The following is a 60,948-nucleotide window of genomic DNA, read 5'->3' on the forward strand; positions in this document are numbered from 1 at the left end:
TGGATTCTTGGGCCTATCCCGATGCGGTCTGGTGTCAGCTGTTGGTGGCAGCCAATCACAGGGCGACCCGTGTGCCAATTCCCTATTTAAGCGGCTGCCTAAGTGCACCCCCTTCCCTTCGCTTCCTGCTCCCCTTCGCTTCCTGCTGCCTCTCCCCTGTGCTCCCTGCCCCTTTGCTCCCTGTCCCTCGTTTTCCTGCCCCCTCGTTCCATGCCCCCATCAATCAAGGGCACTCCAGTAAAGCGTGATCTGAGTTGAATCCTGGTGTGGTGGTCGTTCTTCCGTCACCGGTCAAGAAGTCCGCCGCAAGCTTTACTCCATACAGCACTTAAAAGGTTTTCTATAGTAAACCACGATTATTCTTAGCAGTGACCATTAAAATCTTAAAGACGGGCATAGGGCCCCACACCATTGAATCCTTCTTGAGTGTGGTAATGCCACTAAACTGACTATTCTCCTCCAAAGGTCAGCTTTGGGCTATAAATTATTCAGGACAATTCCAAGATTACTATCTAAGGTGGTCCTCATACACTATACTAGCCAGAACTTGAGATAATTCCTCCACTTTCCCATTACACCAAGATTCGGAGGAGATAATACAGGCAATTCTCTCATGATTTGAAATTATCCTGGGTTTATTTCAAGGACCCTTATAGATGCCATTGCTCACAGACATCAAAAATAATTTTAAAAGCATGGTTCCCATATTCCCAAGTGTTGGGGTAAGCAGTTTGGTCATCCTTTAGGTCATGATTTATGTCATCATTGAGGTGGAGGTGGTAAAAAGTTACTAAGGGTAATGGTAAAAAATATAAACATAGGAGATAATATTCAGGTATCTTGTTGTGAAAAGAAAAAGGGAGGGATATAGAACTTATAGTATGAATGATAGACTACTAATTTGACTTTTAATAAGAGACAACTATTTTTATTAAATATTTTACATTAGTATGCATTTTTGTATATTAATACATATTAGAAATTATTTTTGTTATACTGTAGATGTTTCTAATCTTATTAAACATATTTTTGTATATTCACGGAAATTCAAGGTTTTTTTTGATAAAACATACTGTACATACATGTCTACTCTTATGTAAGGTTTTGTGCCCAACAAGTCACTTTATGATGTAAAATAAATCTCTATTCCTGAACATTACTATTACAAGCTATTTAAATTAATAAATTTACAAGTTAATATTTACATATTATAATCATACTTAAAGTCATGTTATGTAGGCTTTCAAGGCGAAACAAAAAAGACATTTCATTTCCATTTTTTTTATGATAGGGTTCCTTTGTATTACTCTTGTTGTCCAGAAAATCACTTTGTAGACCAGCCTGGCCTTGAGCATACTGAGATCAACCTGCTTCTGCCACACAAGTACTAGGATTAAAGACATGCACCATCACTCCCTGGCCAAAAAAAAAACATGTTAAATAAGTCATCAAACATTTCCTATTCAAAATATGGCATTTAAGATGTTATGATTATATAAGGTTTTTATGGCAAGACATGTCTATTCCTGACAACACTAATCTACTTCAGAGAAATGATGAATATCATAGAAATGACTAAATGTAGTTAACTTTCTTGCTGGCAAGACTTAGGCACTGGCAAGAAACTGCCCTTTGACTTAACTACTGACAGTATATTGTCCAAGTGAGATAGGCAGGACACAAAAGAAAGTGACAGCTGAGCATTGCCATGGCAAAGCAGGACAATCCTTCAAAATTCCTGCTTCACAGAAACTTGGTCAGATCTTCTAGGTGTATAGGCTAAAGTTAAAAATCCAACAGTAGAGAGGAATCTTGGGTGACTGTCTAGGCAGTTAGTAGTTTATGTCATTTCTTGGTTTTTTTAATGTTTTTATTGAGGTATATATTTTTCTCTGTTCTCCTACCTTCCTCCCCTGTCTTTTTCTACTTTCCATGTAGATTAATTAGATTAATTTCGCTTAGATTCCTCTTTGTTATCTAGGTTCTCTGAGGTTGAGAATTGTAGGCAGGTTTTCTTTGCTTTAGGTCTAAAATCCACTTATGAGTGAGGACACTGTATATTTGTTTTTCTGGGTATGGGTTACCTCTCTCAGTATGATGTGTTCTTGTTCCATAAGTTTGCCTGCAATTTCAAGATGTCATTATTTTTTTCTGCTGTGTGATACTCCATTGTGTAAATGCAGCACATTTTCTTCATCCATTCTTCCACCATTCATCTCAGTCTCACATTTCCCCAAATCTCTTTTCTTTGTTTTCCTTTAGAATCTCATACACATCAACAAAACATGGTGTCTTGCTTTAATTAGGGCTTCTGCTGTTGTGATTAAACACCATGACCAAAAAGCAAACGGGTGAAAAGGGTTTAGTTGGCTTGTACTTCCATATTGTTTTTTGCTATTAAAGAATATCAGAGAAGGAACTTATTGAGGGCAGAATCCTTGAGTCAATAAGTGATGCAAATGTGATGGGGGAGTTCTTCTTACTTTCTTACTTCATAGAACTTACTCATCCTCTCTTCTTTTTTTTTTTTTTTTTTTTTTTTGGTTTTTCGAGACAGGGTTTCTCTGTGGCTTTGGAGCCTGTCCTGGAACTAGCTCTGTAGACCAGGCTGGTCTCGAACTCACAGAGATCCGCCTGCCTCTGCCTCCCGAGTGCTGGGATTAAAGGCGTGCGCCACCACCGCCCGGCCTCATCCTCTCTTCTTATAGAACCCAGGACCAGCCCAGGGATGGCACAACTCTCAACATGCTGAGCACTCTGCCATTGATCAGTCATTGAGAGAATGCCTCATTTCTGAATCCCATGGAAGCATTATTTTCCCTGAGTCTCCCTAATCGCTGATGTTTCTAGGTCATTGTCAATTAGACATGGAAAACTAGCCCATATACATGGTACAACAAGTTAAAGTAAGACTATGCAGAATCCATATAAAGCCTGGATATAGAAACCCAGTATGAAGAAAAGTGATCTCAAAAGCTGTGTTAACCTAGTATCCTCAACCAAGGTGGGAGGCAGTTGCTATGGTACTTCTTCCCCATTGGCAGCAGGGTCTCCTTAGCTCCTCTTATTGTTTGACTGCCTGTGTCTGATCCCGCTGCTTTGAATTCCTGGATTAGGCCAGTTTGATAACAATTGGCTGAGGCACCATTCTATGAGACTAGTAGAATATCATGAGAAATCATTTCATGGACTTTTCATTCTTGTTTGGTTCTATCATAGACCTGTAGTGTAGTGAGCATCAGGTCTTGGACATCCAATTAGGATGGGCATTGTCTCCCTCTAATGGAATGGGCCTGAAGTTTCACAAGTTATTTGTTGTTTACTCCTACAAGTTTTGGGGAACAAATTACTCAACATATCTTGCAAGCAGGACTAGATGTGGATGTAACTGTTGTTGGGTGGTTTCCAAGGCCCAACACTGAATATGCAGCTTGGTTAGAGAAGACTCCACAGGCTTCTTATCCCTCTTTCCAAAAAGTCCTTTCTAGTGGCATTTAATACAATCTAATGAGTATTTACTGTACTAGGTACCATACCAACTCCCAAATGTTCCACAATTTCTGTAGTCTTTCCTCATTCTCCCTACATCCAAGCACTCTGATCCTGATTTCTCCTGTTCCCATACCCAATTACCACCATTCAATTCAGAAGACCTATTCTAGTGCCCCTTTCAGGGAGATTGATGTATCCCTCCCTTGATCCTTTGTTGTTAACTAACCCTGTGTCTGTGGATTGTAGCATGAATAATCCTTTACTTTACAACCAATATTAATGTAAAAGGGAGTTCATACCATTTGTATTGCTGGGTCTTGAGGTAGGTTGAATCCTAATTTTCAGAGAAACTGCCATACTGTTTTCCAGAGTGGTTGTACAATTTGCATTTCCACCAGCAATGGAAGAGTCTTCCCTTACTCCCACATCCTCTCCAGCATAAGAAATCATTGGTGTTTTTGATCTTAGCCATTCTGACAGGTGTGAGGTGGTATTGCAGAGTCATTTTGATTTGCATTTCCCTGATGGCTAAGGATGTTGAACATTTCCTTAAATGTCTTTTGGCCATTTGATGTTATTCTAATGAAAATTCTCTGTTTAGTTCTGTATCCCATTTTTAATTGAATTATTTAAAATTTTGATGTTTAATTTCTTGAGTTCTTTATATATTTTGGAGATCAGTCCTCTATCTTGCATGGGATTGGAAATTTTTCCCATTCAATAAGCTGCCTTATTGTGTTATTGACTGTGTTCTTTGCTTTGCAGAAGCTTCTCAGTTTCAGAAGGTCCCATTTATTAATTGTTCCTCTCAGACTCTGTGTTACAAGTGTTATATTTAGGAAGTGGTCTTTAGTTCCATACTTGGAAGGCTACTTTTCACATTCCTATCAGTTTTAGTGTGGTCCAAGTTATATTAAGGCCTTTATCCCCTTTGGACTTGAGTATTGGGCATGGTGATAGATAACGATCTATTTGCATTCCTTTACATGTTGATATTCAGTTATGCCATAAGCATTTGTTGCAGATGCTTTCTCTTTTCATTGTATAATTTTAGCTTATTTGTCAAAACTCAGGTGTTCATAGGTGTGAGGATTAATATCTGGGTCTTTGATTCAGTTCCATCATTCAACCTGTGTTTTTGCCCATCATCTCTTCCTCAAACCTCCAAAATGAACTTTTTACTTAATTAAAACATATGTTCCCAGCAGTCTCAATCATCTCAATGTACCATTTTAATATTGTCCCGAGCAGTTTGTAGTCCAAACCTGATGTTTAGATGGTGAAACAATTACACAGTGCAGTTGAAATCTTCCTTGTGTGACTCACACTTCTTTTGGAGACTTCAAAGTCACTGTAATGCATGCTCATATTTCATTGCAAAAAACTTAATCGTTTTAACTGTCATATGCAGCAGATCTGTAAGAGGTAAAACATGAGTAGTTTTTATGTATGCCTAGATATCAGATAGAGACTCAAACCCAAAATTAAATACAGGAAGCTAGATGAAACCTTTCCCTAGAATTAGTTATTGCCCTATATGATCATTAATATTATGGCTAAAGGGATGTTTGTTGTTAATTTCTCCCAAGAAATTACGGTAAGCCCTTTGCCAATGTTCACTTCCTGTCCATAATCATTCAATTTCAACATTAGTAAAACATGCTACAATTTAACCTTGGTAAATTCTTGCTAATAGACGAAGTTTCAGTTTTCTTTTTAAAAACAACTCAGATTTTTTTCCACATAACTTTTTAGTTTGTTAGTATGATTATATGTTTAAAATATAGATTACAAAATAATATCTTTCCTCTGCAGTAAAATTCCTATAGGGAATGCATAGAGCGTAAAATGTCTAGAAAGAAGGCCTGGAGGTAATGGCTCAAGCCTTTAATCCCAGCTCTTGGGTGAAGAGGCAGGTGGAGTTCAAGGCCAGCCTGGTTTAGAAGAGCTAGTTCCAGGACACATTCAAAAGCTACAGAGAAACCTGAATCAAAAACAGTCTTGAATGTAACCAAACTTCACATCCAAACAGTACATAAGTGCCTCCTATAATTTTATTTCCACTAAACCATGTTTTTCTCTGCTTTAAAAGGTAATTCTCTTTGACTATTTAAATCCTTGTCACCTTGTATGGTTTGGTTCTAATTACTGTTTTCAATTTTTTACTCCAATAGTGGGATATAGATGGTCAATATCTTGTAACAATTTCTGAAAATTATTTAGATTCCACAAGTAAACTCTCCTAATTTTTAACTTTTGGGCTCAAATTTTTATAAAAGTATTTTATATACTGAATAATAAATAGAATCACCTTTTTGTATATTTTCAGAAGTAATCCCCAAGGAGACAGAGTTTGTTTTACTTCACCAACCATTTTCTCTAAAGTATTTACGTTTGAATCAGCTAATGAAATTCCATATAATGTTGAAAACATACCTAACTTGAGTATAATTTCATTGTAATAAATAACAAAGTACTAACATGCAGTACTTTATATCCTAAGATTACAAAATACTCAGAGACTATTTGCAAATATACCAGACAGTAATCTTACAACTTATCCACCATTTTACTTTCGCAGGATCCCATAGCAAGAACATCGCCCCCATGACAGCTGGAAGTAATTCTAAAAGACTACATCCTCTCTCCCAACAAAGTTTGTCCTAGGGGTAGGGACATCATTTAGGAGTTCATTATAATTGGTATAGGGTTGCAGGTTGGAAGGGAAATTTTATGGGCTCAGGGATTTGTTTGAAAAATAAAGGGAAAATTGGATGGAATAAGATAGTGTGAGTTTACATACATTAATAGTAATAGTGAGTAATAGAGTGAATGATTGAGAATTATAATTTATGGGCAATTGCTTTGATATAGATTTTTGTATATTGACATAAAGTTAAATATTGAATATTCTATGCATTCATGCTTCTTTCTTTGCTTAAAACATTTTATATATTGATAAATATATTTATGAAATTGCAATGTACATTTCTTCCACTGATCAAGACACTTATTCATTGGTTACATTTTGAGCCCATTGTTGTTTATTGTACAATATTCTAATATGAAGTCTTAGTCTTTAAGTTATATAGGTATTAGAATTATAGATCAATAGTCATCTATGTTTGTCATACTTATAGTTAGAATAATCAAGTTTTTTAGACACAAAAAGAATATATTTTGCATAGATAGGTAATCTTTAACCACTTTAAAAAGCTGTAAAATATGGAATTTAAATAACCTAGGGTACAGTTGAAGTGAGACACGATTACTACTGGCAGCATTGATCTATTTTCCAGAGAATGTTGAGAACCGAAGACACTCAAATCTTGTTTTCTTGTTTTCAAAACTGGCCTTTGGGCAAAGACATGCTCATGCCTCAACCTCTGACAAGATACATGGTATCCAGAAATGGATAAACAGTTCTGTTAAATCTTGACTGGCATTCATCTCACAGACAAATATACACACCGCTGTTTTCTGAGTGTTGTGCTAAAGGCAAAATACACCAATATGCCCAGTTTGTCCATCTTTTTTTTTCCTTTCTGTAGTCATTAATTTTCTCATGCATACAACATACTGTTGATCTTTTCTCTTTTTCTTTCCCCGTGAATAGATACTGCTCTTATAAGGAGGTATCCTATGCAAAGGACACAGAAATAACAGAATTTATTCTCCTTTTCAATTTCCTTCTAAAGTGACTGTCTATGTCATGGAACAAGAATGGGGAACACCAGAATCATAAAACTATACTTTCAAAGAAGTATGCATTTTATTGTCATACTTACATTGTACTCATGTATGTTATATTTTTGAAGGCAGTGACCTATGATGATGTGCACATCAACTTCACTAAGGAAGAGTGGGATTTACTGAATCCTTCCCAGAAGAATCTCTACAAAGATGTGATGCTGGAGACCTACAGGAACCTAACTACTATAGGTGAAAATGAATTTCTTTCATGTTTCAAAATATGGAGACAACTTTTCTTTGGTTTATGATTTTGTTCTGTAATTTGTTTTAGAGAAAGAAGAATGAGGTAAATAACACAGTCCCAGTTCTTAGGTGCACTTAAGATAATAAGCTAATTGTTGCACATTCTTAAATAATATAACATATATTCTGATACTGTATTTCAGGATACATTTGGGAAGACCTTAACACCGAAGAGCATTGTCAATGTTCTAGAAGACATGCAAGGTAATTTTCTTGGGCAAGTTCATAACAATTTCCCTTGAATAGTTTGTAATGTGTTGTGGAACTTTAAAACGAAAGCAACAGTGTAAATGACCACAGCTTTAAATGCATTGATGGTTAGTAAATTTTCACAAATCCATATCCCTCAATTTCATGTATGTGAATTGCATCTGTAAAGCCTTCATTTAAGAAAAAGTCTAGGTAGCAATGCCTGAACAGATATCACCATTTGATTAATAGCACCACGAGAGCTATGTTGTAGAACTGCTGCTTCATTTGCTCCTTGCTATTCATGGCAGAAAATGTATACATATTTCAGTGATGATGAGTATAGCTGCAAAACGTTCTACTAATCCAATAGCCCATGGTAAGCCTTGTATCACTCATATACTTTTTGTGACTGTGCTAAGTTTAGTGAAATCAGACTAGTCAAGGGGCATTTGTTGTAGAGAAATCTTAATATCTATACAAGTCTGTGAAAGTCAAACCTTGTAGATTCATTTTGGAAATCTTTTATACACTATTCTTTTTTCATATATATGATATGTCACTCTTGACACAAGTGTATGAGAATAGGAATACAGAAAGATTTAGCATACCTCTCCTTAAGAACAATTAAGAAGATAAAATGTAGTTCCTATGTAGGGTGTACATGTTTAATTTGATCCAAAAATACAAAGTTAATTTATTTTCTATCATCATGGTTAATACCCAGATACAATCTCATATTACAACAAAAACAAACAAACAAACATGAGTTCTAGGTCTATGCAAATTCTTCTGGGTGTCTTAGTTCACTTACCAAATGTGGTTCACAATATAGTAAAATTATGAATGGAGTAAAGTTGGTAAAGCACTCAATATATGCAGTTCTCTTCAAAATGTAAAAAATGTCCTAGAAAAGTATAGGTATAGTTATAGATGAAAAGATAAACCATGGCACAATGGAATTTCTCATCACAAATATTTTTCTAGATGTAAATGACACCTAATGAGAGAACAAAACATTATTTTAAACAAAGCTATAAATAAAACCTTGATAGTTGATTCCTTTTTACAATTTGAAAAAATATGAAATTAATTTATATAGGTATGAGGTTCAACTGCATTGAATGTGGTAAAGCTTTTACATGTGTAAATTATCCTTGCAGGATTGAAAGAATTCAAACTGAAGAGAAGCTTTCAGTATATTCTCACTGTGGTGAAGTCTTGTCTTATAACACTCATCTTCTAAGGAATGAAAAAACACATAGCAGAGAAAAATGCTGTGAAATTAAGCAATGTGATGAAGTCTTTTCTTATGACAATAATTTTGAAACGCATAAAAGAACACACACTGGAGAGAAAGCCTATGAGTATGGTCAAGATGATGAAGACTTTCTTCTTTATGAAAATCATCAAAGTCATAAACAAACACATACTGGAGAGAAATCATATGAATGTAATCTGCATGGTAAGGTCGTTCCTGTTCAGAGTCATCTCCAAAAGATTAAAAGAATATATACTAGAGAGACATCCTATGAATATAATCAGGGTTGTAAAGCTATTGCACAATGTACTGTTTTTCAAACATATAAGAGAATACAAACTGGAGAAAAACCCTATGAATGTAATCAGTGTGGTAAGGCCTTTGCACATCATCATCGTCTTCAATTGCATAAAAGAACACATACTGGAGAGAAACATTATGAATGTAATCATTGTGGTAAGGCCTTTGCACACCACAGTAATCTTCAAAGCCATAAAAGAACACATACTGGAGAGAAACCCTATGAATGTAATCAGTGTGGTAAGGCCTTTGCATGCAACAGTGCTCTTCAAGATCATCGAAGAACACATACTGGAGAGAAACCCTATGAATGTAATCAGTGTGGTAAGGCCTTTGCACGACATAATCATCTTCAATTGCATAGAAGAACACATACTGGAGAGAAACCCTATGAATGTAATCAGTGTGGTAAGGCCTTTGCATGTCACAGGGATCTTCAAAGGCATAAAAGAACACATACTGGAGAGAAACCCTATGAATGTAATCAGTGTGGTAAGGCCTTTGCACAACACAGTAATCTTCAAAGCCATAAAAGAACACATACTGGAAAGAAACCCTATGAATGTACTCAGTGTGGTAAGGCCTTTGCACGCTGCAATGCTCTTCAAGAACATCGAAGAACACATACTGGAGAGAAACCCTATGAATGTAATCAGTGTGGCAAGGCCTTTGCATTTCACAGGGATCTTCAAAGGCATAAAAGAACACATACTGGAGAGAAACCCTATGTATGTAATGAGTGTGGTAAGGCCTTTGCACAGAACTTTGCTCTTCAATACCATAAAAGAACACATACTGGAGAGAAACCCTATGAATGTAATCAGTGTGATAAGGCCTTTGTATGCCACAGCAATCTTCAAAGCCATACAAGAACACATACTAGCCGGGCGGTGGTGGCACACGCCATTAATCCCAGCACTTGGGAGGCAGAGGCAGGTGGATCTCAGTGAGTTCGAGACCAGCCTGGTCTACAAGAGCTAGTTCCAGGACAGGATCCAAAACCACAGAGAAACCCTGTCTCGAAAAAAAAAAAAAAGAACACATACTGGAAAGAAACCCTAGAAATGATATCTGTGTGATAAGGCCTTTGCAGACCCCTGTACTCTTCAAAGGCTTAAAGTGTAACATACTCTAGAGATACCTGTTAATGGAATGTGGTAATTTCTTTTTCACAATCATCTCCAAATACATAATATGAACGCTTCTGTAGAGAAACCCTGAAGTTAATTTGTGTATTTTTCAAAAACATGAGAACAAAAATTATACTGTAGTGAAACTCTATAAATGAATTCAGTGTCATAATGTTTTGTGCTTCAAGAATCATAAGACTTTGTGTGTAGTCATCTGAGAAAGCTTGTGCATATTGAAGTTGTGCCTTCTAGCTTCAAAGTCTAGATCAATGTTGAGTGTCATTCATCCTTACTATTTGGATCATTGGCCTGTGGTCCTCCTCCCTTAAGGTACAGATCACAACTGTGCCCTCCAGTTTTGAATTGTAGTTCATTCTTGATATAATAAAGTTGAAAACCAAGAACAACTGTCATAATCAATCCATTGTCAACATGACAAACAATCATATCACCTTATTAATTTCCAAATGAAAGTCAATAACTGGGTTGTAATTATGACTAAACATAACATAATTATGTCAAATACCAATGATTATATATTTAGAATATTGGCAATGTCTCATGGAGGATATCATTCTAGTATCTCAAACTTCTGATAACGACAAATATTTTTATAAATGATGTTGCAACATATGATAGGGAAATTTAAGACATAGAAATAACTTTACAAATACATTGTCATCAAAATACAACAGAAGCACTCATATCAGTTAAAGTTCTCATTGCTGCAATAGTCACTTGGCCTTAGAAGGTATTTAGAACTGCCATACTCTGCTGCCCATTCTGTATTTCTCCCAACCTCTGCAAGCACTTCACAAGGTCTTGGGTCTTTTCCTAGAGAAGTGACCCATGCCTTCATTCCTGATGGATATGTGACGTTTGTCATACTTATTGGATTATACTGTTTTTGTTTCTCATTTGTCTTAATGGCAAGTCCTGGTATCACAAGGGGATGCCCTAAAAGATCTCCTGCATTCTGCACATACTATCTTTCTTGTCTCTATTTTTTTAAGTATTTATTTATTTATTTATTATGTATACAATATTCTGTCTGCATGTATGCCTGAAGGCCAGAAGAGAGCACCAGACCTCATTACAATAGGTTGTAAGCCACGATGTGGTTGATGGGAATTGAACTCAGAACCTTTGGAAGAGCAGGCAATGCTCTTAACCACTGAGCCATCTCTCCAGCCCCTTTCTTGTCTCTATTGTGAAGAGCAATCCAAATTCCCCATGCTAATCTAGATATATCACCTTGCCTAAAGTTGTTATTCTTTCTCTAGTCTGTTGGTTTAAGAGCATTTGAAGCCCAAATGTCCTTTTCACAGAGGAAGTTTTCCAGTGTAGTCACCCTGCCAGTAGGTTGGTGACTGGTCACCCTAGTAATGGTGTCATATTTGGGGCCAAGTTTTGGTCTGTGCCATGCGTAATATGGCAACTCAGCAAAACTGTAGCTAAGTCAGCCATGATGAGTTCAAGTCCATGTTCTTGAACCCATGCCTATCTCCCATTTTGTCAATGTGGCCACTTTGGTCATGGGCCCATTGGACACTGACATGAATAACTGGGAAAAGAGGCTGATTGTACATGGAAGAGTCATTCTGTCTCAATGAGTTCTGAACTCCTCCTCAGCTGAATGAACCTTTTGATCAGCATTTATAAGGAATACAAAGGTCTTTATACTCCTTTCCCTTTCACAGAGATTATTCACATTCTCCTTCCTCAGATGTCTTCAATCACCAATTTTCTAATCATGCTCCTTACTAACCCCTCAGCATCCAGTCAAACCACTGGATAAAGTCCATCAATCAGTTCATTGCTAGTTGTAGATTAGACCATCTCTCCTTCCAAATAAAGCACATTCAAATGTGTGTTGTTTGATTTTCTGCCCACTGGGAACATTTCCTTTCACAAGCATCTTTCACGGTTGTCCCAGCCAGGGATTGTAGTCCTGCAGCTGTCTACTTCTGGGTGGTTCCTGCATGATGTATTGAACCATCAACCAGGGCCTAGTCATCTCTTCCTCATTCAACCAATCACAGGGAATAGACTATAGGTGTATGCTTGACAGCAGAAGGCATAGTAACAGGAGTAGAAACCATTGGAAGTTGGCCATTTCTTCATGTACCTTCCTCGTGTCTTCAGGACCTCCTTGGTCCTGATCTATAATATACCACTTCCATTTGATAACAGGTTGCAGCTGTAGATGTCCTACTTTGTAACTTGATAGATCCAGAAATACCCAGCATTTCACATCACCTGATAAGGTGGTGACTATAATGATTTAAGCCACATATATTTGATACTCCTAGGTTCTAGGGGTCATGTAGGGACAGACAGGCCCTCAGGCACCCAGGGATGTTAAAGGCTCCCTCCTGCATGATCCACATATTACTCAGCTAAGCCCTTCCCTACTTGCATGAGCCCTATCATCTGCATATGATGTAGCCACGTCAACCCCTCTGTGCATACACCAGACAGCTTGTAAAAGCTGGATGAGCCATCTTCCTCCCTCTCTGCACACTGACTTCCCAGGCCTGTGCACATCCCTTCTAATAAACTCCTAAGAGTATTTGTTGTGTGCTCTGTGTTTCCTTCATGGTAAGAAAAAATCCTAGCCCATAGAAGTCCAATTAGGTAAAATAAATACAAATCAAAATGCCTACCATTTTATTAAGTACGGAGCCCTCTGATGACCGATCCCATTTTGGGAGACAGAACGAGGGGGGGGGGGCAAGAGGGAGGAGCCCATGCAAACTGGGAAGTAAGTGTTTCTCCTCTAGGATCACACTAAATACACTGTTGGAGAGGTCCTGACCCCTCACTGACGGGGTTGTACCTGGAATGCTGGGATTTGTAGTCCAGGCTAATGCAACTCCTCATCCAGTGGGTGCAGTGTTGAATGTCAGAGCCTGTAGGTTATGTTCCAGACTTAACATTTCTCACTTGTGCCAAGTAATTTCGGTGACCTACTGTCAAATGTTCGGTTTTTCTCAGTGAATTGAATTAATAATATGTGCTTGCATATTTGAGTATATTTATTTTAGCAAATGCTTTTCTGGGCAGCAGCGACAGATATTTGGAATGAATTTAAGAGGTAATATTGTTCCAATTCTCCAGTTCTCCTTTTTTGGAGGTTATTCAGGTTTCTTATTTTCCTGGGTTGTGTAATTTTTTTGTTTGTAGACTGTGTAGTGGCTGTGGTCTTCCACCTAGTCAGCCTTCTCAGAGATTAATAGAGATCATTATAACTGTTCCTCCAGAAGCACTGTATACAGGGCTGTTAGGTGCCTTTTCCTTGAAATTTTCTGGTTTTGTGTTCTCTATTTTTTTGTGTTTTTGAAAATTATGGTTTTGGTAAAGTTATCTTTTAGAATAAGCATCAAGATTGATAGTCGACTTTCCACAGTGTCATCTACTTGAATTTCAAGCAAGACCTTATGGTACAGTATGAACATGCCAGGGGCATTTCTTTCCATCATTTGTCTATTTACTTTTGTTCCTACATGATTTTGATTTAAGAATGTCCCTAAATGTCTCTGCTTTTACATTGTGATTATGGTTAGAAGTGGACTTGTTAACTGAGCATGCTTAAGGAAAGGGAGATGATACATGAGCATGTTCAGACTCCCTACGTAAAATCTCCATGCTTCATTTGTTTAGGAACAATACTGTTTTGAACACAACTCCCAGCCGGGCTGTGGTGGCTCACGCCTTTAATCCCAGTACTTGGGAGGAAGAGGCAGGCAGATCTCTGTGAGTTCGAGACCAGCCTGGTCTACAAGAGCTAGTTCCAGGATAGGCTCCAAAACCACAGAGAAACCCTGTCTCAAAAAAACCAAAAAAAAAAAAACCAAAAACAAAACGAAAACTCACACACTCTTTGTGCCTCCTGTACTCCTGCAGGCAAGAATTTTTTTTTTTATCATTTTTTCTGTCTTGGTTGTTGAAATATCTGGCTATTTTTGGTAGTTAAAACTGACTACCTCAGTGATTATCTGATACACAAAGAATTGATTATACCTGAGAGAGATTTTATTTAAAGGTTTTGAAAAGGGAAAATCCTCCATTAATCTGTATAATTTGAGATGATAGGGCTCACCTTAAGCTGCTTGGTGTTTGTTCACAATTAACCAGTGAGCCATCTCTCCCACCCATGTCTGTGCACAGTCCTATCACCATCACTCTTGAGCAGAGGTAGTGGGATTTTCTGCATTTGAGACCAGTCTGGCCTACAGAATGAGTTCTACAACCACACAGAAAAATCCTGTCTTGCAATCACACACACACAGACACAAAAACCTGAATTCAACAAAGACTGTGGCCCAACTTAATCAGCATCTTACATTCTGGTAGCAGCAGTCACATATAAAGCATTTTGAAGAAGAAAATTATCTTTTTTGCCTCTGTGCTCTACCTCTGGGTACCAAGCTCATTCCTTTACTAGTATTTGAGCCTACTTCATTGTAATTTTGATGAATACTTAAAACCAGCTGAGTCACAGAGCCTTGTGGGCAGAACAACTACTAGATTCTTCACATGACCTTAGACAAAAGGCTGAGAAGCAAGCTATTGGATTCTTCAATTGCTTTTGGTAGGCAGCTATTCTTAAGTTTCTGGACAACAGCTTGTGAGACATTCTAATAAGCCCACTTTTTACATACATGATGAGATTCATTCTACCAGTCCTGCTGATGTAGAGAATCTTGAATACTGCAGTTGTATATTTTATTCACCTGACTATGGAGGGAGATGTGCTGGCTAACAACAGTGCTCATGAAGACATTCTTTCTAGCTCCATTATTCTCTACATATTCAAATTTCTATGAACACTACTCTTTTTATTATTATTCATTTGCCCGGAGTTTGCTTTTAATTCAAGGAACAAAACCCATAAAGCAATGGAGCCATTATCCAGCTTTCCGATGGGGCAAAGACCGATCATCTTGATTGATATCTTGTTCCTGCTTTTCTCCTTTCTGTTGTGTAAAATTCCTGTGAAAACCATGTAAAAAGTACCTTCAGTTCATCTGATCTCAGAATGAAGACACAGAACAAATATTTCATTTTGTAACTTTAAAACTCTCTTTAATTGTTAGTATTCTAGGCATCCTTACCTCTGTCGAAGAGGAAATTACGCCACCCACCTAGCACAGTGTACCATACAAGTCACATAGTATGCTGGAAGAAAAAGGGAAAGTTCCTAGGAGCGCAAAAAGATGACATTGATTGCTTTAGTAGCCTTGGGAAAGTGCTATTGAACTGTATATATTCTCAGATCTGGAGAAGTTCTCTATTAGGGGGAATGGATTGCACAGGAACCAGTATTCTGTCTCTTTAAGCACACTATATCCCGATGGGAGGTGCTCTTGTCACTCAGAACTCACTAGCCAATCATGCACTCCAGGTGACCTGCCAGTCAGAAGCAGTGCAGGCCTCTTCCGGGCAGCCGCCTTCAGTCTTGGCTTTGAGGAGGAGCTGGCGCCAGTGGATTCCTGTACTCGGGTGCAGTTGCTGTTGCAGGGAGACGGTGCACTGAGAACTTTGGCAAAATGGAGAAGCACAACATGGTGAGTGAGGGAACGCTGTCTCCTGATGTGGAGGAGCAGAGGGCGAGGTGCGGAAGACACTATAGTGTTTTCTCCATGGGTCTGGGTGGGAACCTGTCGAGATATTCCCTGTATGTGAAGTTCCTCATGGTCCCTGCGAACTCCTGAACCTGGGGGCAGGCCTCTGAATAACTTTGTTCTGTGGCTTCATCTCCTTAGAGTATTGGGAGCAGGAAGTTGTGTGTAAATACACTTTCCTAATCAAGTTCAACACGGTTCATGCATTCATGGCCAAGTTGCCAAACTCAGAGAAGCCTGGATTCTCCAATATCTTCTAGCACTTTGCATTTAAGATTTAAATATAGTCTGAATCTATATTTAAATTTGTGGAGGTTATCAAAGGCATCTCACGTGTTGTGTAGCTTTCCACTACTGTACCAAAATGTTGAAGAGTAGAATTGGTGATACAATAGATTGAACAATGCTTAAAAAATAGTCTCACAAAGTATAATTTAGCAGAGGGAGAACTGTATCTAAAACACCAGACTTTAAGTATATGTTAATTAGACCTGGTAGAGATTAGAATGCCCAGGTATACACTGTTCAGATTGTCCAGATATTTGACTCCAAATTATTTCAAAGAAGCCAGCACTGATTTAAAAATAAAACGTCGTTGCCAGGCGGTGGTGGTGCATGCTTTAATTCCAGAACTCCAGGGTCAGAGGCTGGTGAAATCTTTTAAGGCCAGCCTGATCTACAATAGTTCCAGGACAGGCTCCGAAGCTACTGAGAAAGCCCGTCTCGAAAAATCCCCGAGTGCAGGGATTAAAGCAATGCCCCACCACTCCCCAACTAAGATGCTATTTTTCTTCAGAATCTTACTAGGTACGAGATGTATCTTCTGCAACATCTCCCCACCCTATCTTTATCTTTTACTTGTCCAGTCCAGTCTTTCTCCTTCCTCATGATCTTCACCTTAGAACCCTGTCAGTTAAGAATGACCTGCTGTAACATGTCATTGGCACACTTAAGAGAATATCCTGAGAATACTTTTGTCTAAATATTGAGACTGACAAGTTGCCTGTTTCTATTTCAATTGTTCAAACTATAATCTGGATCATTATCTTAAGGGATACTTATGGATAACAGCATATATTGAATGCAAAATCTGTCTAACCTAGCTCCCCTTGAGCATTGGACAGAGATCAATGCATAACATCATTACAGAGACTTTTCTTTTTTTTAATATTTATTTATTTATTATGTATACAATATTCTGTCTGTGTGTATGCCTGCTGGCCAGAAGAGGGCACCAGACCCCATTACAGATGGTTGTGAGCCACCATGTGGTTGCTGGGAATTGGACTCAGGACCTTTGGTAGAGCAGTCAATGCTCTTAACCTCTGAGCCATCTCTCCAGCCTGAGACTTTTCTTTATTAATCATCTAAATGTGTTTTTTGATTTCTCAGTAGAAAGTCATATTAATTCTAGAAGAGTTGCCTTTCCATCCCAATAGAAATATTGTTTCTGAGACAACTTCTGTTATGCTGACTCAGTTGGCCTTGGTCCCTGTCTGTTGCTTTCTTTTTTTTTTTTTTTTTTTTTTTTTTTTTTTGGTTTTTCGAGACAGGGTTTCTCTGTGGCTTTGGAGCCTATCCTGGAACTAGCTCTGTAGACCAGGCTGGTCTTGAACTCACAGAGATCTGCCTGCGTCTGCCTCCCGAGTGCTGGGATTATAGGCGTGCGCCACCATCGCCCGGCTGTCTGTTGCTTTCTTGTGCTACCTTGAGAGTCCTCTATATTACAGCTTCAAAGTTCTTAAATGACTGTACCAATTCACAGTTTTAAAATTATGTATTTCCTTGGCACTAGTGGTGCACGCAGAGTCTACAAAAACTAGTTCCTGGACATGCACCAAAGCTACAGAGATACCCTGTCTCAAACAAAACCAATACATTAAAATAAAATAAAATAATGCATGTGAGCCATGTAGTTGACTGTCGACGCAGTCACCGAAAAAGAATCTGCATATGGAGCATTTCTTCTCTCCTCAGACCACAAACGGGAGAATAGATTATTGTGTGCACTGCGGGGGGCTATCAGCTGTTGCAGCCACCACTATGAAAAAGGGCCTGACTGTGGTAGCAGGAGAGGTTTGTAATTGCCCAGCATGTGTAAATTAATGTCATGTGAATGAACACAGACCAGATTGTGCGGTGTCCAGATTAGGAAGGTTATCTTGAGTCAAGGAACATTGAATTTGCAATTAGGGAACTATCCTCTGCAGATATGATCGATATTTTTTTTTAATTGAGGTTTACTGATCTCTACAATTTTCTTTTTTTTTTTAATATTTATTTATTATGTATACAATATTCTTTCTGTGTGTATGTCTGAAGGCCAGAAGAGAGCACCAGACCCTATTACAGATGGTTGTGAGCCACCATGTGGTTGCTGGGAATTGAACTCAGGACATTTGGAAGAGCAGGCAATGCTCTTAACCGCTGAGCCATCTCTCCAGCCCCCGGATCTCTACAATTTTCAATGCTTCACTTCCTCCCTCTCTACTCCCATCTTCAACCCTCTCCCGAGGTCCCCATGTCCCCAATTTACTCAGGAGATCTTGTCTTTTTATACTTGATACTTCCCATGTAGATTAAATGTATGTAAGTCTCTCTTAGCCTACTCTTTTTCAAAGTCAATATAGAAAATTTTATTTAATCTCAAAAGTGCATTTTTTGGTGTATTGAGAGAGGCTTTCTCTGAAGCTTTGGAGCCTGTCCTGGAACTAGCTCGTGTAGACCAGGCTGGCCTCAAACTCACAAAGATCTGCCTGCTTCTGCTTCTGAGTTCTGGGATTAAAAGCGTGTACCACCACTGCCCAGCTAAAAGTGCATTATTATGATCACTTTAAAAATCACTTTTTGGTATCAGTTTCAAATACTTTCTTTAATTTATTGCTTCTCTTATCTCTATTTGTTTCTGTTCTCCAATGTTTCTAAATCATTGAGAGTTTCATTTCATTTCTTTCAAGTTATGTTGATTTCTATGTAGAACAATGTCTCCTATACTTTAGGCTTGGCTCTTGTTATGTAATTGAGATTTATGTTGAACACCTAATCCTGCCTCTGCTGCCCATTCTGGGAAGTCAGTCCTGCAACTCCTTCCAGGTTTGTCCTTCTCTAGTCAGTGAGAAAGAAAAATAGAGCAGTTAATGAGTGTCTGCTAATCATTCTGGCTTTTATTGGGCATTTAGAAATGAAGAGGGAGTGGTATAAGAGTTGAACTCATTGACCAACTTTGAAGCTGGTGGAGACAGTGCAGGAAGTGAGAGGTTGGCCTGAGGGTGAGAGCTTTCCTCCTTCAACTGAGATTACTTACATGGAATCAGGTAGTCCTGATTGATCAGTTGTGATGCTGTATTATTATCGTGATTGACCATTGTTTGCAGTCCACAGACAATGGCAATCTGGGTGTGGGACTGACCTTATCTTGAAACCTAATTGCAATATTACAAGAGTTCATCCAAAATAGATGATCTGGGTAAAATATTGTGTCCCTGCTTAACAGGACTGTTACTTTTCTGGATTAAGATCTTCATCTTTAGGGAAAATACATGACAAATATTTATTGTGCTCTAATACAAATCCCTAGTCTCTGGAGGATATGGATTTAGCCTATTTCAACTTTTCAAAATAATTTTTGAGATTAAAACTACATCATATTCACATTGTCTTTGCTCCCTCCAAGCCCTAACATGATCCTGATTGTTTTCTGATTCATGGTTTGTTTTTCTTTAACAACACTTACAAAGTAACCACAGTTACACAGGAACAGTGATTCCTTTATGAATGTGACCTGTGTTTGTCTTCAGGATTTCCCATCTCTGAGGCAATGGGATGGCTGCACTGGAAAATGAGTGTGCAATTCAATGTGCACACACAGGACCCTGTGCTTTGGATGAGAAACAGGATGTGGTGTTGTAGGAGAGTTGAATTATGTGTACTAAATACAAACTTTCTAAGCTAGGTCACTGTTTGCTGGGCTGGGAGGGCAGAACTGGAAGGAATTTGCTGTCTGAGTCATTTGATCTCTGATCCTCCTATAGAGGAGCTGCTAATAATGTGAGGCCCAGCTAGTCGGCCCTAGCCTGTGAGGAATTCTGGGAAGGGTTAGCAATGGGGAGTACTAGTAGCAGACATTTTGTGGGTTCTTTCCATTATTCTATTCTGCCCCTGCAGTAGGAGTAGTAAGGAAGATCACAAGCTATACCGTGGTGAGTGTTGGGTGATCAGGCCTGTTGAACTGTCATTTCTGCTGTGAGTTGGACTGATCATGAGGCAGACTGTAGTTATGTTGGTCCATGTGGTTCATGTTGGCAGTGGCCCTTGTCCTCTGAGCCTCCCTGTATATGAATTTATTGGAGCAGGGGAGTCTCTGGAAAGTCAGGATATGATGGTGATTGTCCAGAGTACACACATGGACACTGCTCTTGGTGTGCAGTGGGAAGAGAGATTAGAAAACTGAAGGTCTAGTTTCCAGAAGTACTCAGTATTGCATTCCAATGTCAGATTTGTCTTATAAAGATTACAAATAGTTTAGGAACTGGTAGGAAATGATGATATTGATCTTCTAGCAATGCATGATTAGAAGGCTTTAATGTGATCCTGTCACTGGCTGCAATGGTGTGATCCAGTGTAGCTTGATCCTGGGAACAAAGGAGTTTCTGATCCGCAGAGATTTCTCAGGTGTGTATTGTTTTGGGCAGGTAGATGGAGCATAATTCACATCTTGGGCCATAATCCATGTAGGAGAAAATAAATTTTAAATCATTATTCTTTTTTTCATAAACAACTCTCCTCATGACACATATTAAAAAAACACACATCCCTTGTAATTGAGGTTAAAAAATAAACAAAATGCAGCTCCCACCTCCTTATTCCCAACTCTTCCCATTCCCTCCAAACAAAAGGCAAAAATGTAAACAAAAATACAACAAAACAACACCTGATAAACAACAACACAAAAACCACAGTGCAAAACTTCCCAAAACAAAGTAGTGTATTTCCCCAAAGTAAGTAGAATTTACACTGAATCCACTGTGAGTGAGTTCTTCCTGCTACAAAAATCTGCAAAGAAAGACTCTCAAGACAGAAAAATAAACAAAAAGCCACCAAAAAAATGCAGCAGATAAACTGGAGAGGCAGGAGCCCCGAGGAAAGAAGGGTAGCATGTGCCTAGACCTGGTAAATCAGGAGCAGGCCGGGATTCCAAAAAGCTGAGAGAAGATGAGGGAAGGAAATAAGCTGAACCGATTGGTGCCCTCCAGAGCTCTAGGTAAAAAAAGGCCTTCTACCATCCGTGCCCACCTACCCTTGAGCAGGCCTAAAAAGAGTGAAGTGGAGCAGGAAAATAGGGAGCAGGTTGCCCATTTGAGAAGTGTCCATATCGAATCTCCAGAGGGAATATGTCAATCTTGTCTTACTCCCTGGGCCTGCCCTACTGCCCAGAGCAGGTTCCTCCTCAGTTAGTTATGGGATTCTCCCCCTTCCACAGTATATCTTTTTTATTTATTTATATTTTTATTTATTTATTTATTATGTATACAATATTGTGTCTGTGTGTATGTCTGCAGCCCAGAAGAGGGAACCAGACCTCTTTACAAGTGGTTTTGAGCCACCATGTGTTTGCCGGGAATTGAACTCAGGACCTTTGGAAGAGCTCTTAACGCCTGAGCCATCTCTCCAGCCCAGTATATCTTTTTTAAAAGTAAATTTAGACTTTCTGTTTTTCTTTTCTTTTTTTATGTCTTTTTTTTTTTATGCAAGGGCCAGCTGTTTAAACCACTGTCGAATCCAGACTGGGAGCTGTTGTAATTGGTAGTTTGGGCACAGTATTGGGCACACGGGTAACCCATCTGTTGTGCTGATGGGAATCACCTTGATCTGTCTCCCTCTAAGCAGGGAATCATCTAAAGCCAGGGAAGTCCTCACTGACTCTTTGTCTAAGAATTCTATATATACAAACCCTTTGGCAGGGCCACTGAATTTGTCACAAACTGTAGTAACACAGTTGAATGAAACCACATCCATGAACGTGAGCTTCCAGCTCTTCTGCTGTTGCACCATAGTCCACATTGCCAACATAGATGGAACTGGCATCAGCCTCCATCTTCTCCTCAAGAGATGATCACTGAGCCAGCATTGCCTGGGGTTGTACTCTTAGTCATCTGCTTCTCTACCTCATTTTGTAGCTCCTTTAACTTCTCATCCTCTTCCTCCATCTCCCTGACTCCCTGAAGCTTTGATCACTTCTAGCAATCATATAGAAAATATCATACCCAAAAAATACAAAAACATACACAAAAAAATAGCAGTAACCTTATTTTCAGAAGTGCATGGAACTCCAAGTAGTTAGAGTAAATCAAGTTGATTTACATGTAAACTGATTCTTGAAAAATCTGTTCTCTTTAAATTTCATTTAAAAAGATTTCATTTCCTCACTGTGATGCAGACTTGGATTCCATCACCAATTGTAGGAAACAACATGGTAAGTGATCCTAACACATCATTTTCTTTATCAAAAGAGAATGAAATGCTTTCAGTAATCAAATATATTTTCTGTAAAGTAAAAACATCAAAGGACTTCAAGTGAATATTGTAAATTTTGTTGAAACAGCCCTTCTCACCAAACCCATTTTCTATTATTGGTAAAAGAAAGAACAGGAGTGTACAGGATGTGTAATGGCCAGTGATTCAGTGATTTTGATTAGAACCTTGTTGTTTTTTTTTAAGAATCAATAATATATATATACATATATACACACACACATATTATATATGTGTCTGTGTGTTTGTGTATATTTGTGTGTGTGTACAGATTTGTGTTTGTGCCTTGTTTTGTCAATGGTGTCATCCATATTGTTGATTTTGTGAACCATAATTTAATTATATCATTCATTATCTTTGAAAACGATGGACCTTTTCCAGTTTGTACTCAGATTATTTTTTATACTCTTTGGTGATTAACAGTTTTACTTTTGTGGGGCAATGGTGTCGCGCGCCTTTAATCCCAGGACTCGGGAGGCAGAGGTAGGTGAATCTCTGTGAGTTTGAGACCAGCCTGGTATACAGAGCTAGTTCCAGGAAAGGCTCCAAAGCCACAGAGAAACCCTGTCTCGAAAAAACAAACAACAACAAAAAAAAAAAACAAAACAGTCTTACTGTTCTCTTCTTGCTCTCAGATGCTTGCTTCTAATTATTTTATTTCATTTTTTATTTATATTTTAACAATAAAGCTTGCCTGAAGAACATTAAGTAAACAGATGCCATGGCCCGCCTTACACCCCAGGCAATACTGACACACACCTTTAATCCCAGTAGTCACACTAGTTTGTTGTAGAGTCAATGCTGGTGTCTCACATCTTTAATCCTTATCACTAAGGAGTTGCAGATAGGAAGTGGCATGCCTGGGCAGAGAGAGGAATATAAGGTGGTACAGGAGAGGAGTTGAGGATTGAGTATTTTGTAGAAACAGCATTCACTCTGAGGACTTATAGAGATGGGATACCCCATTTGGTGAGTCTTAAAACATTTATCTAGGGCTTCCCTTGGAGGGAATGCTGAGGCAAAGGAAAAGTTAGATTAAGAGAAATGAAGACAGAATCATAGGTTAGATTGAGAGGATGAAAGGTCAATAGAAAGCAGCCTGAGTTTATTTCTCAGACAGCATATATACTAAACACAGTCAAAAGGCAGATCAAAAAGCAGTACAGTCAGCTCCCTACCTTCCTGCACTGTGCTTGGAGGCAGCTCAATCCTGTGCATTATCTCATTCAGCTCAGCAGCTTCTAATCACTAACAAGGAGTGCCCCTGGCTGGCCTACACTAGCCCAAATCTTAATAGAAAAAATGGGCTATTTGAGCTGGGCAAAATGCTTTTTCTGTTGGCTAACACAGATGTTATTCACAGCCCTCAAGGTTACTAGAAGAAGAACAGCAGGCATATTCAGACTCAAATAGAATCTTTAAGTCTGAGAAGACTCCAGATGGGAACTGAGTCACACGTGGGTTCCCACATTGGACTGGGAATTTTATAGAGCTAAAACTAGTGGCTGGATGCTGTGCTTCTCTGATCTTTCAGCTTTCAGCACGCCTATCTGACTACAGGATTTATGAATAAGATCAGTTTGCACTACATCTAAAATCTAATTTAAATAAAAGGCTTTCTACTTAATTCCTGTTCATGATTTTGGGTCTAAATCTCTATCAAGGAACTTAAAATTAAGTTTTGGAATTCTGTATATAAATAAAAAACTATGCTCCTTTAACCACTTTGAGCTTTACTCCATACAGCACTTAAAAGGTTTTCTATACTAAACCACAATCATTCTTAGTAGTGACCATTAAAATCTTAAAGACGGGCTTAGGGCCCCACAACATTGAATCCTCCTAGAGTGTGGTAATGCCACTAAACTGACTACCCCTCCAAAGGTCAGCTTTGGGCTATAAATTATTCGGGACAATTCCGAGATTACTATCTAAGATAGTCCTCATGCACTACGCTAGCCAGAACTTGAGATAATTCCTCCACTTTCCCATTACACAAAGACTGGACAAGAGATAATACAGGCAATTCTCCCATGAATTGAAATTATCCTAGGTTTATTTTAGGGACCCTTATAGATGCCATTGCCCACAGACAACAAAAAATAATTTCAGAAGCATGGTTTCCATATTCCCAAGAGTTGGGGTAAGCAGTTTGGTCATTCATTAGTTCATGATTTATGTCATCATAGAGGTGGAGGTGGTAACAAGTTACTATGGGTAATGGTAAAAAATATAAACAAAGGAGATAATATTCAGGTATCTTGTTCTGAAAAGAAAAAGGGAGGATATAGAACTTATAGTATAAATGATAGATTACTAATTTGACTTTTAATAAGAGACAACTATTTTTATTAAATATTTTACATTAGTATGGATTTTTGTATATTAATACATATTTGAAATTATTTTTGTTATACTGTAGATGTTTCTAATCTTATTAAACATATTTTTGTATATTCACGGAAATTCAAGGTTATTTTTGATAAAACATACTGTACATACATTTCTACTCTTATGTAAGGTTTTGTGCCCGACAAGTCATTTTATGATGTAAAATAAATCTCTATTCCTGAAAATTACTATTACAAGCTATTTAAATTAATAAATTTACAAGTTAATATTTACATATTATAATCATACTTAAAGTCATGTTATGTAGGCTTTCAAGGCTAAACAAAAAAGACATTTCATTTCCATTTTTTTCATGATACGGTTCCTTTGTATTACTCTTGTTGTCCAGAAAATCACTTTGTAGACCAGCCTGGCCTTGAGCATACTGAGATCAACCTGCTTCTGCCACACAAGTACTGGGATTAAAGACATACACCATCACTCCCTGGCCAAAAATACATTTTAAATAAGTCATCAAACATTTCCTATTCAAATTACGGCATTTAATATGGTACGATTATATGAGGCTTTTATGGCAAGACATGTCTGTTCCTGATAACACCAATCTACTTCAGAGAAATGATGGATATCATAGAAATGACTAAATGTAGTTAACTTTCTTTCTAGAAAGACTTAGGCACTGGCAAGAAACTGCCCTTTGACTTAACTACTGACAGTATACTGTCCAAGTGAGATAGGCAGGTCACAAAAGAAAGTGACAGCTGAGCATTGCCATGGCAAAGCAGGACAATCCTTCAAAATTTCTGCTTCACAGAAACATGGTTAGATCTTCTAGGTGTATAGGCTAAAGTTAAAAGTCTAACAGTATGGTGGAATCTTGGTTGAAATCTTGGGTGACTGTCCAGGCAGTCGGTTGTTCTGTCATTTCTTGTTTTTTTAAAATTGTTTTTATTGAGGTAAATATTTTTCTCTGCTCTCCTCCCTTCCTCACCTCTTCTACTTTCTCCCATGATCTCCATGCTCACAATTAGTTCAAAAGATTCTGTCTTTTTCTATTTTCCATGTAGATTATATCCATGTGTATTTCGCTTAGATTCCTCTTTGTTATCTAGGGTCTCTGGAGTTGAGAATTGTAGGCTGGTTTTCTTTGCTTTAGGTCTAAAAGCCACATATGAGTGAGGACATTGTATATTTGTCTTTCTGGGTCTGGGTTACCTCACTCAATATGATGTGTTCTATTTATTTATTTATTTATTTATTTATTTATTTATTTATTTATTATGTGTACAGCATTCCTTCCATGTGTGCCCCACATGCCAGAAGGGGGCGCCAGGTCTCATTATAAATGGCTATGAGCCACCATGTGGTTGCTGGGAATCAAACTCAGGACCTCTGGAAGATCAGTTAGTGCTCTTAACCACTGAGCCATCTCTCCAGCCCAATATGATGTGTTCTTGATGCATAAATTTGCCTGCAATTTCAAGATGTCATTTTTTTTCTACTCTGTGGTACTCCATTGTGTGAATGCAGCACATTTTCCTCATCCTTTCATTGGTGTGAGAGTTTTTAGGTTGTTACCAGGCTAATACAAATAGTGCTGATATGGATATAGCTGGACACATGCCCTTGGGGTATGATTGAGAATCATTTAGGTATTACTGAAAAGTGGTATTGCTTGGTCTTGAGGTAGGTTGTGTCCTAATTTTCTTAGATTCACCATTCTGATTTCTAAAGTGATTGTACCAGTTTGCATGCCCACCAGCAATGGAGAAGTTTTCCCTTCCACCCACATCCTCTCCAGCATGAACTGTTCTCAGTGTTTTTGATCTTGGCTATTCTTACAGGTGTAAAGTGGAATCTCAGAGTTGTTTTTACATTTCTTAATGGCTAAGTGGCTAAGGATGTTGAGCATTTCCTTAAGTGTCTTTCAGTCATTTTATAGTCATCTGTTGAGAGTTCTCTGTTTAATTCTGTACAATTATTTTTCCATTTGTTCTTCTGATGACCAGTTCCTTGAGCTCTTTATATATTTTGGATATCAGCTGTCTGTTTGAAGTGGGGTTGAAGAAGACCTTTTTCCATCCTGTAGGCTGCCGTTTTATTGAACATTTCCTCTGCTTTTCAGAAAGTTCTCAGTTTTAGGTTGTCCCATCTATTAAATATTGCTAGTAGTGTTCATGCTGCTGGGGTTATATTTAAAAAGTGGTCTCCTGTACCCATGTGTTCAAGTGTACTTCCAACTTTCACTTCTATGAAGTTCAATGTGGTTGGTTTTATGTTTTGATCTGTTTGGACTTCAGATTTCTGCATGGAGATAGATAAACACTATATTTTCTGTTTAGTTGGGTAGTATTATATCCTTCTCAGGTCTCTAATAGACTTAAATACTTAAATACTGGATAATTGTAGTTTTCTCTGTTACCAAATTGAAACATGTAAGGTTAAGAGATATAAAAAGTTTATTTTAGGTTGGGATAAAAAATGATTTAGATGTAACACTTTGGACTTACCTAAATAGGATAGATAATAAAGTATTTTCTCTAAATTTTCCAAATACAAATAAATTGTTTATTGTTTCCTATATATATTTGTACATAGTAGTTTTATATTTTGTATATAACTTTACTGTGTTAGTTAAATTGTTCACTTTTTATTTAGTAAGAAAGGGGAAAGGGTTTGACATTTTTATAATGTTCTCATAATAAAGCTTGCTTGGAGTCAGGACAGAGCTAACAACAACCTGACTGAAAATCACCCTAGAGGTTTGGAGGTCTTTGATCAGGTAGAAGTCATGATTATTAAGGCAGGCTTGAGAGAAGATATGGGCTCTTTTCTTTTCTTTCTTTTTTTTTTTTTTTTTTGGTTTTTCGAGACAGGGTTTCTCTGTGGTTTTGGAGCCTGTCCTAGAACTAGCTCTTGTAGACCAGACCAGGCTGGTCTTGAACTCACAGAGATCCACCTGCCTCTGCCTCCCAAGTACTGGGATTAAAGGCACGCGCCACCACCGCCCGGCCATGGGCTCTTTTCTTGCATGGAGAAATTGAAGAGGTAGTAGTCACCAGTGGCTGATCAATTGATTTTCTGATCTTTCAAGTTCTTACCCTACTATCTGACTCCTTAGATTTTATTTTATTTTATTTTATTTCCAGTTTAGTTTAATTTAGTTTGGTTTAGTTTTTCTGAGAGAGGGTTTCTCTGTGGCTTTAGATCCTGTTCTGGAACTCATTTTGTAGCCCAGGGTGGCCTTGTACTCACAGAGATCTGCCTGTCTCTGCCTCCCAATTACTGGAATTAAAGGTGTGTGCCACAACTGCCTGGTCTGAGTTTTTATTTTAAATATCAATTAGATTACTGCTTCAGTAGGGATAGAGCTAATTAAGTAAGCCCTTGGAAAGTGAAGCCTCACCAGTCACTGGTGGTGCTTTTCTGTGAGTTCAAGGCCAGTCTGGTATACAAGAGCTAGTTCCAAGAAAGGCTCCAAAGCTACAGAGAAACCCTGTCTCAAGAAACACAAAACAAAAACAAAAAACCAAACCAACAAAATATGTAGCCCCATGTACCTGAGAGAGAACCACAGGATTTGGCATTTGCTCTGCTGAATTTTCATCTTTTCTTGATCCAATCTTCCCTCATTTATCCTCATTCCTCTCTTTCATTATTCTTTTGTTTCTTCTTTTTTTTTACCTTGACTGCAGTGCTTCCTTCCACCATTCATCTCAGTCTCACATTTCCCCAAAGTCTCTCTTCTTTGTTTACCTTTAGAATCTCATGCACATCAACAAAACATGGTGTCTTGTTTTAGTTAGGGATTCTGCTGTTGTGATGAAACACCATTATTAAAAAGCAAAATTGGGTGAAAAGAGTTTAGTTGGCTTATACTTCCATATTGTTCTTTTTTTTTATTTTTCGAGACAGGGTTTCTCCGTAGCTTTTGGTTTCTATCCTGGAACTAGCTCTTGTAGACCAGGCTGGCCTCGAACTCACAGAGATCCGCCTGCCTCTGCCTCCCTAGTGCTGGGATTAAAGGCGTGCGCCACCACCGCCAGGCTTATACTTCCATATTGTTGTTCGCTAATACAGAATATCAGGGAAGGAACTTAAGGAGAGCAGGATCCTTGAGTCAAGAATTGATGCAAATGTGATGGGGTAGTGCTTCTTACTTTCTTACTTCATAGGACTTATTCATCTTCTCTTCTTTTTTTAAAAAAAAAAATCTTATTTATTTATTATGTATACAATATTTTTTCTGCGTTTATGCCTGAAGGCCAGAAGAGGGCACCAGACCTCATTACAGATGGTTGTGAGCCATCATGTGGTTGCTGGGAATTGAACTCAGGACCTCTGGAAGAGCAGGCAATGCTCTTATCCACTGAGCCATCTCTCCAGCCCTTCATCTTCTGTTATAGAACCCAGAACCAGCCCAGGGATTGCACAACTCTCAATGGGCTGTGCCCTCTGCCTTTGATCAATCATTGGGAGAATGCCTCATTTCTGAATCCCATGGAAGCATTTTTCTTTTTTGAGGCTCCACAATGAATAATGAATTTTATTGCAGTAATTTTGAAGTTTCCAGGAAGAAGTTGGGGCCCCACAACAACAACTCAACCTGGTTGCTCTGATGGCATGATGATGATAGCGCTACTACCAGACCTCTTTTGCATACCAGCTGCTCGAGATGGTTCCAACTTGGTTAGCTGAAATGGTCCACTTTTTACAGCATTCTGGACAGACCTTATAAGAGGAAGCTCAGAAAAACTTTACAAAATACTCAGAGTCTATTTGCAATTATACCAGACATTAATCTTGGAATGTAACCATCATTTTACTTTCGCAGGATCCCATAGAAAGAACATTGCCCCCATGACAGCTGGAAGTAATTCTAAAAGACTACATCCCCTCTCCCAAAAAAGTTTGTCCACAGGTTAGGGATATCATTTAGGGGTTGATTATATTTGGTATATGGTTGCGGGTTAGAAAGGAAATTTTATGGGCTCACGGATTTCTCTGAAAAAAAAAAGCGAAAATAGGATGGAATAATAGATTAGTGTGAGTTTACATACATTAATAATAATAGTGAGTAATAGAGTGAATGCTTGTGAGTTATAATTTATATGCAATTGCTTTGATATAGATTTTGAATATTGATATAACGTGAAATATATTGAATATTGTATGCATTCATGCTTCTACCTCTGCTTAAAACATTTTATATATTGATAAATATATTTATCAAATTGCAATGTACATTTCTTCCACTGATCAAGATACTTATTCATTGGTTACATTTTGAGCCCATTGTCCTCATTTATTGTACAGTTGTTTATTGTACAAGATTCTAATATGAAGTCTTAGTCTTTACATTATATAGGTATTAGAATTATAGATCAATAGTCATCTATGTTTATCATACTTATAATTAGAATAATCAGGATTTTTAGACACGTAAAGAATATATTTTGCATAGATAGGTAATCTTCAACCACTTCAAAGAGCTGTAAAATATGGAATTTAAATAACCTAGCATAATGTTGAAGTGAGACACAATTACTACTGGTAACATTGATCTATTTTCCAGAGAATGTTGAGCTTCAAAGACACTCAGAGTTTGTTTCCTTGTTGTCAAAACTGGCCTTTGGGCAAAGACATGCTCATGCCTCAACCTCTGCCAAGATTCATGATATCCGAAAATGGATAAGCAGTTCTGTTAAATATTGACTGGCATTCATCTCAGAGACAAATATACGCACCTCTGTTTTCTGAGTGTTGTGGTAAAGGCAAAATACATCAATATGCCCAGTTTGTCCATTTTTTCTTTCTTCTATATTCATCTATTTTGTCATGCATACAATGTACTGTTGATCTTTACTCTTTTTCTCTCCCTGTGAATAGATACTGCTCTTATAAGGTGGTATCCTATACAAAAAACACAGAAATAGCAAAATTGATTCTCCTTTTCAATTTCCTTCTAAAGTGACTGTCTATGTCATGGAACAAGAATGGGGAACACCAGAATCATAATATTATACTTTCAAAGAAGTATGCATTTCACTGTCATACTTACATTGTACTCATGTATGTTATATTTTTGAAGGCAGTGAACTATGATGATGTGCACATAAACTTCACTAAGGAAGAGTGGGATTTACTGAATCCTTCCCAGAAGAATCTCTACAAAGATGTGATGCTGGAGACCTATAGGAACCTAACTACTATTGGTAAAAATGAATTTCTTTCATGTTTCAAAATATGGAGACAATTTTTCCTTGGTTTATGATTTTGTTCTGTAATTTTTTTAGAGAAAGAAGAATGAGGTGAATAACACAGTCCCAGTTCTTAGGTGCACTTAAGATAATAAGCTAATTGTTGCACATTCTTAAATAATATAACATCTATTATGGTACTGTATTTTAGGATATATTTGGGAAGACCTTAACACCGAAGAGCATTGCCAATGTTCTAGAAGACATGCAAGGTAATTTTCTTGGGCAAGTTTATAACAATTTCCCTTGAATGGTTTGTAATGTGTTCTGGAACTTTTAAACAAAAGCAACAGTGTAAATAAGCACAGCTTTAAATGTATTGATGGTTATTAAGTTCTCACAAATCCATATCCCCCAATTTCATGTGTATGAATTGCATGTGCAAAGGCTTCTTTTAAGAAAAAGTCTAGGTAGCAATGCCTAAATGGATATCATCATTTGATTCATAGCACCATGAGAGCTATGTTTTAGAACTTCTGCTTCATTTGCTTCTTGCTATTCTTGACAGAAAATGTATACATATTTTAGTGATGCTAAGTTTAGCTGCAAACTTTCTGCTAATTCAATAGACCAGGGTAAGCTTTGTATCACTCATATACTTTTTGTGACTGTGCTAAGTTTAGTAAATCAGCTTAGTCAAGGGACAAGGGGCAGTTGTTGTGGAGAAAACTTAATATCTATACCACAAGTCTGTGAAAGTCAAAACTTGAGGATTCATTTTGGAAATCTTTTATACACTATTATTTTTTACATATATATATATATATATATATATATATATATATATATATATCACTTTTGACACAAGTGAATGAGCATAGGAATATGGAAAGATTTAGCATACCTCTCCTTAAGAACAATTAAGAAGAAAAACTGTAGTTCCCATGTAGAGTATACATGTTTAATTTGATCCAAAAATACAAAGTTAAATTATTTTCTATCATCATGGTTAATACATAACTACAAACTCACATTACAACAAAAACAAACAAAGAAACATGAGTTCTAGGTCTATGCAAATACTTCTGGGTGTCATAGTTCACTTACCAAATGTATAATGATTCACAATATAGTAAAATTATGAATGGAGTAAAGTTGGTAAAGCACTCAGTATATGCAGTTCTCTTCAAAAATGTAAAAAATATCCTGGAAAATTATAGGTATAGTTATAGATGAAAAGATAAATCATGGCACAATGGAATTTCGCATCACAAATATTTTTCTAGATGTAAAATGACCCCTAATGAGAGAACAAAACATGATTTTAAACAAAGCTATAAAACCTTGATATTTGATTCCTTTTTATAATTTGAAAACATGAAATTAATTTAGATAGGTATGAGGTTCAACTGCATTGAATGTGGTAAAGCTTTTACATGTGTAAATTATCCTTGCAGGATTGAAAGAAATCAAACTGGAGAGAAGTTTTCAGTATATTCTCACTGTGGTGAAGTCTTGTCTTATAACACTCATCTTCTAAGGAATGACAAAACACATAGTGGAGAAAAATGCTGTGAAATTAAGCAATGTGATGAAGTCTTTTCTTATCACAATTATCTTGAAATGCATAAAAGAACACACACTGGAGAGAAACACTATGAATATGGTCAAGATGATAAAGACTTTCTTGTTTATGAAACTCATCAAAGTCATAAACGAACACATACTGGAGAGAAATCATATGAATGTAATCTGCATGGTAAGGTCTTTGCTTGTCACAGTCACCTTCAAAAGATTAAAAGAATATATAGTAGAGAATTGCCCTATGAATATAATCAGTGTGGTAACGCCATTGCTCAATGTACTGTTTTTCAAACACATAAAATAATACAAACTGGAGAAAAACCCTATGAATGTAATCAGTGTGGTAAGGCCTTTGCACAACACAGTAATCTTCAAAGCCATAAAAGAACACATACTGGAGAGAAACGCTATGAATGTAATCACTGTGGTAAGGCCTTTGCACAGCTCATGCATCTTCAAAGGCATAAAAGAACACATACTGGAGAGAAAACCTATGAATGTAATCAGTGTGGTAAGGGCTTTGCACATCACAGTAATCTTCAAGTGCATAAAAGAACACATACTGGAGAGAAACCTTATGAATGTAATCAGTGTGGTAAGGCCTTTGCACAGAACTTTGCTCTTCAATACCATATAAGGATACATACTGGAGAGAAATCCTATGAATGTAATCAGTGTGGTAAGGCCTTTGCACAACACTGTAATCTTCAAAGCCATAAAAGAACACATACTGGAGAGAAACCCTATGAATGTAATCAGTGTGGTAAGGCCTTTGCACAACACAGTAATCTTCAAAGCCATAAAAGAACACATACTGGAGAGAAACCCTATGAATGTAATCAGTGTGGTAAGGCCTTTGCACAACACAGTAATCTTAAAAGACATAAAAGAATACATACTGGAGAGAAACGATATGAATGTAATGAGTGTGGTAAGGCCTTTGCACGACATAGTAATCTTCAAAGCCATGAAAGAACACATACTGGAGAGAAACCCTATGAATGATGTCAGTGTGATAAGGCCTTTGCAGACTCCTGTACTCTTAAAAGGCTTAAAATGTACCATACTCTAGAGATACCTGTGAACGGAATGTGGTAAATTCTTTTTCACAATAATCTCCAAATAGATAATATGAGCCCTTCTGTAGAGGAACCCTGAAGTTAATTTGTGTATTTTTCAAAAACATGAGAAAAAAATCATACTGTAGTGAAACTCTATAAATGAATTCAGTGTCATAATGTTTTTTGCTTCATATTGGAGCAAGACTTTGTGTGTAGTCATCTGAGAAAACTTGTGCATATTATCATAATCTTTTGGACATTAGGAAAAAAACTGGGGGCTTATTTTAAATTGTTCTTACAGATGTTAAGCCACTTCTAGTCAGTTATCCAAAATCAGTTATTGTGTAGAAAAAAGTTTGATAATGTCAGCAATTGGTTTATGCCCCATTATACCTCTCTTTATTTTAGTTTGAACCCGCAGAGTAATGGATAAAACCTTATCTATTTGTATTCCAACTTTGGTCTTCAAACCAGAGCCAAAGTAAAGAACTTTGTCTCCGAATCTAGAACTAGGTAAAGAAACAACATCTCCCTGAAAACAGCCAAAACATTAAAAAAGCCCAGTGAAAGAAACACAATTTGGCTCTCAAACCAGAACCATAAAATTCTAAATGTTTCAACAATGTTTTTAAGTTGAACAGATAATATTAACTGATATATAAGAGGCATGAAGAGTCAAATCTCTCAAATGTTTACTTGTATGTTTTGTATAAAAGTATCCTTAGAAGTTGAGGGTATAATTATGGTTATCAGAAGATTGGGAGTGATCATCAGGAAGGTAGATAGAAGGTGGTTACAAGGAATATCTTCTGAAAAAGAAAGATGGCTTGAAGTAATAAATGATGGAAACATCACCCTTAACAGTAGCCACAAATAATATAAAATATTATGGAATTACCAACTAAAGAAGTGAAAGGACTATAGGAAAAAAACATTAAATCTTTGAAGAAGACCAGAGAATTTAAAGATGTTTCTTGCCCTTGTTAGGTAGAAATCAACATAGTAAAAGTGAAAACCTTTCCAAAAGCAATCTACAGGCTCAATACCATTCCCATGTAAATAACAGAAAAATTCTTCACAGATCTTAAAATAAAAACACTCAACTTTATATAGAAAAGCCAAAAAATGCAGGATGGCCAAAAAATCCTATATAAAACATCATTTCTTGAGGCATCACATTTTCTGACTACTTCAGCTGACTGCAGAGCTGCAGTATTGAAGAGAGCCTGGTGTTGGCACAAAAACAGAGAGGAGGACCAATGGAACTGATTCTAAGACCCAGATATCAAGCCACTCGCCTACTACATCTGATTTTTGACAAGGCACCAAAAAATATAAAATGGAGAAAACATATTTAAGAAATGGTGGTGGCATAACTGAATATCAATGTGGGGACGAATTAAAGTAGATCCACATCTATCATCATGAATAAAACTCAAGTCCCAATGGATCAAAGACTACATCATAAAGACAAACACACTGAACTACATAAAACAGAAGATTGGAAGTATACTGGAACACATCGGTAAAGAGGACCACTTTCAAATTATAACCACAGGCATTACGGACACTGAGCAAAATAAATGAGATCTCCTGAAGCAAAAGTTTCTGTAAAACAAAGGACATGATCAACAATACAAAAAAAGGCAGCCTGTAGTATGGGAAAATATATTCACCTACCCCACAGTGGACAGAGGACTGGTCTTCAAAACATACAAAGAACTTAAATAATTGGTCATCAAAAGAATAAATAATCCAATAAAAAATGAAATACAGACCTAAATAAAAATCTTTTAACATATGAATCTAAAATGACTGAGAGACACTTAAGGAAATTTCTAAACTCTTTAGTCATTAGAGAAATGAAAATCAAAACAAATCTGGGATTCCCTATTACATCTGTAACAATAGGCAAGATCAAAACACTGATGACAACTTAAGATGGAGAGGGTGTAGAGTTAAGAGAACACTCCTCCATTGCTGATGGGATTACAAACTGAGTCAGCTACTTTGGATATCAGTATGGTTATTCCGTAGAAAAATAGAAAGCCACCTGCCTGGTTGTGAGGCATGGCTTTAATCCCTAAACTTGGTAGCCAGAGGTAGATCTCTGTGACTTCAAGAACAACCTGGTCTACAAGAGCTAGTCCCAGGACAGGCTTCAAAGATAAAGAGAAACTGTGTCTTGGAAAACTAAAAATTAAAAAAAAAATGAAAGAAAATTAGGAAACAACCTATCTTAGAACCCAGCCATGCCCTTTGAATATGGACTCAATGGATGCTCAATCATACCACAAGGACAAATACTCAACTGTGTTCACAGCAACATTGTCAGAGCCAGAACCTGAAAACAACCCCTCCACTGAAGAATGGACAAAGAAATTGTGGTATATTTACACAATGGAGTACTACACAGTGGAAAAAAAAACAATTACATCTTGAAATTTATGTGCAAATTTGTGGATCTAGGAAACATGATAAAAAGAGTGAGTTAACCCTGAACTAGAAAGAAAAATATATGTACTCACTCCTAGGTGCCTTTTGGACATAAAACAGAGAACAGTCAGCCTACAATTCACAATGCCCCGAACATATACAACAAAGAGGAAATAGAGACATAAATAAATCTATTCTATGATACAATTCATACAAGGCAATCTTCACGCCTACAAGTTATGATTCTCTCTTTTTGTGAGGAATGAACTCGAGCATGGTTACACTTGGTTTGTGAGCTTCTAGGCTCCAATTGTGGCCAATTGCTTTGATTAAATGGTTAATTACCTTTCAAAGACTTTTACTGTCAGTTTGTATCCTAATTACTTTTTGTACTTTTCCCTCATTTGTGGGAGACTTGGGCTCTGAAACTCTTTAAGAAGAAAGCCAGTTCCAGCACCCTCTCCTCTGCTGCCCAAGGACTCAGCTGAAGACATCCCCAAGGACACATGGAATCCTCCTTAGAGCCAAGTCTCCTGCCAACCCCATAATTGCTCCCCTAATAAAGATATCTTCTTCCCTGCTCCCATGTCTGTCCCTCCTCCATCTCCACCCTCCCACTCCCCCAAGCTCTCCCCAGTCCTCCCGTTCTCCCCTCTCTCTCCCCCTCTCCCTCTCTCCACACCCCATCTCCCTCCCCATGCTCCAACCCCTGCCTGACAATCTTGCCTGCTTCCAATTTCCAGGAGGATCTATATCTGTCTTTGGGTTCACCTCATTATCTGCCCTCTCCAGGCTCCTGAACTATAGGCACAATGTCCTCTGTATATGTCTAGAGTCCACCAGCGAGTGAGTACATACCATATTCGTCTCCCTGGATCTGGGTTTTCTCACTCAGGACAGTGTCCTCCATTTCCATTCACGCATGCAAAATTCAAGATGTCACCATTTTTTACTGCTGAACAGCACTCCAGTGTGTACATGTTCCACACCTTTTTTATTTTTTACATTCAAAAATTTACACTTCCTCCCCTCCTCCCATTGCTCTCCTGCTCCCACACTCACCCTCTTCTCTCCCCCTCCATCCTTAAGAGAGGGCAGGGAACTCTGCCCTGTGGGATGTCCAAGGCCCTCCCCACTACATCCAGGACCAGGAAGCTTTGCATCCAAATAGACTAGGGTCCTAAATAGCCAGTACATGCAGTAGAAACAAGTCCCAGTGCCTTTATCAATGGCTTCTCAGTCAGCCCCCAGTGTCAGCCACATTCAGACAGTCCAGTTTGATTGCATGCTCATTCAGTCCTGGTCCAGCTGGATTTGGTAGGCTCCCATTAGAACAGGCACACTGTCTCAGTTGTGGACAAACCCCTCGTGGTCTAGACTTTATTGCTCATCTCTCCCTCTTCTGCTCTTCAATTGGACCTTGGGAGGTCAGTCCGTTGCTCTGATGAGGGTCTCTGTCTCTATCTCCATCCATTGCCGGATGAAGATTCTATGGTTATATTCGAGATAAACAGTGTAATAGTGGGGCAAAGCCAGTTCAGGCTCCCTCTGCACTGCTGCCCAAGGACTTAACTGGGGACATCCCCATGGACATCTGGGATCACTTCAAGAGCCAAGTATCTTGTCAACCCTAACATGGCTTCTTTAATATAGATATCGTGTTCCCTGCTCCTATATCCGCCCTTCCTCCATCTCTACCTCCCCACTCCCCCAAGCTCTCTCCAGTCTTTCCTTTCTCCCTTCTCTCTCCCGCTCTCCAAGTCCCAGACCCCCACCCCCATGCTCCCACCTTTTGCCCGTCAATCTTTTTTACTTACAATTTCCAGGAGGATTTATTTATGGTTTTCTTTGGGTTCACCTTGTTATTTGGCTTCTCCAGGCTTGCAAACTATAGGTTTAATGTCCTTTGACTATGGGAAGAATCTACTAATGAGTGAGTACATACCATAATCATCTTTTTGGGTCTGGGTTATCTCACTCAGGATAATGTTTTCTATGTCCATCCATTTGCACGCAATATTCAAGATGTCATTGGGTTTTTTTTTCCTGCTGAGTAGTACTCTAATGTGGATATATTCCACACCTACTTCATCCATCCTTCCATTAAAGGACATCTAGGTTGTTTCCAGGTTCTGTCCATCACAAACAATGCCACTACAATCATTGTTGAACAAATGCCTCTGTAATATGACTGGGCATCTCCTGTTTACACCCCCAAGAGTGGTATTGCTGGACCCTGAGGCCGGCCGGCCCCCGACCCCCTGAAAAACCACCACACTAATTTCCAAAGTGGCTGCATATGCCCATACTCCCTCCAACAATGGATGAGTGCTCCCCTTTCTCCACAATCTCCCTTGTCTTATCCCATGGTCACACTGAGGTATCTTGCATGTTGCCATGGTTCTTTCATCTGGGGATGGATGGAGATGGAGATAGGGACCCACATCGGAGCACTAGAGTGAACTCCCAGGGTCCAGTTGAGGGACAGAGGGAAAGAAAGGATGAGCAAGAAGGTCAGGGCAGAGAGGGGTTGGTCCACTCACTGATACAATGTTCCTGATCTAATGGGAGCTCACCAAATCCAGCTGGACTGAAACTGAGCGGGCCTGTGGTATGGCTGGACTCTCTGGGCGTGGCTGATGTTGGGGGCTGGCATAGAAGCCACTGACAATGGCACTGGGACTGGTTCCTGCTGGATGTACTGGCTTTTTGGGATTCTGGTTTGTTTGGATGCTTGCCTTCCAGGCCTGGATGGAGGGGGAGGGCCTTGGACTTCCAACAGGGCAGGGTATCCTGGGACTGGAGGGGGAGGAAGGAGGATAGGTCAGGAAGAAGGGGGAGGAGGGAGGTGGAAATTTTTGAATGGAGAAAACAAAAAAAAATAAATAAAATAATAAAATAAATATCAAACAGAAAAAAAAGAAAGCCTAAGTTAGTTCCCCATGCTACTCCTCTTTTATTTCTTCCAGGTCATCAAGGCTGTGGTAAAGAACTTAGATCAGCCATTCATACCACACTGTTTGACATGTTGGTGAGACTCAGCACTTAGAACATTGGTGACTCATCCACGGGGACCAACATTGATACCCAGCACCCACAACTGTGTGTACTTCCAGTCAGAGGGGATTAGACACTGTCTTCTTGTCTACATCTAAATTAAACTTCATTCTTTTTTAAGATAACAGGCACACGAAGAAAACCTATTATAAATATAGGATCACATACAGATATTTCTGTTCAGCATTTGCATATCTTGTGCCAAAAGAAGCCAGAACAATGCACCACATATTCAGGACCTACAATTACAGGGAGTTCTGACCAATCTGAAGTGTGGGCTAGGAATCAGACTTGGGTACCCAAGAGGACCAGTACTCCTGAGACCACTCTCCAGTTCCCATATGTCATGATAATGCTGAAGGTGAAGGTGTCCCAGTTTCCTTCTGTCTCTTGTCACTTGAAAGATAACGTCACCTCCAGATGTTTGTCAAAGAATCTAATGGACTGAATGTGAATGGAATTTCTATATTGCTATTTATCTTCATTGTTAAAATAGATCTCTTTATGTGAATAAAGATAAAAAAACTTGGTTAAAATAAACCTGAGTCAAGCCAGATTTAATTAGGAAAAGTCCACATAGCCAGGGATTTCAAGAATTCATGATGGGGAACAAGTTGACCTCAAACTTACCGAGATGGTCCCCATGCATACTCCTATGTGCTATGATAATAGCCATGCACCTCTAAGTCCAGCTGAAATAGGTGTTTTAAAAGCACTTATCATTGAATCAGAGAAAAAATAAAATAAGATTTAGAGGGAGCACCATTGTTTTCATGAATAGCAATATTTCTTGAAATTCTATAATTTGAACAGCCAAATCATTTTATATGTTCTCAATAATAGGTTATATTCTTTCCATTGTTAATTCCATCCATGTGAAAATGTTTGAAGTGTGTTTGTGTGAATGCACCTGTGCCATGATGTGTATGTAGCACTGACAGGAAAACTAACAGGGGTCTACGATCTACTTCCACTTCATGAGTTCTAGTGATGATACCTAGGGAATTATTTGGCTGCAAGTGACCTCAATGGCACTTCTTTGTATTTCAAAATTATTGACCAATGAGCTCATATAAAAGTATGCACATGGAACCACCCAAGTGAAAATATGAGAAACAACTGGAGAAGTCTTATCGGTAACCCAGAGATAGAACTCAGGTTCTCAGAATTAGCAGCAATGAACATTACTAAATGAGGCAATTCTCTGAAGAATTCTCTGAAGAATTCAATTCTTATGTTTTAAGAAAGTGTTATAATTAAATATTTAGCCCTTGGGATGAACAAATTAGATATGTATGATGGTGTAAATATTTTTATATGCAAAGAAGATTTATTATTCAAGATGTTCTGGGTCCTTATACCTTTGAATAAATTTACATTTACAATCTGAAAAAAGACAATAATTTACTGATGTACTATTTCTTCAAACCAAATTTGATCATCACTGATATAGGTCTGTGGGAAGAAACTGTTGTATATTAGGCAAGAAACCCAACCTTAATCTCTGTAGAACATCAAGCTATGGTATGAGATACACAACTGATTGCTGATTATCTTACTTTATTATATTAATATCACATAAATGAAAATATTTTTGAATACATACATGAGGTATTTAATATTTCTTATAATGACATTTTCAGTCATTTTAACTTTAACATTGTTAAGTTGTGTTGAGAAAACAGATCACATGGGAGTTCATCATCTACCCTTGAACTTGTGCTCAGGTGGCAGACACATAAGCATCATGACTTCAAATGTATCTCTGAATCATCACTGACATCCAAGCCAGGATGAATAACAAACAACAACACAACAAGGGATTTTGTGAAATGATGAAAATCAAAACCATGGAAAAAAAACTGACCACCCTTTCACTTACACCCTTACTTGAAAAGTATGATCAGACATGTTCTAATATTTTAATAACCAAGGGGACACTTCAATGATGGGAAGGCCATTCTATATATTACATCAGAAAAATACCTATTACTAGGTAAAGGCACAAGAGAAGCTGAACAAAAACCATAGGAGGAATAAAATGACTACAAAATAAATTTTAGTAAATGGAGTTGCCACAATATACAACACTTTAGTACCTACCTCAAATGTTTCAAAATAGAAACCAAAATGCAATGATTTCCAGAATAAATCTTGAATGAACATGTTACATAATTTACTTCCTTCAAGGCTATGATGAAAAATAATTTTTCTTCAAGCTGAAGACAACTTTGATGGCAAAAGTCACTAAAAATTGTTTTCATGAATAGGGCTTTCTGCTTTTATGAGTTTGTTCCTATTTCCAAAATTCAATGAGATATAAATGGACATTAAAATATTTATAGCACTAGAGTCATGGCTAGGTGACTAAGAAATCTTCATTCCAAGGACTCAGGTCAGATTTTTAACAGCTATCTGTAATTTCTGCTACAAGAAGATCTAAGGTGTTTAACTTTTCCAGGATACAGAATGCACATTTACATTCCCCCCACCACAAACACACATCACATCATTACAATAAAAGGAAATTTTTAAACATTTTTTTCACTCATGAAAATTTTTCTACTGTGAGCATTTACTAATGTAAAATAAGAGTCCAATCATCTCACAACTCACTTACAGAGTTTTTCTTCATAAAGAATTGGTTCATGTAAAGAGAAAGCAAATTTAAACTTGAAGTAAGAAAAATTAATACTTGTAAGTTGATGGTATCATGTGGGAAGATTTAGGCTACCAGAATTTACATCCATACACCAGTTCCAACACTGTTTCACGTGGAAGACTACAGCTGTGAATTCTTAAGTTCCAGCTTTAGTGCCATCTCTGACACTTTTTGTCATGGCTCTTTCATGGTGATCCTGTTATCCTCTAGAAGCATGGCCTGAATAAGATGCTTTTATATGTGAAATAGACATCATATCACAACCAAAATGGAGACAGTACACATCCATAAATATTTACACCTGAATTAAATATTCCATACATTTGAAGAGAGTATAAAATCCAAAAGGGGTACATTATTCAAATTCATCTTGCAAGAGTTAAAATTCTGGCCGGGCAGTGGTGGCGCACGCCTTTAATCCCAGCACTCGGGAGGCAGAGGCAGGCGGATCTCTGTGAGTTCGAGACCAGCTTGGTCTACAAGAGCTAGTTCCAGGACAGGCTCCAAAACCACAGAGAAACCCTGTCTTGAAAAACCAAAAAAAAAAAGAGTTAAAATTCTGGAAGGAAGGATACGCTGACTACCAAAAGTTAGGTAATACCAACAGCTGTGAAAAGAAGTTTGCCCCACTAGATGTAGCAATTCTCTTCCTCTCTGAGAGAGAGTCATTACAGCTGGGCTCTGCTCCATTCTTCTATGAAAGCTTCCCAGCAGAAATGTCAGTTTCTGATCTGCTCCACTTTCCTAAGGGAGTCTCCCATAAGAGGTGTCCATTGCGTCTGTGCTCTTCTGGGGTAAGTGAGTTTCCAAACAGTTATGTCAACTGTATCTCAGTTCAACTCCACTAGGGATTTCCTGATCCATTCCAGTGAAAGAAGGTGTTCATATAAATCTCAGTCAAGAGATTTATTTGGGAGGGAAGAATACATTGTGACTTCTTCTGCAAGGCTGGAAAGGGGCAGCTGCCAACTGAAGGAGCATATGGCTCATATAGGGCTTCTTGGAGCCAGAGCGCTTCTAAGGAGATTTAGAATGTGAGAATTGGTCAGATTTAAATACCTGGGTTTGAACAAGCTCAGAGATGGGCTGGATTTTGTGCTCTGGAGTTGGTTGGTTTTGAGCTCAGAGAGACAAGGGTAGATTGTATTTCTTAGGCTCTGGTTTGAGAGCCAAAGCAGATTGCTTTCATTATCCATTTTTGATGTTTGACTGTGTTTTCGGGGTGATGTTGTATCTTTCACTAGTTCTGGATTTAGGGGCAAAGGGTTTTCCTTTGTATCTCATTTCAGTAGCAGGTTGTGATTCTTATCCTGGCTCTATCTCCTTCCCATAAGACTTCATAAAATCACAAAGTAGGTTTTGTCCATCAGTTTCCTTGTGCAAATAATATAAAAGCTGGTATCATAATGCTTGAACACATTGTTGACACTATCATTTTTTACAGAATGAATACTGTTGGTTTATAGACTGTAAGTGGGATGGCTTCAGGAACCTAAAAACTATCAGATTGATTACACACAAAAAGTTTTACTCCTGTAAAAATTGCAAACCATATACCACACTAAGTTTATTTTTTCACTACAGTATGATTATTCTCATGTTTTTGAAGAGTACACTCCTTAAGTTTACAATTTCTCGCCAGGATGGTTTGTTTCATGTATTTGGAGATTATTGTGCCAAAGGATTTGCCATACAAATTCCATTCACAAGTTTCTCTCCAATCTATGTTCTTTTCTGCTTTTGAAGATGAATAAGACATGAAAAGACTTTTCCAAACTCACTTCATGCATACTGTTTCACAACCATGTATGTTCTTTTATGCAACTGCAGATGACTGTGACATGCAAAGGCCTTACCACACTGTTTACATTCATAGGGTTTCTCTCCAGTATGTGTTCTTTGATGTATCTAAAGAGTATTGTGTTGACCAAAGGCCTTACCACACTGACTACATGCATAGGGTTTCTCTCCAGTATATGTTTGTTCTTTGATGTGTCTGAAGATTACTGTGTTGAGCAAAGGCTTTACCCACACTGACTACATTCATAGGGTTTCTCTCCAGTATGTGTTCTTTTATGCAATTGAAGATGACCGTGATGAGCAAACGCTTTACCACACTGTTTATATTCAAAGGGTTTCTTTCTAGTATGTGTTCTTTCATGTATCTGAAGAGTACTGTGTTGACCAGAGGCCTTACCACACTGACTACATGCATTGGGTTTCTCTCCAGTATGTATTCGTTTATGCTTTTGAAGAGTACTGTTTTCAGCAAAGGCCTTACCACAGTGATTACATTCATAGCGTTTCTCTCCAGTATGTGTCCTTTTATGCCTTTGAAGTTGACTATGACTTGCAAAGCCCTTGCCACAATGATTATATTCATAGGGTTTCTATCCAGTATGTGATCTTTTATGCCTTTGGAGATTACAGTGTTGAGCAAAGGCCTTACCACACTGACTACATACATAGGGTTTCTCTCCAGTATGTGTTCTTTTGTGCAATTGAAGATGATTGTGACGTGCAAAGGCCTTACCACACTTATTACATGCATAGGGTTTCTCTCCAGTATGTGTTCTTTTATGGTTTTGAAGAGCACAGTGGTGAGCAAAGGCCTTACCACACTGACTACAGGCATAGGGTTTCTCTCCAGTATGTGTTCTTTTATGCATTTGAAGAGTCCCGTGATGAGCAAAGGCCTTACCACACTGACTACAGGCATAGGGTTTCTCTCCAGTATGTGTTCTTTTATGTGTTTGAAGAGTACCGTGATGAGCAAAGGCCTTACCACACTGATTACATGCATAGGGTTTCTCTCCAGTATGTGTTCTTTTGTGTAATTGAAGATGATCGTGACGTGCAAAGGCCTTACCACACTGACTACAGGCATATGATTTCTCTCCAGTATGTGTTCTTTTATGGTTTTGAAGAGCACAGTGGTGAGCAAAGGCCTTACCACACTGACTACAGGCATAGGGTTTCTCTCCAGTATGTGTTCTTTTATGCGTTTGAAGAGTACCGTGATGAGCAAAGGCCTTACCACACTGACTACAGGCATAGGGTTTCTCTCCAGTATGTGTTCTTTCATGTGTTTGAAGAGCACTGTGTTGAGTAAAGACCTTACCACACTGATTACATGCATAGGGTTTCTCTCCAGTATGTGTTCTTTTATGCAATTGAAGATGATCGTGACGTGCAAAGGCCTTACCACACTGACTACAGGCATATGATTTCTCTCCAGTATGTGTTCTTTCATGTATTTGAAGAGCACTGTGGTGAGCAAAGGCCTTACCACACTGATTACATATAAAGGGTTTCTCTCCAGTATGTGTTATTTTATGTAATTGAATATTACAGGGCTGTGCAAATGCTTTACCACACTGATTACATTCACAGGGTTTCTCTTCAGTATGTATTCTTTTGTGCATTTGAAGAGCATTGTGATGAACCAAGGCTTTATGACACAGATTAGATTCATTCTCAATATCATGTTTTCTTCTATTCCTCTGAAGCTGACTATCATATGCCAAGGCTATAACACATGAAGGATGCACTGAAAGTTTCTTTCCAGAATTATTTCTTTCAATCCTGCAAGCATAATTGGAACATATGAAAGCTTTACCACATTCAATACACTCTTGAACCTACATATCTCTATGTATTACTTTTATAATTTAGTTCAATTGTAAACAGAAATCAGATATTAAAGTTTTATAACGGTTTAAACTCATGCTTTCTTCTTTAATTAAGGGTTGTTTTGCATTTTTAAGACACCTGTCATGGTAAATTCCTTTATTATGTGGTTTGCCTTTTCACATTTACAGAAACATTTTTCTATTTGACATATTTCTCATATTTGAAGAGAACTGGATAACCTCAGAACAACTTTATTACATTCATAAACTGTCCTATACTATGAATCATACTACATTCGCTAACTGAACCAGGACAATCAGAAGTAGTTGCACAATTATAGAACTCATGTGGCTTCTCTGTACTGTGAGTTTGTTTATGTATTAACAGTAATGTGTGAAAACCAATTATATATATAGTTAAATCAATTTCAGCAAGGGTACTCAACATGGGAACAAAAGCTTTCTTCTAATTGTTTATAGGGAGAGGTATGTTGCATTTTCCCATATTCCTATGCTCATAGGCTTGTATCAAGAGTAATATGTGGTATACCCAGTAAAGGAAGAATCACAAACAAAAAATTTCCACAGTGAGTTATCACGGCGTGACTTTCTGTTCCTCGTAGATGTGTGGTAGAGGTATTAAAGTTTCTTCACAACAACTGCCACTTAACTCTAACTGCTTCTGTCACCAATCTTAATATAGTAATAAGAAGTATATGAGTAATACAACATTTACTATGTGCTCTCGGTTTAGTAGAAAGTCTTGCAGATATACTTATCATCACTTCAATGTATACACATTTTGTCTTATGAGTAGCAAGAAATAAATAGATTGGCAGAACTACAGCACAGCTCTCATGGTGCTATGATTCAAATGGTGATATCTGTTTAGCCATTTCTCACTTGTCTTTTTACTTAAAAGAATGCCTGAAAATGCAATTCACCTACATGAAATTGTATATGGATTTTTCAGAAGTTAATAATCATAAATGCACTTAAAGCTGTGCTTATTCACACTGTTGCTTTTATTTAAATCTTCTAGGACACATTATCATTTCATCAGAGGCTCTTTGTTTTCAGCATGCACAAGAAAATTACCTTTCATGTCTTTTAGTATGTTGACAATGTTCTTTACTATTATGTTCTTCCCAAATGTATCCTAAAATGCAGTACCAGAAAATGTATGTTATAATATTGAATACTGTGCAACATTTAAGTAGCTATTTTAAGTAAACCTTAGAACCATGCCTGCTTCATTCACCTCATTCTTCTTCTCCTTTCTAAATCAAATTATTGAAGAACATTATTAAACAAGGAAAAGTTGCCCTTTATTTTGAAATATGAAGGAAATTCATTTTTACCTATAGTAGTGAGGTTCTTGTAGGTCTCCAGCATCACATCTTTGTAGAGATTCTTCTGGGAAGGATCCAGCAAATTCCACTCTTCCTCAGTGAAGTTGATATGTACATCATCATAGGTCACTGTCTTCTAAAATATGCCATATATGATAGTGACATGATAGTGACAACATTGTAAATGAATACTTCTTTGATAGTATAGTCATATAATTCTGGTGTTCCCTAATCATATTACAAGACATAGACAGTCACGTTAGAAGGACATTGAATAGGAGAGTCTTCTCTGTCATTTCTGTACTCTTTGAATGAGATATCACCTTACAAGAGAAATATCTAATAGCAGAGAGAAACAAGGACACAGATCAACAGTTCATAGTACAAATGAGAAATTTTTATGAAGATTAACTAACTACAAATAGAAAAATAATTTGTACACATGGGGTGTATTGACTCATGCCTTTAAGCTCAGACCTTCAAAAGCAGAGTCAGGTATATTTTTCTCTGAGTTAAATGCCAGACATGTCTATGCAATGAGGTCCAGGACAGGTGGAAGTACATAGTAAGACCCTATCATCCAGGAAGTGGTGATGAGGCATGCCTTTAATCCCAGCAATCAGGAGGCAGAGGCAGGTGGGTGTCTGTGAGTTTGAGGCCAGCCTGTTCTATAAGTGCTAGTTCTAGGACAGGCTCCAAAGCTACAGAGAAACCCTGTCTCAAAAATCAAATAAACAACAAACAAACAAAAAGACACTGTCTCCTTTGCAAAGATCAGTGAATCAAGCAAGAAGAATAGAGGAACTCAGAGGTTTTTACTGGAGTTCCTACAAAGAAGTATGCATTCACTCCACTTCTCTATTTATCTTCCAAACATGTGCCCTAATTTAAACTGTAATGCCAATAACATTTTACAAATAGAGATTTATGTTTAAAACAGTTACAAATGGACAGATGAAAACATCAGCAATATAAATCTTGGGCTTAAGTAATAAACCTAGACTGGGAGAGAGATGACTGAGTAGTACCTAGCTTTTGATGGTCCTGAATAGATGTGCCAGAATTGCCAGTACTTATTTGGGGATCATAATATCCATTATTCCAAGTTCACAAACTCTGACATCCTTTGATCATGTTGAGAACCAGGTACCCATGTGGTGCATAGCCATGCCGATGCATCAAATAATTTTATTAATTTTAAAAATATAAAGTAAGCATAACAAGCAGGAAGAAGTTCATGCACCTACAATTCAATGACTCCGAATGCTTTGGCAGTACCAATGTCACGCCTACTGAACGACTTCCAGACCCCAAAATGGGGAAAAAATTCTACTTCTGTCATAGGCAACACAGACCAGAATACCAAAGAGCAAATAGAAACCAAAGAACCAAACCTGCATCCATCAAAGACAAACAGAGATACTGGCACCTAGACCTGCAGTCACCTCAGACCCAGATACCCGACAACAGCACAATAACATAATCAACAACAGACAGAACAATATGTCACTACCATATTCCAACTCTCCTACTACAGCACACCCTGAATATTCAAACACAGTCAAAGTACAATTAAGTTAGATCAACTATGAAGATGTTTTATGTCCTTAAGAAGGAAGTGAATGAATTCTTTAAAAAAGTAGGGGAAAGAAAAATGAAATCTTGGAGAATAATAATAAACCCCTTAAAGAAAGTCAAACAAGCAAACAGTTGACAGAAATGAATATATCAGTTCAAGAAGTAAAAATTGAAATAGAAGCATGAAAAAAATGCAAGCTGAAGGATTTCTGGAGATAAAAAACTAGATAAATGAAAAGGAAAAACTGGCAAATTAAGGTGAAGTCTATCTTATCTTTGTGAGTCTCAACTTTTATATATAATTTACACATACCATAACTAAGGAAAACGTTAACGATATAATAGTTTTCAACTCAATCAAAAAACCCAGGGCATAACATTAGCCTGGAAGGTCTGTGGCAGCAAAAGCAGAGCCTCTTTTCCAAAGTAACAAATTTTGAAGTCAAGATACCTTTAAAGTATGTGTGGGGTTATCATAGCAGCCCCCAAATCAATGTCTCTCTCTGCACTCCAAAAATTCAAAGAAAGCACAATGTGTAACCCAGACTCTGTGTGTATTTTCTATCTTTTCAAGGTCCATTAATTGTATTACTTATTTTTATCTTTAAGAACCTTAGTGTAAATTCCTTTAAAAACCATTTTTAATCCATGACTCTGTCTATATTTATCCTCTCTGTCTTAAGCCCATGGACATTTATCAAATAAACTATCAGAGGCCTTGTTATCTGAATGTTTTTACTGTGTATCTGTAATCCTTTTCTGATGAGGAGTGTTTTTGTAATTGAAAGCTGCAATTGACTTTCATTTTTGTGCTTTTACAACCCCTCATTTTTAACTTTCTTAGGGTTTATGTGGATTTAGTTGCCAAACATTTGGTGTCCTAATGTAAATGGGGACTACACTTTCAACTTCTGGCTGCCTAGACCCAAATAATAACACACAAACTATATAATTACATCAGCATTTTTAAAATGGTTAAGGCATATTCCTAGCTAGATTTCACATGTTCCGTTCATCCATTTCTATTCATCTATGTATCATCATGAGGTTGTGGCTTACACGTAATGATTTGGGATATTTCTATCACCTTCAGTGAATACGTGGCATCTCTTTGATCTTCCCAAATAGTACACCAACCAGTCTTGTCTGTCTTCATTAAAAAAAAAGTAACAAATGCTGGAAAGTAATGAAATTGCTCTCCAACTACAATCAGGTCCTTTTTCATAATTGGGACTCCACAGTCCTATTTTCCTGTGCAGTGCACACTCAAAACTGTTGCTTCTATTCTGGACTGAGGTAGAAACCACTCTCCACATGCAAATCTTCTTCCTTTTCCTTTACCTGCAATGGATATTCAGTTTTATAACTCCAATTTATAACTTTGAAACTGGTGGTAGAATCATTTATTTTAAGATTTTAAAGGTGTAATGTAGGACAAGGTCATTGCTCAGGCGAAGAGAAGACAGGGAACAAATCCTCTTATGTCAAGATAAGATAGATAGTGTCAAAGAAATTTCTGAAATACAGTAGAGTTGGTACTAGAATTAATATGACTTCCTAGGAAGAAATCACTCCACATGTTAGAGCGATTAATAAAGAAAAAATCATTTAATAATATTCACATACATCTCTAACTAATGCTCAAAGAGGACCCAGGCTAGAATAATTTTTTTTGCATTTCACATATTTTCTTATCCTTATGTCTTTCAGGTTCAGGCTCCACACTCTGAACAATTTAAATAGGGGTGGAAGGCTACAAGTCTACCCACCTGGACAGATGGAAGACTTACACAGTAAAGTCTTCCCAGCATTATTTCTTACATAAACCAGTGACCTTAAACAGTAAGACCATCTTCAGTGACAGGATCATGAGATGTCAGACTTTTCTTCCATTTTTACAAGTTTTTCATTAGCCTCTTAAATGAGTTGATGGCCCTGATTTTGGTACATTTCTATCCAGATTTACAAGATGGAGATTCCAGGGGATGTGAAGGATAGGAAAAGTATAAGGCAGAAAAGATAAAAACAGACTAGGGAAGTTTTGCACAAGCTATGTCTCAAGTCAAGTAAATTTCCTAAGAAGAATAGATTTGGGCTGAAGCGATGGCTCAGTGGTTAACAGTATTGACTTCTCCTTGAGAGGACCTGGGTTCAATTCCCAGTACCCACATGACAGCTCCTAAATATCTGTATATCCAGTTTTATGAGATCTGATACCTACACACCAACACATATAAAATAAGATAGAATAACTCATAAAATATCCAGTATTTATACTGGCCGAGAACTAAACTTGGGGCTCTTTCATATTGACTTTCAGTCCTCTCAGTCTGTTTTATGTTTCTGTCTTCATTTCTCTTAATCTAACATTTCCTCAGCCTCAGCATCCCTTCCCAGGGAACCCCCAGATTAATTCTGTTGGACAGACCATATGGGGTATCCAACTATGCTTGAACAAAATTTACTGCAGTTTCTGTACGATGTTGTTTTGATACAAGGAATTACTTTGCATATTCTATCCATAAATTAAGAGCTTACCTAGATAGAGCCTTATACATTAGGGCACCTTGTTAAGACTTAAATGTAGGGGCTGGAGAGATGGCTCAGTGGTTAAGAGCATTGCCTGCTCTTCCAAAGGTCCTGAGTTCAATTCCCAGCAACCACATGGTGGCTCACAACCATCTGTAAAGAGGTCTGGCGCCCTCTTCTGGCCTTCAGGAATACAGAAAGAATATTGTATACATAATAAATAAATAAATATTTAAAAAAAAAGACTTAAATGTAAAGCAAGGGCCTTCTCTTTAGCTGTGTAAAATCCTTGAAAATCTCTCTTGCTTTCACTACTGGACAGCCATCTGAAACAACCTAGTGCATTTTTCCTCAACAAAATATAGATTTATTTCATTCTTTATATGTGTCTTTTGCACTGTAGATTTGAAGGAGTCAGCAGTAATAACCATCCATCAGAAATAATATTTTGTCTAAGATATCAGTCCATTAATTTTTAATTCTGCCTTCTTAACTTTCTTGGGACATGGAAAGATTAAGAAAGATTGGGGGCCAAAGTGTCACACAACTGATCTCCAGCAAACTTTTTATGAAGTTTTCTAAGCTCCTGTCCTTACTTAATAGGCCAAAATAAATTAATAATTCCACTAAGAATATGAGAACAATCAGAATTATTATATCTTTATCAGAAACAGAAAATAATGGCAATTTCCAGGATCAATACAGTGTACTTGCCAGGATATCATGAAGACTGCAAGCTATACAGGGAATACAGGATTGTGGTCTCAGACCAAGTGTACTGTTGAACTTCCCTACTTCCTTGACCACTAAGGGATTATTCAGAGAAACACAGATTAGCCTGAATGACGCACTGCTCGAGGGAGTGCATCACCATGTCAGCAACTTAAAAAAGCACACTGTGCCCAAGGAGCCATGGATTTTAATGTGAAATAACTAAGACACATGTCTCTCAGGGTAGATGGGCCAATCCAACTCCTTTTTCCCTGCAGAGCCTTTTGCCCACTAAAATCCTATAACCTTGACCTCCACTGCCTGCCACTACTCTCAACACTCCTGTCTTTCAGGTCCTACAATGACAGTCAGTTAAGCTGTGTAGAGTTTTCTATGACTTTTGACATCTAAAGCCCTGTTAACTTGAAAATTCTTCCACAGTCAATATTCCCAAGTCCATTGCAGCAACAAAACCACTTTTATGATACCATTTTTATTCCAACTTGCTTCTTTGTCCCTGTGATTAAAGTATCTAACCTAAAGCAACTCTGGTAATGGACAGCTTGATTTGTTTGTTACCCCTAAGTCAGAATCCACCACTGTGGGAGCTTAGGATAGGAACTCAAGTTAATCACTGGAGGCAAAACCTTTTGAACCATTGTTTCCTGATTTTTGGGCTGGAGAGATGGCTCAGAGGTTAAGAGCATTGTTTGCTCTTCCTAAGATCCTGAGTTCAATTCCCCGCAACCACATGGTGGCTCACAACCATCTGTAATGAGGTCTGGTGCCCTCTTCTGGCCTGCAGACATACACGCAGACAGAATATTGTATACATAATACATAAATAAACAAATAAATAAATGTATTTCCTGGTTTTCTCTTGTGCTTTGTCACTGCTTTGTGCTCAGGTAGACCCCTTAATCAGACCAGGCCCACGTGCTTAGAGACATTGGCAACTCAGTGGAAGAGTCTTCTTCCAACATCAGTCATCAATCAACATAATCACTTTCAGAAAGAAATTTAACCACACACTCAATTGATAATTCCTCAGATGACCCTAGCCTTTGTCTTGTTGCTGCTGAGGCAGAGAAAGTATTGTATGAGAATGTTTTTAAAGAACCAAAAATATAATGTATTATTCCTGTCAATCACTTAAGCAGCACCTAACCATGAGGATAACAAAAAATGGAAAACACAGATTGCCAGAAAATGGAAAGAGATAAGGATCTAAGATCAAGAAGAGAAAACTAAAACTGTCACTCCATAGAAACTATTCAAAACAAAAACTTAAGGAACTGATAGCACAGGAAATATTCTGAATACAAATTGATGAAGGTCCATTATTTTTGAAATTTTAATGATATAATTAGATTATTGTCCATAAAATCAACATAGATGGCACCAATGCCAAAACAAGACTCAAAGACAGATCTATGAATATATGTTATGGTCCCTTAAACAAGAACTACAAGATTCTAGTCAAAATCAAATTCCAGAAAATCACTGGCCATCACTCATCCTGTACACCCCAGTTCTCTTTTTTACTAATAATAGAAAAAGGGTTGGGTAAGGAGGGCTATTCCACCAAAATTCACTTGACACCTTCTGATATTTTTGCTTTGTGGAAATAGTTTTGATTACTAAAAGGATCTCATTCTCTTATGATAAAGAAAATGTTGTCTGTTAGGATCACTTAGACACCATATCATTTCCTACAATTGGTGATTGCCTCTAAGTCTGTATCAGAGTGAGGAACTATAAACTTTTCAAATGAAATTTCAAGAGAACAGATTTTGAAAGAATCACTGTACATGTGAAGTAACTTGCTTTTACTCTGACTACTTTATAAATCATAATTTTGAAAACAAGGTTATTCCTATTTTTTGAGTATGTTTGTGCATGAGACAAAATGCCTGTGATATACAAAACAATGATTGTCAGATCTCTTGGATTGGGAATAGTAGAGATTTGTTAACCTGCAAACTTGAATGTAGGTTTAAACTCAGGTAATCAACAGGGAAAAAAATATGTGCTGAGCCACTGGGCAAGATGCATAATAAATTTCATCAAATAATCCAAGTCTTTCTCAGATTAATAAATAACAAGAAAAACAAAACATAAATAAAGAAGTAAAGCCGGGCGGTGGTGGCCCACACCTTTAATCCCAGCACTCAGGAGGCAGAGGCAGATGGATCTCAGTAAGTTTGAGACCAGCCTGGTCTACAAGAGCTAATTCCAGGACAGGCTCCAAAACCACAGAGAAACCCTGTCTGAAATACCAAAAAAATGTAAGGAAATGAGGCAGGCATCTAAGATGAAAAAGGGAATCTGTACAGAAACATCCCCCAAACCTCAAACTTAAGGAACTGATGATGCAAGAAATTTTCTGAATAAAATTGGTGAAGGTCCATCATTTTCAAGAAAGTGAATAATAAATTAATTTCAGTTGTAGATCACAAAAAAATTGTATACACATTGACATAATATGCTTTCTGCATTTTTCACAAAGATCCATCAATCAAGAATGTGTATAATGTTTGTGAAAGAATAAAGGTTTTAAAGAGAAAGAGCTGTGAACAAAAGCAGGAATATGTAGTCAATTTTTAATCAAAAGACCAAAGTAAACTTAGGCAAGGAAAAGTGTGATCTTGGTCAATGCTACCCAGCTATCTTTGGTTATATGTGTACAGAAATTAAATAAACATAAACTGTTCAACTTTCACAAAGATATCTCAAAGTGATCCTTAAACTGTTGTTTCTGACCCCCAGTTACTGATCTGTCTTCTGAGATGCAGCCACATGATATAGATGTTCTCTTTGCAAATACAGAATATCTCTTGTTACAGCTCCCCAGATCCTTGTGCTATCTTCTGGTTGAAGGGAAACACAGTCCCACTGATGTCCAATCCCAAAACAACCTAAAGAATGATTTAAAATCTGCTTCCTGCTACATGCCATATGGCAGATTTGGTGGATTGTGCCCTATCTACCTGGCTAACACAATGCACACCTGAGAAATCTCTGCACATCAGAAACTCCTTTAGTCCCCTGGTAAGCTTCACTGGATCACACCATTGTGGCATGTGGCAGAATCACATTAACAGAATTCTACTCAAGTTTTGCTCTACAAGTTCCTAAACAATTTGTAATCTTTAGAACAGAAACCTGAAATTGTAAAGTAGTATTCAGATATTCAATATTCTAGAAATTAGAACTTCAGTTTTCTAATCTCTCTTGACATAGATACAACCAGCATCATATCTTTCCATTCCAGGGCTGCAGAGTCTCCCCTTCCCCACTAAATCTACACACAAGGAGGCTCAGAGAACAAGGGCCACTGCCAGCATGGACCACATGGACCAATATAACTACAGTCTGGCTCATGGTCATTCCAAGTCACAGCAGTAATAATAGTTCAAGAGACCTGGTCTATACACCATCCCCACTCTGCATGGGATAGCTTGTGGTCTTCCTTAAAGCTACCTACTACAGAGGCAAAGGGGAGTCATAGAAAGAACCCACAAACTATCTGGCCCTAGTACTCGTAATTGCCAATGCTTCCCAGAATTCCCTCATTGGCTAGGACCTCCCAGCTGGGACTCACAATATTAGCAGCTCCTCTACTGGAGGATCAAAGATCAAATGACTCAGACAGCACAGCCCTTCCAGTTCTGCCCTCCCAGCCCAGCAGACAGGGTCCCAGTTTAAAAGCTTTGTATATAGCACACATTATTCCACTCTCCTAGAGCACACACATCCGGTTCCTCATTCAAAGTGCAGGGTCCTTTGTGTGCACATTCCATTACACACTCACTTTCCAGTGCAGCCATCACCTTGTCTGAGAGATGCGAAATTTTGGAGAAAATCAGGTCCCATTCATAAAGTAATTACTGTTACTGTGTAACTGTGGTTACTTTGTAACTGTTGTGAAAATGACAGACCATGAATTAGAAAACAATCCAGGCATATTAGGACTTGAAGGCAGCAAAGAGAATGTAAATATGACATAGTTTCCATCTCAAAAATTATTTTGAAAACTTGAAACACACTTTATGGCCATGTGCTCAGAGACTAGGGATTTGTATTCATGCACATTAAATATTTCTCATATATTTTATCTAAAGATGATTGTCTTAATGCAGGAATGTAGAAGTCCTTTTAAGCAGGGCCACAACATTTTATCTAGATCTTCTATTTTAGATGAACTTCTGTAAATAGAGCAATTAGGTTTAAAGATATGGTCATTCCCTTTCCAAGATTCTTTACTGCTCCGGTCTGTGGACTGCAAACAATGGTCAATCAGGTCAATCATAGAACATCTACAATTGATTCCCTGATTCCACATAGCTAATCTCAACTTCTATGGAAGAAGGAAAGCTGTTACCCTCAGTCCAACCTTTTTGTTTCTGCCCTGTGTCTCCACACAGCTTCAAGTTGGTCAAGGAGCTCAACTTTTGCACAGGTCCCTATGCTTCTAACTCCCCAATAAAGCCAGAAAGATCAGCAGACACTCATTAACTACTCTATTTTTTTCATTGACAAACCAAGTTTATACCTGTAAGGAGTTGCAGGACTGTTTTCAGAGCAGTAGGCAGCAGAGGAAAGATTGATTAGGAGTTCAACATGATTCTCAATTACACAGCATGAGGCAAGCCTAAGCTATAGGGCACATTGCTCTACACAGAAATCAATAATCAACATCACTTGAAAGAAATAAAATGCAGCTATTAATGGCTTTGAAATGTTGGAGAACAGAAACAGAAACAAGAGCAGCAATATGCTCAAAGAAAATATCTGAAAATGACACCAATAAGTGATTTTTTTTAAATGACAAAAATACTGCACTTTTAAGATTAAATAAAGCATTCTATATTGACGTTGAAAGAGTAGGCCCTTCTATAAGAGAGGGGATGTCATTAATGAGAAATAGATTGATGGTGCCCATATACATATGTTGGCTGCTGAGATCTGTAACCTGACACATAAGAGTTACTCAATGGCCTGTTTCTCAAATCTCTGAGTTGACATAACTGTGTCAAGCAAGATCAACCGCATCTGCAGAGGATAGTGGCCTAATTGCAAATTCAATGTTCATTGGCTCAAGATGACCTTCCCAATCTGTACACCCACAAATGATCTGCATTCATTCACATGGGATTAAATTAGTAACACATGCTGGGAAATTACAAATTCACTGAACCTACCACAATCAGACCCTTTTTCATAATGGTGGCTTCAATAGTTGATTGCCTCCACTCTTTCCCCTGCAGTGTACACAATAAACTGTTCCTCCTATTGTGGTCTGAAGACAGAAGGAATGCTCCATATGCACATCCTTTACTGTGACTGCATTGGATAGTCAAGTACATGACTCAAATGCATAAGTCTAATACTGTGGGCCGGGCGATGGTGGCACACGCATTTAATCCCAGCACTCAGGAGGCAGAGGCAGGCAGATCTCTCTGAGTTCGAGACCAGCTTGGTCCACAGAGCTAGTTCCAGGACAGGCTTCAAAGCCACAGAGAAGCCCTGTCTCAAAAAACAAAACAAAAAAAAAAAACAAAAAACAAACAAACAAACAAAACCTGTGAGGTTTTAAAGTCATTTTTTTTTTGGTTTTTTGAGACAGGGTTTCGCTGTGGCTTTGGAGCCTGTCCTGGAACTAGCTCTGTAGACCAGGCTGGTCTCGAACTCACAGAGATCCGCCTGCCACTGCCTCCCAGGTGCTGGGATTAAAGGCGTGCGCCACCACCACCTGGCAAAAATAGTTTTTTTGTTTGTTTTTAATGCATTTTTTAATATTCTGTCTGTATGCCTGCAGGCCAGAAGAGGGCACCAAACCCCATTACAGATGGTTGTGAGCCACCATGTGGTTGCTGGGAATTGAATTCAGGACCTTTTTGGAAGAGCAGGCAATGCTCTTAACCTCTGAGCCATCTCTCCAGCCCCTAAAGTCATTTTTTTAGGGGAATTTTGAAAGTGTAGTATACCAAGGACGCCTGAGTCAAATTAAGAATTTGTCTCAGAAACTATTTTTCTAACAGGATGGAAATGCAGCTGTTCTAGAATTAATATGCCTTTCCATTGAGAAATCACTTCATATACTTAGGATATTAATAAAGAAAGACCTCTTTAATGATGGTAGACATCAATCTCTGGCTAATGCTCAAAGATGAGCCAGCTAGACAGATTTCATGTTTGCTGTTGTCCTTAAGCCTCCTTTAGGATTAGGATCTAGGTTACACTTTGAATAATTGAAATAGAAACAGACAACTTGCCAGGCTAGATGTTTATTCAGATAGGAGAGTTACAGAGCAAATATATTTCCAGGATAATTTCTTATGTACACTGGTGACTTGAATCAGCAGGGTCCTGAGTTGAAGGTCATAGGGTCATAGGGGATGACAAATTTAGGAAAAGTAAAATGTGAAAAGTTAAAAATTTAGGGTGGGGTGGTCTTGCAGATGCCTAGTAAGCTTCCTGAGAAAAAACAGCAACTTGCTGGGCATTGATGGCACACACCCTTGCTTAGCCAAGGGACCTCTATGAGTTCAAGGACAGCCGGGTCTACCCAGTGAGTTCCAGGATAGTCAGGACAGTCCAACAGAGAAACACTGTTTCAAAAAATTTTTAAAACATGAGTAAAAGAAGAATAGCATCTTGGATACTTCCAGAGGGGAAATGGAAGGAAATGGGAGAATTATAAGAAGTCAGTAAGGGGGCTGGAGAGATGGCTCAGTGGTTAAGAGCATTGCCTGCTCTTCCAAAGGTCATGAGTTCAATTCCCGGCCACAACATGGTGGCTCACAATAATCTGTAATGAGGTCTGCTGCCCTCTTCTGGTCTGCAGACATACACACAGACAGAATATTGTATACTGTATACATAATAAATAAACAAGTATTTTTGTTTAAAAAAAGAAGTCAGTAAACAATATCATATGAATTTGGGAGAAGGTTAGTCAGACAATTCTACTCAATTGGAACACAGGTTATCTCAAGAACTTTACTAAGAGCACAGTGGCCTGGGAACTGATAACCATAGCTCTACATGGTGAAAGGGTTGGGTTCTTAGGACCTAAAGGAACCCCTCCACAAAGGCCTTGGCACCAGACCATTACTAGCTCTCCAAAGCATATTCCTGGTTTTAGAGAAGAAGATCTGTTTTATTATCAATACATCAGGTCCTTAGGGAAACTCAAAAGGCTTAGCCCCCAGGCTGTTACGAGATCTCCTAGGAACGTCCCTGCTCCCTGCCTGAGGAAGCAAATAAAATCTTTGATTGACCAGGTAACTCCTCAGCACAACAATGTTTCGCATTTAGAATATATGTCACCAGGTGTCCTATTGCCCATCTGGAAGAACTGTGCTTTTCTTAAGAAGAAAACTGGAACTTTAAGGCACATTAGACCTTATGGTTGGTTGGGAACCTGTAATGCCTCCTTGAAAAGCTTGCTAGATATTTTTTTCTTAAATGAGGATGTGCCTGGTGTCTGGCTTTAAATCAGTGCTGGCTTCTCTGTAGCAGTTTGGAGCTAAATATCTGGACAATCCAGTTGAACAAAGTGTGTCCTAGCATCCTAATCTCGAACAGCCCTGATTAAAACACATTTATCTTCTGGGTGATTTAGAGGCAATCCTCCCTCAGCTAAATTCTACTTTGTGAGACCGAACTATTTCCAAGGCATTGGAAAATCCTTTATATCAGCAATTCAACTCTTCTACCTGGCAGCTTAGAAGTGCAGCGCTACCCAACAGGTGAGCTGCCTTGATACCATCCACATAGCTAAATATAAATGGAGATTGTATGTAAAGTTAAATGCAAAGTGCTCAATTTTGAGAAGATACTGGAGAAACTAGGTCTCTCTGAGTATGACGTATTGAAGTTGAGAAGAAAGATGTTTGTACACACAGCACTCTGCTCCCAATTCTCTAAGCAGATTAAGCCGACAGCACTAGGTCTAGGAATTAACAGGACCACATGGGACTTCACGAGGCAGGGAATATGGCAGCAGGTTCCCACACAGATCCCGGGAGGACGAACCATTATGTTTGCCGCACCTCACCCTCCTCCTCCCCATCTGGAGACAGCATTCCCTTGCTCACCATGTTGTGGTTCCCCAAATTGCCAAAGCTCTCAGTTCATCATCTCCCTGCAGCAGGAACTTCACCACAGCACAGGAAACAACAGGCACAAGCTCCTCCACAAAGCCGAGTCTGAAGGCGCGTGACCGGAAGAGCCCTGCACTGTTTCCGACTGACAAGTCACCTGGAGGGCCTGATTGGCTGGTGCTGTCTGAGTAGCAAGAACACTGTCCACAGGGCTACAGTGTGCTTAAAGACACAGCACACTGGTTCCTGGCCATTCCATCCACCTGAGTCATAGATGTTTTCTAGATTGGCCAAGGTTTGCATTTCAATAGCACTTGCTCCTTGCTCCAAATGGAGACACATTCCTAATCTTGCACTCCATAGGAACTTTCCCCTTTTCCTTCAGGACACAATGTGGCTAGCTAGCTTGTACTATGCACTGGGCTATGCTAGGTGGATGCAGTGATTTCTTGTCCTACAGGGGGAAGGGTGCACAGAATATTAACAGCTAAAGATAACTTTAAGGTCACAAAAGATGATTATTCTGTGGCTTCACGCTGAGGTCACATGAGCGGAAGTTACTTTTAACATGGTTTTCACAGGGATTTCACACAACAGAAAAGAGAAAAGGATGAACCAGATCTTAAACAAGATGATTGGTCTTAACCCAAATGATGGCTTGATGATGGCTCCATTGCTTTATGGATTCTATTCCTGAAATTCAAAGCAAATTCCAGGCAAATGAATAATAATAAAAAAGTGTAGTGTTGGGGCTAGAGAGATGGCTCAGAGGTTAAGAGCACTGGCTGCTCTTCCAGAAGTCCTGAGTTCAATTCACAGCAATCACATGGTGGCTCACAACCATCTGTACTGAGATCTGGCACCCTCCTTTGGTGTCTGGGCATTATCGAGGCAGAATGTTGTATGTATAATAAATAATTTTTTTAAAAAATAAAAAGTGTAATGTTCATGGAAATTTGAATACATAGGTAATAATGGAGCTGGGAAGTATGTCTCTATGAGCACTATTGTTAGCCAGCACATCTCTTTCCTTGGTCAGGTAAATAAAATATACAATTGCAGTATTCAAGATTCTCTACATGAGCAGAACAGATAGAATGAATCTCACCATGATTGCAAGAATAGGGCTTATTAGAATGCCTCACAAGCTGTTGTTC

The 60,948-nt window shown here is 38.1% G+C and overlaps 1 protein-coding gene and 2 long non-coding RNA genes across 3 annotated transcripts; 2 read left to right on the forward strand and 1 right to left on the reverse strand.

Moving 5' to 3' along the window:
- The first annotated feature begins 7,315 nt into the window (after window positions 1–7,315).
- Window positions 7,316–8,943, forward strand: LOC142839765 (uncharacterized). Its single transcript, XR_012908834.1, has 3 exons — window positions 7,316–7,434; window positions 7,632–7,692; window positions 8,925–8,943. It is a non-coding gene; the product is annotated as an uncharacterized LOC142839765 (long non-coding RNA).
- A 27,992-nt stretch (window positions 8,944–36,935) lies between these two features.
- LOC142839766 (uncharacterized) lies at window positions 36,936–39,756 on the forward strand. The gene is made up of 2 exons (XR_012908835.1): window positions 36,936–37,005; window positions 39,129–39,756. It is a non-coding gene; the product is annotated as an uncharacterized LOC142839766 (long non-coding RNA).
- A 4,512-nt stretch (window positions 39,757–44,268) lies between these two features.
- LOC142839758 (uncharacterized) lies at window positions 44,269–59,877 on the reverse strand. Its single transcript, XM_075956050.1, has 4 exons — window positions 59,741–59,877; window positions 46,872–46,995; window positions 46,609–46,669; window positions 44,269–45,145 (listed from the first exon to the last, which is right to left on the reverse strand). The coding sequence occupies exons 1-4, from the start codon at window positions 59,786–59,788 to the stop codon at window positions 44,269–44,271; spliced, it is 1,110 nt and encodes a 369-aa protein (XP_075812165.1). The 5' UTR covers window positions 59,789–59,877.
- Window positions 59,878–60,948: the final 1,071 nt, after the last annotated feature.

The sequence above is a fragment of the Microtus pennsylvanicus genome, chromosome 22 (genome assembly GCF_037038515.1).
Source record: "Microtus pennsylvanicus isolate mMicPen1 chromosome 22, mMicPen1.hap1, whole genome shotgun sequence".
NCBI classification, from domain to species: Eukaryota; Metazoa; Chordata; class Mammalia; order Rodentia; family Cricetidae; genus Microtus; species Microtus pennsylvanicus.

Coding starts and splice junctions, on each gene's coding strand:
- LOC142839758 (XM_075956050.1), bottom strand. CDS start 59,788: ATGGTGAGCAAGGGAATGCTGTCTCCAGATGGGGAGGAGGAGGGTGAG. Junction 46,996..59,740: donor ATGGGGAGGAGGAGGGTGAG/GTGCGGCAAACA, acceptor ATATTTTAGAAG/ACAGTGACCTATGATGATGT. Junction 46,670..46,871: donor CAAGAACCTCACTACTATAG/GTAAAAATGAAT, acceptor ACTGCATTTTAG/GATACATTTGGGAAGAACAT.